This window comes from Haliotis rubra, unplaced genomic scaffold (genome assembly GCF_003918875.1).
Source record: "Haliotis rubra isolate DU_JTF1 unplaced genomic scaffold, ASM391887v1 Scf446, whole genome shotgun sequence".
Lineage (NCBI taxonomy): Eukaryota > Metazoa > Mollusca > Gastropoda > Lepetellida > Haliotidae > Haliotis > Haliotis rubra.
The window spans coordinates 262,325-334,413 of record NW_025767131.1 but is presented as its reverse complement, the minus strand read 5'-3'; the positions used below and the strand labels follow the sequence as shown (position 1 = coordinate 334,413).

Sequence of the window (72,089 nt, the reverse complement as noted above, 5' to 3'; positions counted from 1 at the left end):
GCTCTGTTTCTCTTTCCCGGAATGCACGTGCAACAATGTATTGCACGTCTCAAGGACGAACCCACTCACGTCACGGAACGTGGCACGTGCATGCATGTTGGATACATGTCACTAATCTCTGAGTTTAAATCCTTATGTGTCTACACAGGTTTGATAAATTTACATTTTAAATTTTTGTATGCACAGTTTCTTTATGTGCCTAGTATACAATGGCATGATGCACGTTGAAATCCCATACACACAAGCCACTATCATGACGTCTATAAATGCATAGAAGCGACAAAAACCTTTCGAAATCTATAAGAAATCACTGCTAAAAGGAGAGTCATTGTACAATTCTGACTATATCATGAATATATATATTTCAGCAGTACTGCAGCTTCACGATGTGACTTGTAAAACCATCGTGTCTGGAACAGACAATTCAATCACTGAGGCCATGTGTTTATAGATCACTATCAAATGGTGGAAAGGTGAGTTCATCCTGAAAATCTTCAAGGTAATCTGCAGGAACGTATGGTTTAAGTCAAAATAGGGACTTGCATCGGACACCATTTTTGTCACTGATGCATCAAATTTGGAAGTGTCCTCCACATGTTGCTTTTTTGAAATTGTGGTCAAAAGAGTATTCTCGATTGTACCTCAAAAATTGTTAACTGTAAACACCAAATGATGGAATATGGCTTGACATGATGGGAAAATTGACTTTTGGGAAGTTTAATTTCTTAGTCAAAGTACCGTGGTTGGATCTTGCCAACCCGAGCAAAAATTCTTATTCATTTGCATAAAGATACAAATCCAAAAGAGGGGCTCCCAGTACGTCTTGTTTTAACCCCGTAATTTACGAAGATGTTAATATCAATCAGAAAGTACAGCATTTCACATTGTTTTCTCATTATCCTTTAAATGTAGGTATATCGTTGTTCACCACTTATATCTACAAATGACGAATTTATCAAAGAATTAAGTATTCTTCGTAAGTTTGACGTGGGAGATAGTGGTATACAACGTTAGAAAATATGTTTCTGAGATTGTAAAATGTAAGCAAATCCTTTCAGTTTGGAGGAATCTACATGGTATTAACTCCGCTCATCTCAAATATTTTCTGTGAATATTGAGACAACCCTAACTTATAGTGTTTAGGATTATGGCTAATATTTGAGACATGGATTTGATGGTATATTTGCTGGACCCAGCAATATATATCTCCTTGTACGGATTTTTGTGTGGCTTTGACATGCAATACAAAAGTGGAATGGAGATGTCTTTCTTCCTCAGTGAACATATTGGCCTTATGTGTGGCGTTATTTCATATATTGCAATCTTGGATTGTTTTGAGAATAGAGGAGAATTCAAGTGATATTAATTAGTTTGATTTAATTGACGTGATGTACAGTCGGGCAGTTTGGGCAATCATCTTAGACTAACAAAATCTATGGTCATCTGACGTTCAGCGACTAATGCAAACCTTCGTTCGATTTCTCCGTTACAATGTAAAACTATTTCTCTTTTACAAAAGATATGAAATGTCAATAGTTGTGACACCTTTTATTCAATATTTCAACAGCATATTTTGACCGTCACCCTTTTGGAAACAGTACATTGTCGTCCTTACACAAGAAAGCAAACAGTGTTAAAATTAATGGAAAAGTCTTACAAAATCACCCAATAGGCTATAGACAAAGGTTATAGAATATGGTTGAGCAATACAATATATTCCATAGTATTACGCAAAGCCGTGAGGGTATTCACGCTCGAAGTTTTGTAACATGAATAGAAACAGCATTTCAATATATACATAGGGACATGCTCCCTACCAATAACTGTTTACAGCTTTTGTTATTCTACTCCTGCAGTTACATACATACATTGTATCTGCTGTGCTCTCCTCGGAGCTACGCTATCGTTTGTAAAACAAATTTCATGTCTAAGAAGAAAACTAGTTCGTGAAATGGGGATCACATTTGTCCCTACTTAGGTGTGAGGGGAATTACACCTCTTACTGCCATCCTGTTACCTCTCGATCTGTCATTCCAAATGCAAGTGAGAATATCGTCATTCATGTAAAGCAAGAAAAGCCTTTAAAAAGTCAACTTCGAGGCACCTGAGTAAATTAAGAAATTTAATGAAACGGATGTGGGATGATTTGGGGGGTATTGCTTCTATAAGAGATCGGTACTCGCACAGCTAATACGGTAATCTCATCTCAGTATATAGCATTTCAGATCAAAGGTCATATCTAACCATGTCTGAAACTGACGTACTAGTGGCGGACGGAGGAAAAATGTTCATATATATTCCTTCTATTTTATGACGGATGGTAACGAGTCATCCAAAGATGACATATGCAATTCACCATTGGCTGAAAGTTCATTTATCGTGGAGAAGCAAATTCAGCCTGATTAAATGGTTGGATGCGTTTATGCAATATGTTTTTAGCTTATTTTGTTGGAACCTTTTGTGGTCACGGCAAAAACATGTATTTCTGTCTGAATATTCATTTTATGTATATCTGGAAAAACAGTCATCAAAACATGTACATTCATAGTCAGTTTCATGGAAAAAAAGCTAAACAAAAACATGATGAGCTCCACTTTTGTTCTGGATTCCTAAGCTAGATATTGAGGATGATCTTGGGGAGGTTAAAAGCACGGAGATAGGTTATGTGCAAAAGCAAGGGAGGACATACCACGTCGCCTAGTTGCGAGATCCGATATTTGTGGCAGCACAAGTGCCTTCAAAAACATTTAATAAGCCATGTCTTGATGACATTCTTTGTGTTTATCAAACGCATTAGTCTGCTGTAACAATACCATATTGTTTATCTCCATTTACCAAGACATTGTTACTCGGAAATGTTGGTCTTCTGACCTAGTCATCCCTCTGCATAAAAAAAGAAGACTGTTCTGTTTCCGATCGTATCAGGGCAATGGCAATCAATAGTATCGTTACTAAAGTATTTTCCTAAGCTTTAAACAAACGGCTTGTGTAATCAAATGCAACATTTGAAATAATACATGTACGTCAGTCGGGTTCCATAAAAACGTTTTTAACTACATGTATTTATAATTGTCTTGACATAAATTTCGTCATTTAGGGACGTTTAGGGGATACGTTTTATGGAGCAGTTATGAATTATTCTTCAGCATTCTACTCCATTTTGCGTCATCGTACTCTGATTAGGGTAGTGAAATGAGTAGAACGTTTCAATCCATCTACAGTAATGTTCTGTGTTCGAAGAACTGGTACATTTGATTGTTTCATGATTGTTAGTCAAGGGTGTATGCTTAGTCCGTTTCTGTTCCATTGTCGAATACTGTACGTGGATGATGTACGAGGCAAGGGTGCATGCTTAGTCCATTTCTGGTCCAATGTAGAATACTATACATGGTTTATGTACCAGGTAAGGGTGCATGCTTAGCCCATTTCTGTTTCAATGTAGAATACTGTACATAGATGATGTACTAGACAAGGGTGTATGCTTAGTCTGTTTCTGTTCCACTTTCAAATACTGTAGGCAGATTTCCTCGTGAGACAAGGGTGTATACTCAGTCCGTCGTGTAAACGCTGTTTAGAATTTATTTTTCTCGTTCACAAATGAATTCTTTTATGGTGGTTGCCAAAGGGTATGCTTCAAATATAATTAATAATAATACGAAGATTTCAACATAACACTAACGAGCACTGGGACAGCCTAGTGGATGACACGTTCGCTCGTCACACTGAATACCCAGGTTCAATTTCCTTCTTGGAAACAATGTGTAATAGAGTTGGTAGTAACTTGGTACCACTGAAAGTTTCCGACCTCGTTAAACCGCAATATTCTTCCTTGTATTGTTGTATTTACCATGATTACTGCAGTTTGCTTTCGAGTTTTGAAATGAATTACAGTAAATAAACGACGCACTACTTGTACCAGAAGTGTTTTATTTCACATTTATCATTCACGTATTTCCAATTACTGGCCACGTGATATTGCGATTATTTCATATTGGGTTACTTTTCATAATAAGATACTTTAACGATTCTTGCAGCTAGGGTAGTGAGGGAAGATCTACCTTAAAGGGCAAGTTTACATGAAAATTAACCTTTTTGACTTGCGTTTTTTCATCATAAAAAGTGTTTGTCAAGTAGTTTTAGAGCCAAAACAGTACAGATATCAGAAGTATCTAATTTATGTTTTGCGTTTTATCGATTCAAATTTTCCACATTAACAGAGAGTTCTATGTCCACAATAACTACACCATGGCTTATGTCCCTTGGAAATGACGTCATTGGTACTAACCCTATAAACGAATGACCCATTTCCCGTTGTGTGGTTTTAGTGTCACGACGCGCAAGCTTCTGTTTTAATCCACCTGTTGCCTGGCCGTCAGCTGGCTATGTGGTCAGTTCCACACTGTTGTGACGTTGCAGTTTGAAAAAACGTATGCATTGTACAAACAGTCTTACCACGTAACCAAATTGTACAACATTCAACCTGAGTCGGTCGCCTTTCAACCGTATCGTTTTCCACAAAAAAACATTTATGCACTACATCTAGCTTGCCATCGGTGAATGTGTCGGCATTCTACGTTTGTTACTTGATTCCTGCATATATCGTAAATATATGTCCCACATCTTCCACTCTTCCTACCTGTCGATACCATATCCAAATACATCACGAAGATAATTGCAATTGGCAGTTTGAATTTCTGTTTGAAATTCGTTTTTCTATGACATCATCCGCTTATTGTAAGGCAAATATACTGAAATTTTATGCATCGTACTTCTGGCCGGTTTTGACACATTACGAAATCTCCGTTCACTGTGTTTTGCGTAATTTATAGTATGTCTTTATTCAAATGTCACATTTTGCTGGGAGAATTTAATTTAAAAAGACAAAAAAAAACGTATCATTGTGATCAGCAGTATTTTTGTTTCTTGATCTAATCACCACTGCTCGTTCTAAAACATTGTCCATGAACCGAGAATCGTTGAGACTGTTTTGGAAAATACGCACAGAACTTGACGTCAAAGTGAATTTTCAGCCAGATTGCCGAGTGTTTATCAAATCACATGACACGTACACTTACACGAATCCCTGAATTCCTAATACAGTTCAAAATAACATGCCAAATAGTCTTTGTCACCAATACCAAGTGTTTCAGTGACATCTAGCTAAATATATCAGATGCCGCGCTGGGAATGGACAACTTGTTTGAAATGTAAACAAAATCAGTCTCAGATTTCACTCTGTGTATCTGTTCGCCTACTTTTGTTGCATACACTTGCTCATTAGGTTTAGACGATGCATGGGAAAGGTATCGTAGCAAGCGATAGTTAAACAAAATAGTTGTATTCCAATGATTTCCGAGATTCATCACAATACATTATAGTTTCTGAAAGCATGACGCCATGACTGACGCAAACTCACGCACACGGACGATGGAAGTTCTCCTCATTTCTGACTATTTCCCTTGGACACAATGAAAACAAATAGAAAATAACAACCAGCAGATTGTCAGAATGTTTCGCACTACTTACATGTCACATTTATGCATATACGTTGCTTGAAACAACGAAACTTTCTCTCGAAAACTCCGGCATACCCGTGTCAGTGATCACGCCATTTTGTGAATGTCACTTCCCGATAGTGATGTCATACGTACGTCAACATTGTTAAACATATTTGGGCGGTGGGGTAGCCTAGTGGTTAAAGCGTTGGCTCGTCACGCCGAAAAGCCGGGTTCGAATCCCCACATGGGTACAATGTGTGAAGCCCATTTCTGGTGTCCCCCGTCGTGATGTTGCTGGAATATTGCTAAAAGCGGCGTAAAACCAAAACTCAGTCAGTCAGTCAGTTAAACATATTTAGTATTTTCATTGACGTGAGGTTATGAATGAAAATACACACGATCAATCTGTCCTGCTGCTTACATTTTCAGTTCTTATGCTTCTTTCGTATTTTCACAAACCTTTCTCACGTGATTAATTTCAGTATTATTATCTTTTGATTTGGGACTAGACAGGAGACCAGTCTAAAATCAAGTGGCACCAATTACGTAATAATCAAAGGGCGGTAACTCTGGCCTGTTTAGCTCGGCAAACAAGGGCTGCGTAATGGCATAACATTTCAGCACTTATTATAAGGGTTATACTTTCATTGTAAGAAAAATGAGTGCATAATTTCAAACATTGATATCAAATAATTAAAATACTTCACTTTGTTTCACATAAGAAATGTGATTTTATCGTGTACACTTCCCCTTTAAGAAGGAGGCAGAAACACTTTTTATCATTCTAAAACGTAACACTTGTACACTTCTACTGTAAATGTTTCTTTAAACATGATGCGAATTGGGAGAATTGCCCGTCAGAATAGTGCAGTGTGCAGAGTTTAGTTTGAGGCCGCTTTCAGTTATATTACAACACGATCACGGCGGGGGACTCCGGAAATGGGCTCGTGTGAACGCTTTCACAACTTGGCTACCCCACCGCCCCTCCCTGCGGGTTGGACGTATATCACTGAACATGAGGAACACAGAAACGGTGTTTCATGTAGTGTCACATCATATGGACACATGGACATAACAGTTTTAAGGCATATTCGTAAAAGGATTTAAGGTGTAAGGTTTAAGGTATAGCATTGCAAAAACACATATAGATGGTATAAGGTATTACCAGAAAACACGTATTGTCCACAACAACACAAATGCCCAATTTGAGAGGCATATGACGTGACAAATGAGAACTTATCGCCTGTGTCATTCTTATAACGTCGGCTTTACACATCAAGAGACAGGCACAACACCATTATGGCGTCATTGCATCTTGTACGACATCCTATGTTCCTACGACATCTGTGTTCCCGCTTTTTACTACATACCCGTGACGATCCGGGTTAGAATTGATCTTCAGTAACCAATGCTTGTCGTACGAGACGAGCTACGGGATTGGGTGGTCAAGCTCGCTGACTTGGTTGACATGTGTCATCGTATACCAATTGCGTAGATCGATGTTCATGATGCTGATCACTGGATTGTCTGGTCCAGATTATTTTACACTATCGTCTAAATACACTGTTTGCAAACTTTATATGACGTACATGTCATGTTTTAATGCCATAAATGTGGGAATCGTTTGATGTTTGGCGTCCATTTTGTATAGTTAGGAATTAATTAATAAGCAAATCACGTTAGAACATATATTACGTGAATCCTTGCTGCCAAAAACCCAGTTTCAAAACTTTAATCATTCAAATGTTTATTCTGATAGCAGATATATCATAAATTATTGATATCTTGAGGCCATATTTGATTTATGCAAATTCAACATAATTCCCACGCTGGGATCCCTCAGGACTTTTGGTATGGTGTTCTAGGGACCTCTAGAAATGCACTGTGGTGAAAACATTTCGGTTACAATTTGTTCCAACTCAGATGTCACTTTGCCTAGACTAACATTGATGGATATAGGAAGCAGGACAATGTCCACTAAACTGTAAACCCATTTTGTAAGCAGTTGGACATTATAACATTTTGAGAATCTGTTGGTCCATAGAAATTTAGTTTTCTTGTCCGATTTTCGTGAATACAACGCTGTACGACGCAGTGGCGGTTTAACTGTGCTTATCAATATATATTTTTGGAACACGGTTATTTTATAAATGTATTAGAAAGATTTTAAAATACTGTCCATATGCTTCTCAAATCTGTACTGATGGACTGTTGATATGAGGTTGAGGAGAGCTGTTTGTTTTGCATCAGCTGGGAATACTTCAACCCTTGAAGTTGTACTGCCATCGAAAGACAGCTGTATGCAACAAATTGAAAATACAACTTTTAATTAGTTCTCGGAGACTTTTAAATATAACCAGAGGATGCATCTGTTTTAATCCTACGAATCAAACTGCACGTTATTTGTCTCTTAAATGGGAACAAAGTAAAGGGAGACAAATCACAAGAGTACTCATGCACGTGTATGGGCATAAATAGACCTTACTTCTGGTTCAAGTCGCCCTAAAACTATATCACCACCACCACCATGCACTTGTGCACTGTTGGAGAGAGATGGTTCGACCGGAATCGTACACAGATGCATGGATACTTGCTTCAATACCTACTGTGATTAATACTGGACTGCTAGTATATATTTCTCTGTTTTGCTTTATTAGAAAAAAATGCGTGAATGAGACAGTCTCAAGTTTACTGAAGTTTAAGGTAGAACTTGGATTTTATAGCAGCTTCAGTGTGTACATCCATCTGTCCCCTTACCGAGCATTCATGAGGTGAATGAGTGAGTACGGTTTACGCCGCTTTTTGCAATATTCCAGCAATATCACTGCGGGGGACACCTGAAATGGGCTTCACACATTGTACCCATGTAAGGAATCGAACCCGGGTCTTCGGCATGACGAGCGAACGCTTTAATCACTTGGCTACCCAACATCCGCTCTACATGAGGCTTCTATTAGAACATTATGTAGTGGTGGATTCAGAACGATTAATGCCACTGGCCATGCGACAGACGAAGCTATCACTTACTGCATATTTTCCCGTCACGGGGATACATCATGTCCGTTTTCCTTATACACCTCACATAATCAAGTTTTTAATGTACTTGGTCGATGAATTTTGGTCGTTGTTGCATGTATTTAAAGGTCACCACACCAAAACCTTCTACTTCTTTTTCCGAAAGGACTTACCCTGTGATATTGATTCGTCAACTCTGATGTTTCGTATATCTTGTAACAGGTCAATATATGCATTTTTTAATTTGACCATCCTGTACTACGTAGGGGCGGTTGGGTAGCCTAGTGGTTAAAGCGTTGGCTCGTCACGCCGAAGACCCGGGTTCTATTCCCCACATGGGTACAATGTGTTAAGCCCATTTCTGGTGTCCCCGGCCGTGATATTGCTGGAATATTGCTAAAAGCGGCGTAAAACTAAACTCAGTCAGTCAGTCAGTCCTGTACAACGTAGAGTTCTTACACACATAATGTTGCGATCAAGTAATATTTAAGTGTTACACTCACCCAGCAACGTGTGTGCTTGCCGTTACCACTCCAGTCTCGAACTGGCTGTATAGTGCTTGCACACTGAGATATCTTGCAGCAGTTTTAATAAAGGTACACATCCTAAGCACAATATATATCCTTTGTGCCGATTGCCACAGGACGTGAAACAACAAGTATAATAGTAATACGTCTTTTGGTGATGCCGGAACTAATAATCGAAGCAGCTACCTTCCATTCTCAGGGCAAACGCTCTATCCATGACACCATAGAGTGTAAGTTGGTCTTAGTCAGTCCATGCTTGCCATAAGAGTAATTATCTCGTTGCTAACATGGTTAATGCAAATGTTAAATATTTCCATTGCGTAAATCCATCCTCGTGATGGCAGACTCCATTATTACACATCGCCGTGTAATAATACTTCTCAGTGCGGCGTGAAATTGATATAATTTTAGGTATACGATAGACAATTTTTGGCAAATATCCATTCACATCGATCTAGACTGTGACACACTTTTTCAATTATAATATTAAATGTACACAAAAAGAGGTAAGTTCGTCTAACTGTTACGCACACGGACACAAGGTTCACGTCTGTATCTATCACTTTGTTTGATACGTTTTCTTTAAACAGCACCATCCATGAGGCCAATCGAGTATCTATTTCTTGAGATTGAAATACGGTTAGTTTCTTATAGGTAGACTTGGTTTGAGATTTGGTATTGGTTGAATTCACTACTTAATTATTATTATTATTATCTTCCTTATAACGAAATGGCTCCAAACTGAAAAAACAAAGATACACGGTTACGTCGAACTTCAGGTGGTGTCGAACCAAGGGTGACCCCAGTGTATTTCTTCTTCAGTCATTATTTCTGTTTGTGTCGAGTAGTTGAGTAGGTTCCTTCAGCTTCGACACTGACTGTAAAATAATCATCATTAGTATAAATACAGGTGATAAAACCTTTTGCCGATTGATTCCGACATGCATATGATTGAATCCATTTTCTTCAATCGGCATTGACGACACTAACATAACGATATATGAAATAATTGAATGGTTACAGTTTTGAACAATACCTGTTGACCATCACTGAGTTTCAGAGATCATTTATATTATTTTCACAGTTAGTTTTTCTGTACCCTGAATAAAATTGGGAAAGTCAATCCTGAGTGTTCTTCAGCACTGGCGTTTCATCTATGCCTCAATGAACGCATGACACTCAAAATTATGTAGGAGAGAACATTAGTGGCAGCTTCTGGGTGCGTTACAGTACGTTAACTGTCCTTTACGTTGGCGTTATTTGTTAGTTATGTAAATACAATCAGCATGGCTTTTAGTGAAATTACCAGACAAATCTCACTTCTTCTTTCTTGCGGCAATACAAGCACCATAGCGTTCCACCTATGATGAGCAAGAGCAGAATCTCTATGGACGTGAACACAACAACTAGTATGCGCCCGGTCAGTGCTGCTAGAACAAAACAAAACTGAATTACATATGATTTAGCCTATTGTCCTGTAGTCTTGTTAGTCAATGATGTTTATAACAGGGTTATAAATTGGAGCACAGGCTCTTTATAAATGTTGATCAAATAAAGGGAGGTTCATATCAGTTGAATCTACTCATCATTTTACCCATTTTGGCCCCCTGTTTCAGCAAGCGTTCGTAGCGCTACAACTAAATCTTATGTCAAAATATAGAGGAAACGGTGGTCAAAACACTACGATCACCCAATAGCTGTTTACAAACTGAAGATAACTGCAGTTGTCACAAGCATATCTATTTCATCCTCAACATTCAGCTCATGTGACATTGTGTGGGGGCCTTATACGTCCCTGAATCCCAACCTGGGCATACGTACTCGGACAGCTTTGCAAACCAGTACAGGTTCTCGTCATAGATTCAGAACGTGGTTCGCGGCAGTCGTCGCCACCATATTGGGGAGTTGGAATTTGTACAGGTTCTGTTTCTGATTACATTCCGGACTGCTGTCCCACAGGTAGCCGAACAGGGACCTTCTCCCCATACTGACCACACCGACATCCCACCGTTAATTGCTGAAATGAGACAAACACACCATATACTGTCCTGAAATACCCAATTCGAAGGTACATTTTCAACAGCAGCTGTCTCCAGCAGGTATCGTTCCAAAATACAGGGTCAAAAACGGTTGATGTAAAATTTGTCTTAAGCATCCCATACTGGTAACAGGCAACTAACGGGATCAGATGACTTGGTTGATGTAATAGTGTCCCAGGTACACTAACTTGTTCTCTTGATGTCAAACACTGATCCTTCTGTCCCTGATATTTGCCGTTAATATGTCTGACATGATGATGAGTGATGTTCAACAACAAACCAACAAACACACCAAACTAAACAGAAAATGATCACTATATACAAATATTAGGTATAATTTCAAACACAGGATTGCTATTTAGAAAACAACAGTACCAGGACATTGCTCAGCTCCACAGCGGAAGGCTCTTGTCTCTGTGAGGGAAACAGAGCAGGACACCCCGTTAGCTGGTGCATCACAGCTTCTCGATCTGGAGATAGTTACCACGGCCAACACACCACATGTAGCTTGCACTTGACATGTCGGAACTTCCCACGACGTCCAGGAAGACACAATATCTGCCATATAGATTTCAAAGACATGATACAAAACCGATCAAAGTGCTAACCTTTGTGAGAATCAGCTTTCAGTGTTTTCAAAGGAATACGCAACATGACTTCATAATAGCTCAAAGCTGTTATACTTTCAAAAGCTGCAGTACCCAACTCAGTCATTCACTCATAACTTATTTGCTACTTGTTGTAGTTGATGCAGAATCAAACATCATTTGTTTATTTGATACGCAGCACAAGCATATTCGTGATTCAATGGAAATATCCGGATAGCATAAACAAATGATAACGCAAGAGACAAGGTGTAAGTAAATAGACCTGGAAATTATTTGAATAGGTCACTAAAACTGACTGATGATTAAAATGCATGTCCTGCTTCACTGCCACTCACTCAATCTCAGTAAGCAAGTGAGCATCATGGAGGTGTGAAAACTCCATATAAATGTAATATAAGGGAACGTATATTCGCAAGAAGCTAACAAGAGACGTGACAAGTATTTTTTTTCTGAATGTGTGTCATAAAATGTCTGGAATTTCGTGAACAAGAATCAAGATCTTCCATCTTACCTTGACAGGGCACGGGATCACAGACTATTGTGTCTGTGTCAACTAAAGGTTGAGCACAGAACCTTCCACCATATGCTGGAATGGGCTTGGTGCAGGTTCTAGTTCTTGTTCTTGTTCTTTGTCTTATTTCGTTTGCGCCACACGACGGAGAACAGGGACCATAGGCACTCCAGTTGTCCCATACATTGACACCCCCGTGAACTGTAGATAGAAAATATCATCCGTTTTAGAATAATAAAGATATTTTACTTTCAAAGTCCGGTTTTTGTTTCTTTTATTTAGTCATTGTGTCATTTTTTACTTCTATTTTGTAAATGCAAAGAGACAGGACGTAAAAGTATACAGTTAATACATACAAAACAATGTGTTTTGGTCGGTTGTTCGTTTATTAAGTTTTCTTTTTATTGGGGTTTTCTTTTCTTTTCCCTTGTGGAGAGGGGGCAGGGTGGGAGAAGTTGATAAAGCAGCACTTTGTAATATCCCAGGTATATGTTGGCTAACTAATCAGGGGCGATGGGACTCTATCATGTGACCCTTTGCCCTGGAAACAGATCTAGAAGTGCTGGGGTCAGCATTAGGACAACTGTAACCCCTGGTGGAATAGAGACTGGGGGATACACTTGTGTCTGACCGAATGAAAGAGATTATTACTAAAGTAGAGTAGTCTTGTGCCCAAGGGCCATACCTTCAAATGTATTTTCAGTGACAAACTAAGTCGTATGATCATGTCAGCTACATTTAGTGTTTATATTTTCCTATAGTTTGCTATCTAAGGATCTGTGAAGTATGAATAAAAACACGATGTGCAAATTGTATGAATGCATGTAGCGAACGGAAGACAGGAAAACATAGTTGACAAAATGCAAGTAAGCAATGAACCCCAAAGACATAAAGGTTTTATCACAAATGTGAAAGTAGTGGACCTTGGTAGGCGTTGTTAACAAAAAAAACACAAATTAAGTACAAACAAAATACTCACTCAGTACAGTGTACTTAGCCTATCAAATCCTGAGTGGGGGATCATACGATTTCCAGTAGAGTGGGGGTTAGTGCATCATGTTGTTTACATACTCTGTCCGTCCATCTGTCTGTTCCGATCCACCTGATCAAATCTAGGATCTAGGATTATCGGTTGGGGACAAGTTCCAACGAGCAATCCCTAAAGCTGAACTACTAACGAGTACATGTGTTAGCGAAAAGGATATGATTGTAGTATGATTGCTGGTGCCTAGTCTTCATGATTAACAATCCTGCTGTACAACTGTCATCAGTCCCATCCGTAAAATATTAGTATTAAAACGCTACCTGGACAATTACTTGGACCACAAGCCCTCATTTCACTCTCTGTCAGACTTGCTGTACAGCCGACGGTGGCGTTATCTGGCCTTACGCATGTTCTCGCCCTTGTGACTATTCCACTAGCTATTCCACAGTCTTAAATGATATCTGTCTGCTGTATAAAATGTCGACTTAGGCAAGCATTAAGACTAGGATACCTTGCTGGGGATCAGTTCTATCCAGTAATATCTGAGGTTGAACAAGAAGAGGGTACAAACATTCCGTCCTACGGGTAGAAAGATTGATGATGTGTATTCTTAAACAATCCTGTTGCCAAGTACAATTGTCATCATTCACACCCGTAAAATATTAGTAGTAAAACGCTACCTGGACAATTACTTGGACCACAAGCCCTCATTTCACTCTCTGTCAGACTTGCTGTACAGCCGACGGTGGCGTTATCTGGCCTTACGCATGTTCTCGCCCTTGTGACTATTCCACTAGCTCCTCCACATGTAACTTGACACTGTGGACTGCTCCAGGCTGACCACTGAGACACCAAATCTTGACCTGACGTTAAAACCAACATTCAGATTTGTCAACATCATTGTTCATGCATCAAACAGTAAAGGCCACTGACACTATACCTCGTCAGCGTTTATTTACTGCAGTATGTAATCCAGTAACGTAGCTCAAATCATGAAACAAGACTCTTATCCACATTTGAAGTAAACAACTGTAACTTTACCTCCAGTTTCATTACGACAGAAACAGAAGTCACTGAGAATTCAGTGTGCTCAATGCTGCTTGCGTGTAAGATTTGTATGACTGAGGTTAACGCCGTTCTCGGGAACATTCCCGCTTTATAACAGCAGCCAGGAACAGGTAATCCAGTGGATGGCAGCATGAGCACTGAACTGCTGCGCGGGTAGGATACGATGACATGCATCAAGCAAGTCATCTAGTCCGACTGTCCTATCCCGTGAGTTTCCTCTTACAAGTACAAACAGGTTGTTAAAGACAGATCCGAACCCGGAAAACTGTGAGGATGGTTACGTACCTGGGCATTTCTCGTCCCCACAGGATCTTTGTTCAGTGTCTACTGATGGTCCTTGGCATGTCCTTCCATTAAACTGGGGGACTGGATCATTGCAGAGTCTGGTCCTCGTGACTTGCTGCGTGCCTTGACATGTAGCTGAACATGGTTGACCAACCCACGGAGACCACTGTGAGTATCCCCCGTCAACTGTTAGGGATGGAAATACAATTGACGGTTGTACGTACAAGAAACCATATTGTCATACTGTGTTGTCTTTCTTTATTCAACCGACTCCGTGGTGTAGTGATTAGAGCGTCCACCCGGAGAGCGGAAGGTCGCGGGTTCGAATCACGGCCGCGTCATACCAAAAGACTGTCTGGCGCTGGGCATTAATGAGTACAAGGACTGGTCGGCTCGGAGTCAGTATAATGCTAAGACGTGTCCGCACCGGCTCTCCGACACTGGGATAAAATATCCAACAAAATCACGCGAACGACACACCATCCACTGGTAAATCCACTACTCTCATATAAACTGTTTTTTTATGCATAAGAGGCGTCTGAACTTTGAATTGACCATATTTTGTGACTTTTAATGAAATTTGGACTTAGTCGTGAAAACGTGGTCCCAGGCATGGCCCAAGCTTATGCAGTTGCTGACAGTTACGTCGAGGCCATGATGACTCCTGTAATTCAATGTAATGATGAGCAATGTGGACCCTCTGTGCCGAAAAAACCTTGGACGTGTAACACTTTTCCCGAAAATTGTGATAGTAACGTACCGGGTGTTGCGACGGCCAGTACACTTTCTGATGTAATTCTGAGAGCACTGGTTGAAATGAAGTTGTTTTTCAGTGCTATGTTCGCAGAAAACGAAGAGAGGATTATGCAACAAGTGAGGTCAGTTTTGAGGGAAGAGACAGAGAAAATCAAAAGCGAATTTGACGCACAAATAAATAAACTTAACGACAAAATCGAGTTATTGGAGTGTTCTCAGAAATACGTAGCAGATGAAGTCAGGAAAGACATTCAGACAACGAGTGAAAAAGTTGATGGTCTGGAGTCGAAATATGCAGACACTGTAAAAAATGTAAAAGTGGCAATGAACTCGAGAACAGTCTTGTTGTGAAAAATCTGCCACTAGGCTAGAACGAAATTGACAACCCTAACGTGACCTGCCAGTTAGTCAACGGTCTCCTTCGCGACGGACTGCAACTCACAGATGTCCGTGCAGTGTGTGCTGAGCGGAAGCGGCGAAAGGACAACAAACTAGGCGTTATCATTGCAACTCTCGAAACAACCGAGCAGAAGGCCAAGCTGTGGAAAAACAAAAAGAATCTGAAAGAAGACTGCGTTTTAGGACGTTTACATTGATAATGCCATATATCGGGAAGATTTGATCAGTCGGTCAAATATGCACAAGCTGATCAAGGAAGTAGGTAAAGACAAACAGCTGAAGTTCAAGGTAGGCGGCTTGTGACAGCCCGTCAATAGGACAGACTTCGCGGCTTGGGCTGTGGAACAGTTGTGAGTGGCCACAAAAAGACACAATTTAAATAAACAATTTAGGGAATCAGTGTTGGAGAAATCGAACTGTGATGTGTTCGGAGTGTGTGAAACGTTTTGAAATGCCAAAGCAATATCTTAGTCAAAGGTTACACCTGGCTTGGTAAGAACCGAGGTCAGCTTGACCCTAAGGCTAAACGCGGCTCCGGTGGAGTGGGTGCTATTTTTTTTGGGAGACTCGTTTATAGACTATTTTTCATGTAGACGTTTTAGATGCAGGAAACAGATGTGTTATAATTTGCTAGACCTCCATCCACACTATGAAGAAAACAAACAAACACTTGTTTGGCAAGGTGGAGTTTAATAATATAGGTAAACAAGTCGCTGAGGTGAAAAATATCACACAGCCCAAGACTGACCTAAAATACCATAAACACCACAGACACCATAATCATGGCATGTCTCAAAGTAATAACACTACTAACTGAGGTAAGTCATAAGCAAAAAGAACAGATAAAATATTGAAGGCTTGCGTGGCACGATATGACAAATCACTTTGTGTTCCGGGTCACAATTCTGTGCTCACGGATTCCCTCTCTATCCCTCCCTTCTCTATTCTCTAAGCAGCTCACTTATTGATGTATACATGTGTTTTATTGTAATTATTGATTTTATTATAATGTAACATGAGCTTTACTTTGACCAATGTGTGCAAGGTGTATTTCCAGACTTAAATTAGTGTATACAATGTTTATATCAATTATGTTAAACTAAATTGTAAACTCTAATATAGAATTTCTGCGACAAATAGTATTTTATAAAAGTAATTTTTGTCTCGTTGCGACTGATAAGTTAAGACGTGAAGTTGTCTCCTTCATTACTAGCGACGCATCTCAAAATGATTACCACCCTTTAGAATAACGTAATGCGTCAGATTTATAGTGTACATATTGTAATGTGTTGTTTTATCAAGTCATTCATGGGCAATGTTAAACTGTAGGCTAGGTGCAGCGTATCACGCAAACTGCCTTTTACATTTTTGTAAACCTAATTGAGATATTTTGAGGATCATTGCTGTAAGTAGCCTCCGGCCACACTTATAATCTCTATCTACCAGGAGCCCCTTTGTCTACATGGTGGTGTACCATTAACCTGTACTCATGTATAATTGTCTTTATGTCACATGTGATTCATTGTATGAGTTTATTGTCAATAAGAAAACATGTGACACCGTACTTTGCTGTAAAATGGTGTTAAGCCACTACCGTAATAATTCTAAAATATGGAATGTTTAAATTATTTACTGTGTATGAATATCTTAGATTATCAAACTTCCGTTTCATTTATTTTTGCATGAATATTATATATAATCTTATTGGTTGTTCTGTAATACTTGCACTCCAAAATAAACGGATCACGTCACAATTCTGTGCTCACGGTTTCCTTCTCTATTCAAGGTTCCCAACAACACAATTCCCCATCTTAAAGTGAGGTCTCTACTTCTCAATAAGGAAGAGGCCTCCCAAATTTATCAACCGGACGAAGTCGTGTATTCAGACCAGTAACCCCACGATTTCAGTACTGACCAATGTAAGGTCTCGCGAAGTGCCGTGACCTACTTACGGGCCCTATTTCCAAACAGAAGCAATTGTTTAGTAGTTACACCTTACATTAACCCCCTGGCATCTTCTAAACTTGTCATTAACTTAGCGATATTAACTTAATGACAGTCATTAGTCGATCAGACTGGAGATCTGACAAACAGATCCTATTAAACATCCACAAAACACAAATACCAGTACATCCTAAATTAGACTATAATGCTTTCCTGCTTCAAATATTGATAAGTTAAACTCAATTCATTACAAAGCCCTTACAATAGCAATGGGTTAAAGACAAGACCTTGTACCCCACTCAACACTCTACGTCTTCTCTTCCCAGAAGACTATCTCTCCCAGTAGTAGACATCAGCCTCAGGTGTCTGCACAGGACGTCGACCTTTGGGTGACATGTCACGGTTCAGGTAAGAAAAAGGTCGACGTCCTGTCCATTTGACATTATACCAATCAACAGGGGATTAAAAAGACAGAGATAATCCAGTGTTTACGCAAGGTGATAATCCGGATTATGCGGTTGAAAGCACAGACAACAGGAGAAAAGTATTATATTTCGTCCATTTTATTTCTGATTCGAAATCATCCCACATGAAGCAGGTGAGATGCAGCATCTGCAAAATCTCAGGTGTTGATGAAGCCATTCTTAAGATCGTGTTTTAGGACGTCCAGGCGACGTTCCAAATCCCTGTACTTCTTTTTCTTCAAGGGACGTTTTTGTCCACCGCCGAACTGCAACAGGCGGACTTCAGTGTGAGTCTTGCGTTCCTTTGCAAGAAACTTGATCATTTCAAAGATATTGGGGTGCGCCTTCCCCACCAATCTCTTGAGACGAGAGTGCCACCCATCTAAATGGTTTTGGTGCGGGTTTCAAATGTAAATTATGCAAAACATGGTTCGGATCAGATATATTTATTTTACATTTTATTTTATATTTTTCTTTGTAACATATTGATATTAGGCATTGAGAAAATGCTTACCTTCATGTCTACTTCGACATTGGGAAGACTATGGACGCCTTTCACCTTCGTCACTATGTCATTGACGGTTGACGCAGTGGAGTTACAGTTCTTTTCTGTGCACTTCCAAGATATCCAATCTCTCTTCCTCTTATTCACACTGTACATAAAGCCACCAACACACAGGTATCTGCCACCACGAGATGTAGGAAGAAATCGTTGATTCAACTGAGCATTTGCCATTTCGAAACTGAATGTAAACTACCTCAAGTTCTTTCCTTATATATATCCAAATTGACTGAAATGTGTTCATCATTCTAAAAATCACTCTCATATGATAACATTTATGACATTGATGACATTTTGTGTGAACTACGTGGGTGAACTATGTTCACGCCTTTTGCACGCCCAAGTTATCGACAATCTTAAAAACAACACCCACTGGCGGATTAGCGTGACTCTAACAACACCTTCGACATCAAAGTTAGCCGCAGGTCGACTTCGTGTCCATAGCGAAATTTCAAAAGGTCGACTTCGTGTCCATAAACCATCAGCCTCAACTACTGGGCAGGGCACAACACAACCACATTTGTAAACAACCTCTAAACAAATACCATAATCTAAACAAACAAACACTAGGTAATTTAATTCACCTGGAAGCCAGGCACCCTATTCAACTCACCTTAAAACTTCTTACAGGTCCATACCCGTGAAGATCCGGGTTAAAATTGATCTTTAGTAACCCATGCTTGTCGTAAAATGCGACAAATGGGATCATGTGGCCATGTCCGCTGACTTGGTATCCTAATTGCGTACATCGACGCTCGGCAACGATCACACTGGTCTAGACTCTAGTATTTACAGACTGCCGCCATGCGGCGTAAACTAAACTCACTCACTCCCGATTATAAGACCACAAACTACAAGACACCCTAAACCCTGAACAAAGCTCCTCCTCCCAGTGACACTAACCTGCATACAACCTTCCGACACATCAATCCCACAGGACAATGCCACCATGCACTCAACTACATCCACAAACACTGGTCAAACCACGCCCATAAATACACAGACGCCCCAATTAACACACACACACAACGCCCATGTCACCCGGCCACAAACAATAACTACAAACATCCACTATACCACCCACACCCTCATTAACACAACAAAACTACTAGCCATACAGGTAGGACTACATCAAGCACAAAATCAAAACCACACAAACTTCCTTCAGCGGAAATAACAGAAACAAGCATACACAATTTCGCGCTCTCACGCACAAAACAAATCTGTCACACTTGTATGTGCACCCTTACAATCACACAAATCCGGTAATTACACTACGGATGTGGAAGCCATAAAAGCCACACAACATCCATCACTTGGACTAATATTCACATCTAGTAAAACAAATTTTAAACCACTAAGAAAAAGTAAACATCCAAATTAAAATGTCCAAAGTCGTATTCAAAACTGTAAAATCCACATGGATAAAAACTATAAACATTCACATCCAAGTGTATCACTGACTCTTCTTAATACCGTTCCGAGATACCATCACTGCGGTGGCGCTACCTGCTGGCGACAGGTATCAACAGATCTTGTTGTTTGTATTTACACATGTGAATCAGTGCTGAAGGCCATTATTTTATGTTTGGCAAACCAGCAAATATGAATGGATTCCACCGGTATGTCACCTTGGCTATGACGTTGAGTATTTTAATCCGTTACTTGTCATCGAGTTGGAGGCCGTTATGGACTCAATAACGGCGAACGAACATGGACGTCATCGGCTCCACTGTAGGCGTGATGAGCTGCTGGCGCTGCAGGGAACGGCGGCGGAATGGAAATCTGTTTGCCCCCGTAATTCTAGTTCCAAATCAGAAAAGAAACCAACCAGCAAAGGGGCAAGCGAGGAGTCCGCCGGCGGGTCCGGGCGCGAAAATCAAGACCTCCTCTACCGACCTTACTCCTCTAACGTTCGATCACTGAGGAACAAATTTGATGAACTTTGCGCCAGCACGAAATATCTATTGGAATATAGAGACAGTTGTGTGTTGTGTCTCACGGAAACTTGGCTAACATCGGCAGTCAGCAGTGAGTCTCTTCGTCTAGAAGGCTTCGGTTCCCGCATACGTTTGATAGAAGTGCAGGGTACAGCGAAGACAATTGGGGGAGGGTGTAAGTACTTTGTTTTAATGACAAGCTGTGTTCAGTTAACATGGAACTGCTATCTGTGTCAATGCGACCAATTTGTTTTGCCACGTGAATTTGGCCAAGTATTTGTTGTGCTTGTTTATATCCCCATGTGCGGACAATAAGAAAGCTGCGGATGTTATCCACGAACATGTCCAAAATCTTGACACAATTTCCCCAGATGCGCCGAAATTTGTGCTAGGCGATTTCAGTGGATGTACTTTGAAATCAGTTCTACCAAATTACGAACAATATGTCATATGTGAAACTTGGAAAGAAAGAACAATTCATTTGTGCTATGGAAATATACGGAAAGCCTACAAATCATACAAGAAGCCTCCTATTGGATTATCAGATCACAATAGTGTATTTCTCCTACCAACGTATAGACAGAAGCTTAAGACAGAAAAACTAAAGTTAAAACGGTGAAAATCATGGACTAATGCCTCTATTGAAAATCTCAAAGACAGTTGCGAATGCACCGACTGGACTGTTTTACGTAGACAATCACAACCCTGATAATCTAAATGATGTCATAACAAGTTATATAAACTTTTGTGTGGACAATGTGGATACCTACAAAAATCTATCAAAATATTCCCAAATAATAAGCCGTGGGTCAAATCCTTGCTAAATGACAAAAAGCGAGCCTTCATGAAAAATGATATTATTCAACTTAAGCTAACACAGAAAGGGCGCGGTGGGCGAGCTGGCTTAGGCCTCAGGCTAGTATTCCAGCGATGTTGAGGTGCCGGGATCGAGCCCACCTGTGACCGGGTGTAAAGCCTTGGAGTCAACTTTGTGTGCAGACTCTCTCAGTGTTGTCATAAACCCATAGTGTACAGTACATAACCCTGTACACTTAAAAGAACCCACGAATCTGTTGGTAAATGACCAGATGGTGGCCACATGGATACGTGCAAACACCTAGTTGAAGGCACAGCAGCGCAGTGAACTTGGACAAAGTACTGTGACTATGTGTCCCAGTCCACCCAACTGTGAATGGGTACCTCGCTAGGATGAGAAAGCCACAATAACTCGGTGCGCCTTGTGGCAGCAAGAGTTGTATATTCCCCAGGAGTTGAGATTGATAATACAATGTGCCGCTGACATTGACATCCAATGATCGAGGGAAAAAAATACCAGCGCTTTGAGCATGCACTAGTGCGTGGATATGTGCGCTTTATAAATACTAGTATACTATAATAAAAATAATAATAATAGGTACAGTGATGGGAGTAAACCAGGTGAAGAAATTCACCAAGTCTGCCTAGAGTCGGTCATTTGTGGAGAAGCTCTGAGAAACCATTGCATCATGTATAATCCCACCGACTCCTTCGCCTTCGCCTGGATGAAGTCGGCTGGTCTCAAATGTGAAACTGAGGGATTCCTTGTTGCTGCTCAGGACCAGTCACTTCCCACTCGCAATCGCCTAAATGTGATTCTGAAAAAAATATAAACATGAAATGCCGACTGTGTAATGAACTTACAGAGACTGTCCAACACCTTGTCAGCGGATGCCCTTCCTTGGAACAAACATCATATCTTAAAGAGACATGATGGCATGGCTCGCAGCTTCTACTACCGTCTCCGCCATGCCTCAGGCTTTGACTCTGAGGTCCATCCATGGTATGACCCTGAACATGTCCAGGGCGTCATGGAAAATGATGTTTTCAAACTTCTGTCGAATAGGCCCATATACAGCCTCAGAAAAAATTCCAGCTAACAAACCTGATCTTGTTCTTTTTTTGATAAAGCCAATGAATTTATTTATATCATTGAATTTTCTGTCCCTTTGACAGCAATGTGATTGGCAAGATTCAGGAAAAGCATGATAAATATGCGGACCTCGCCTTTGAAAAATTGAATGTCTCAGCTTGCATCCCAAGTACACTGTCGTCAGGCTTCCCATTGTTCTCGGTGCCCTTGGTTTGGTACCTCTTGTTCTCTTTGGCGCAGATCAGGAGAGTGTCCGGGTTCTCCATAGGGAGCACAGTCTTTCTGACACTCTGGGTAATGCAGAAGGCTGCAGTGTTTGGGAGCCTTCATATTCTCCGGGAAGTTCTTGGTGGGTTTGACTTGGCAGGGTTTCCTGGGAGAAGTCCCATTCGCTGTCTGGGCTACGTGTAGAGAGGGCGAGGGCCCTGAGCTGATGATGAGCCTTACAAGCCTGACTGTGCCAGGATCACCCGAACCCTCTCTGCTGCATACTATGTTTAATCTGTAAAGCATAATAAAAATAAAGAAGTCAATTTGAAGATTCGCCAATGTAAAGCCGAGTACACAGGAAAGGTGGAACGCCAGTTCATGCAGTGCAATCTGAAACAAGCGCGGCAGGGGATCAAGACAGTGATTGGCAATACCAAGCATCGTGAGGACATTGTTACAACAGACAACAAAGTCTTTGCAGAAGAATTGAATTCATTTGATTGTCGTTTTGACTGTCATGATTTCAGTCAAGAGAGGGAGGACATATACCATAACATCGAAAATTTGGACACTTCCGTAACCATCTCCGAAGATGACGTCCTACAGAGCTTTGCACGTATCAACATCAGGAAGGCTTCGGGACCAGACAAACTGGATGGTATTGTACTCAAGGAATGTACACTACAGCTGACTTCAGTATTCACACGCCTAAGCCAACAATCACTGGACAATCACTCCATTCCAAATATTTGGAAAACGTCAGAGATCATACCCATTCATAAGAAGAGCAAGCCACATGAACTAAATGATATCGGCCAGTCGCCTTAACTTCCATTGCTTATGAAGTGTCTAGGAGCGCATCGTTTTGAAGTTTTTTGAAGACAGAAGTAAATCTATCTACTAGACCCTCAACAGTTAGCATTCAGATCCAAGCACGGAGTTGTTGACGCCACACACTCTTCTCAACAACGTATACAAGCATCTCGAGACCCCCAAGTTCTATATTAGAATACATGTACTGTTCGTTGACTTTTCTTTAGCCTTCAACACGATCCAACCCCACATCATGGTAAGAAAGCTGAAAACTATGGGGGTGAATTCACAACTGATTCGATGGATCGGAGAGTTCCTCCTTGCAAGAGTTGTGTGAAAGTTAACGACAGTGTATCGGACATGAAGGTTACCAATACAGGAGTGCCGCAAGGTTGTCTTCTGTCACTCAGTTCTGTTCACTCTGTACACCAATGACTGCACTAGCGTAGAAAATATCTGTATAAATGAGAAGTTTGCTGATGATGTAGCCATTGTTGGTCAGATGTATGATTTGCGAATCAGAACGACGATACAGAGATAATGTAAAGAATTTCACATCATGGTGTACAGAGAATCATTTGAATTTAAATGTGAAAAGACAAAAGAACTCTGTATTGATTTCAGAACTATCTCCCCAAAAGCACCACCTTTGTTCATTAATGATGAACCAATTGAGACAGTCACTGAATACAAGTACCTTGAAACTTTTATTGATAGCAGGTTAACGTGGAATACCAACACAGATGCCCCATCTAATGCGCAAACTGCGATCTTTGATGTTTCCCAATCTGTTATGAAGTTGTTTTATGCCTCTTTTATTCAGAGTACTCACTTTTTTTCTTCTCAGTTCTGGTTCGAGTTTCTTTCAGTCAAAAACAAATCAAAACTTAACAAAATTGTAGCTAGTAAAATAGCCGGGGTCACTTTCGATAATCTTTCACTTCTCTATGAGAGTCTGAAAACGTCTGAAAAGTCATTAATGACACAACACATTTTTAAATCTAGAGTATAAGCTTTTACCTTATGCACGCCAAATACCAAGACTAAACGAGCTCGAACGTCTTTTGTACCTCAAAGTATTGCAATTTTAAAACAAATGTTGAATGTCCAGGTATCATCTTATTCATTTAATCATATTTAAGCACATATTTATCTCTTTTTTATGTTTTTAGGAATGTCATGTTCTTATGTTGCTATTCAGTTCAGGAGAATGACAATATTCAGAACTTTACTTTGACCAATGTTATCGTACAAGTAATTTGACCTTGTAATAAATATTTTACCTGGACAGTTTGGGATACTACAGGGTATTTGCTTGCTCTGAAGGAACGCCCCCGTACAATTGGACGGCGTAAATCTACACCCCCTGATTCTGTTGACTGGTTTAAGTACATTTTGTCCACACGTTACATCACAGGGGGGTGTTGTCCATTGAGTCCACTCCGTAAAACCTCCATCACCACCTGTAGAAACATACAAACAAACAATGATGACAGCATGTAAACTAGGTTGGAGGAAAAACTGATGTGATGCACCACAAGTTTACCGCATGGTGGAACTAATAGACACGGCTCTGACCAAGGAAACACAGTGATGTGCCAACTGATGTACCTTTGCCCACAGCAACAAAGAGGCATATGTGCACGTGTGGCAGAAATCAGGTTGTTGTTATTGCGTGGATGGTATGACCATCGCAATAAAACCTCTGAATCATTGGTAGGACATCATATGTTTCGTATAACGTCATCACTGTAACCTTTTACATTTCCAAAGTGAGGGCGGCAGGGTAGTCTAGTGGTTAAAGCGTTCGCATGTCACGCCGATAAACCCGGGTTCGATCCCAGACGTGATATCGCCGGAATACTAAACTCGTAAAACTAAACTCATTTACTCACCACACTAATGTGAAATTTGAAGCTTCATCGTCAGATATAAACGTCTTTGGGGCATTTTGCTTCGAGAGTTATTGATGCGTGATGTGTGGAGTTGTACAATTGGAGGGAAGCGGGATATACGAGTCGTGATTAAAAAATATGAGGCTTTCGTGGCCTAGGGACTTTCGTTAGTCAAAGGATATTATTAAATCATTCCATTCAGACACAAATATTCTCTCAACGGAGAAGCCGAACAGTTTTCTCCAATGCACTGAGGCAAATGGAACAAATCTACGTGTTGGGAACTGGGTGTAGAGAAAAGGAATCCACACAATTCACGAACCAAAGTACCAGTTACTGTAAATATAAATACGATACGTGAACACTGGAGTACACCAGTCTAGATTATCAGGTGTTCGTGGAACACTTCCTGTTCATGCCTTGCGTTCATTGAGTGGGGGATTAGTCGGTAATTGTGGGGACAAATGCCGATTATATAGTGTAACCCTTTCATATTCCACTCAGAGACAGTATGCTGACTCATAGCTGAGCAGTCTATGTTTTGTACCCTTAAAGCAACGTGACCAGGGATCGAACCACCACCCTTCAGCCTTCCGGGAGCAGACGCTCTATCCACTACACTACGGACAGGATCTGTTCGTCTCCCAGGCCTTTGGAAACCTTACAGGAATGCTCGTCTAGAATGACTGGACACAAAATAATAGCATACTGGAACCTTGTGAGCGGCATGTACAAAAACAGTGCCCGACTAGGAAAATGTTTTAGTTTTGAGATTTCCACCTTCCCAGAATTCTGAAAATTGTCTCCTTTGAACATTTAGACAGCACCACCGAATGATCACTATAACTGCCAGCCAAATCATAGAAAAGAGAATTCGCTTAGCCATAGGACGAGTATTAACACATGAAAGAAACATTCCAGGAATTTCCTTTCCCAGATTTTCAGTACAAACAACATGATAAGCCAAACATTTCTGCCTGGTAAGTAAATTCCCACTTTGCTGCAAGTCTACACGTTTACGGTGGAAATACATGTATTCTACAACCCCACCTCAACCAATCAGATACCATGTTTGTGTTTCAATTCACAAATGAAGAGTAATAACCTGAAGTAATACCTCAAAGGTATCTGACAACCCATCAGAAAGTGGCAAAATACTATCCAAAACAGGGATTAAAGAACTCCAGTATCCACAAATACGGTAATGGGCGAACATTGGTACCGTCACCTTCAGCTGTCACAAAAACTTTAAAAACAAACTGTTATTCCTAATCTCACTCACACACTAACAGTACTGATGACTGGCCTACTTAGAAATGTCAAACCTAGACTCAGGAATACTAAAACGAGAACTTAGAGGGTATGAACTTTTCCTTCCTGTAACCCAGGGTCTATAACCCTTTGAATTCCTGCCTGGAAACACAAATGGAGCTAAAACTAACCGTATTCGTAAGCGATAAAAACATTATCCAAGTAGCAATCAAAGTGACGTTCAGACAAGGTAGAACAAATCTGATCTACTTAGACAAATTAAACATCTATAACCTGTTCGGGTCCTGCGATATATTGCCACCTGAACAAGTTTAAGAGGTACTGTGTTGGATTAATTCCAGTCCAAAACATATTAACTTCCAAACCACCGCTTACTTTTGATAGTAATGCAACATTTCATGAACTAAAATCTTGACGATAACGAGAAATACAGTTTTAACATTGCTAAACAATAAATTAAACAGCCATGTATGTCATACATTCATAACATGTATTATTTTAGTTCTCAATAGAAAAATTATCCCAGTGATCTGAGGGTCCATCCTTGAGCTGCTAATCATTGTAGATGTCTAAAATGAAATGAAGTATACTGACCTTGCGAATTAGAAAAGCCAATCAAACCCAGAAATATCCACAGTAGGGCTGATTTAACCACTAATGCCATTGTTCATTGATATTTCTAAAATAGTCATACAACATGAGAAAGAGGTAGGAGGCGACCTATGTCGTAGACATCCACGAAGCAACTGGGTAGCTCATAAGCGTCTCTTCATTTAAACATATTACAAATACATGCAGTTGAAACGGCAAGTGACATTCAGGCTTGACACGTCCAATACATGGAATACATTGTTCCTATACCATTTATTCGCCACATACAGCCGAAACTATTTGTGAGCTAGACTGAAACCACATTGTCCAAACGCAGTGAGTGAGATCACATGAATGTGAGATAACATGAATGCGTAATGCATGACGAAATCCAAAACACACAGGCAACTATTGCGTTCTACATGAAACGATATAACGTCGAGGCGACGTCAAGTCATAACAAACTATTAATGCTGTAAGCTATATTGGAATGAAGGTGTGAGTTCCAAAGGATGATTCATCACTCTTGATAAACCACATCAACTATGTTACATATGTTTAGTACGCATCTGACCAGTATACACCCTCCACACGTACATTTGAACGCCGTAAGTCCCAAACACTTTCAAACTCAATTTCGCTCAACCATACTTTTTAATCGTATAATTTTTCTGAATTTAATTCGGCTTAATCTTCCTACCATCGCCAGCGGCTGAAAGGATGGTATAAATCCAGCTAAGATTCATGCAGGTAGCAAAGGTAATGTAGGTCCCCATGGTTCCTAGTATGGTGGTCTACCTTCAGTTATTGGCGATCTATAGCCCGTGTTTTATATTGTATTGTCTTCTTTAATTAAAATCTTTTAGTTTTACATGCTAATTTTATGTTCATATCTTTGATACTCTAGTACTTTTACTGTCCATTGTCGACAGGTTTTACTTTCCAAAGGTTTCTGTTTTATTGCATAAATTGTTTTCGTCACGATATGGCTGAGATATTGCCGATATGACGTTAAATATTAACTCACTCACTCACTCACATTTGAACGCCATGGCCATTCCGTAATACCATCATAACTACTCGAAATGTCGCCTGTATCAGCTAGTGTATGAAATCAAGCATGACTAAATTCGCAATCCTCCCCGTCAAACCTGCTTAAACTTAAGCCGCATTCCCACAATCCTTTCGTAGATCAATGGCTCTCATTCAAAATAAGTTTATCGTGTCCAAAACACGCCTCACAAAATCAACCCAAAGAGTTGATACAAGTGGTATAGAACGCGTGTGACTGGTATAATGTAATCTATGGTGTAAAGGTATTCATACACGAATTTCTGTGGCATGAATAGAAACAGCATTTGTGCAATGAATACACATAGACCTGCCATCGCACTGCCTATCAATAACTGTTTACAGCTTTTGTTGTGACGATTGAATTCCTGCAGTTACGTTTTGATATCGCTTGTTATGCTCTTATCTGATTCACGGTATCATTTGTACATCACATTTCCATGGCTTAGAAGAAAATTGGTGCGTGACATAATAGGCATTACAAATCTATGTTTTCTTCTCAACGCTCTGAGGCCTATGTTATAACATCAGTTACCCGTGAAGGTCCGAGTTAGAATGAATCTTCAGTAGCCCATGCTTGTCGTAAGAGGCGACTAACGGGATCGGGTGGTCAGGTTCGGTGGCTTGGTTGACTCATGTCATCGGTTCCCAAGGGCGCAGGTCGACGCTCATGCTGTTGATCACTGGATTATCTGGTCCAGACTCGATTATTTACAGACCGCCGCCATAAAGCTGGAATATTGCTGAGTGCGGCGTAAAACTAAACTCACTCACTCACCCATTATAACATCAGTGCGTGGAACAGATCTACGGGATAGGAACCGGGCGTAGAGAAAGGGAATCCACACAATTCACGAACCAAAGTACCATTTACTGTAAATATATACATAGATATGATACGTGAACACAAGTACACCAGTATCAATTCGACAGTCACCACTCAGAATAGAATTGGGCGTAAAACAAACATCAGGTGTTCATAGAACACTCCTTTCCATGTCTTGCGTTCAATTTATGTTCACATCTGTGATACTCTAGTATATTTTACAGTCCATTTTCGACAGGTTTTACTTTCCAAAAGTTTTCTTTTTATTGTATTAATTGTTTTCGTCACGATATGGTTGAGATATTGCCGATATGACGTTAAATATTAACTCACTCACTCACTCACATTTGAACGCCATGGCCATTCCGTAATACCATCATAACTACTCGAAATGTCGCTGTGTATCAGCTAGTGTATGAAATCAAGCATGACTAAATTCGCAATCCTCCCCGTCAAACCTGCTTTAAATTTAAGCCACATTCAACAATCCTTTCGTAGATCAATGGCTCTCATTCAAAATGAGTTTATCGTGTCCAAAACACGCCTCACAAAAATCAATCCAAAGAGTTGATACAAGTGGTATAGAACGCGTGTGACTGGTATAATGTAATCTATGGTGTAAAGGTATTCATACACGAATTTCTGTAGCATGGATAGAAACAGCATTTGTGCAATGAATACACATAGACCTGCCATCGCACTGCCTATCAATAACTGTTTACAGCTTTTTGTTGTGACGATTGAATTCCTGCAGTTACGTTTCGATATCGCTTGTTATGCTCTTATCTGATTTACAGTATCATTTGTATAGAACATTTCCATGGCTTTTGGAGCCAAGAAAATTGGTGCGTGACATAATAGGCATTACAAATCTATGGGGTTTTTCTCAACACCCTGAGGCCTATGTTATAACATCAGTTACCCGTGATGGTCCGGGTTAGAATGAACCTTCAGTAACCCATGATTGTCGTAAGAGGCGACTAACGGGATCGGGTGGTTAGGCTCGCTGGCTTGGTTGGCTCATGTCATCGGTTCCCAATGGCGCAGGTCGATGCTCATGCTATTGATCACTGGATTGTTTTGGTCCAGACTCGATTATTTACAGACCGCCGCCATAAAGCTGGAATATTGCTGAGTGCGGCGTAAAACTAAACTCACTCACTCACCCATTATAACATCAGTGCGTGGAACAGATCTACGGGATAGGAACCGGGCGTAGAGAAAGGGAATCCACACAATTCACGAACCAAAGTACCATTTACTGTAAATATATACATAGATATGATACGTGAACACAAGTACACCAGTATCAATTCGACAGTCACCACTCAGAATAGAATTGGGCGTAAAACAAACATCAGGTGTTCATAGAACACTCCTTTCCATGTCTTGCGTTCAAGGATAATGTCGACATGCTTGCATGTATGTGTGCAGCTGTGTTGTTCGTCTCCCAGACCTTGGAGAATCCTTACAGGAATGCTTAATTCTAGAATGACTGGACACAAACTAATAGCATACTGGATGTTTTAGAATAAGATTGGTGCATTACAAAATAGGCATTACAAAACTAGGTTTGTAGACGAACAGGTGTTACAGGTATTCTGTCTTTCCTAATGCAAGTAGGAATGTCGTTTTTAGACTGTAGTGTTGGAAATCATGAGATATTTGTTCTCACAGCTTAGTCTCAAAGTTAACACAATGTATTTTGAAAAACAATCAGCAAAACCTGTATGTCCTCTTCTTTGAGTGGCATTTAGAAGTTGGCGTGATGAACAACGGAGAGAGAGTGATCACTGGCATGATAACGGTGTTACTAGCTACACCGAAAGTTGATAATAAAGTTGTATATCCATAGAACTCTCATCGTTGTTCAAAACCTGTATGTTCTTAATAGTGGAAAAAAGAATGATGTTGGGAATGAAGCATTGACGTGTATGAGTGATACCTGCTGCATTCAACGTTTGCACAGATACATTGCCATGTTCCGCCCTAGAAGTGGCAACTGTTTGTGTTGATTTAAACATATTTCTATTTCACAAAACTGAAACAAGATAGGTGAACGAGCCTAGTGGCTTATATGAACGCCACTTCAGTACATAATTACAATAGCTGGATACACAATGAAATAATTTAACAACAATGATTGATGCTGGATATGATTGATAGAGGAACTGTGGCTGTCTGTAAGGAGACAATTAGAACTGAGCTGCATGCGATGGGTTGGCAGAAAAGTCGAGGAATTCCATCACCGATCATGAAACCTGAACAAAAGGAGCGAAGGTTGAACTGGTGCTTACAGCAGAGAAATTTTAACTGGGACAATGTGATTTTCTCAGATGAAAGTTCTGTGTGGCTGTTTCCTAATACACTGAAATTCTGGACCAAACGAACTGAAAAATCTGTGTATCAGCGCCCAAAGTACAGTCGGAAACTTAACGTGTGGGGTGGCATATCTGTGTTAGGGGCAACGCCCCTCTGTGTATTTGAAGGGAATATGAACAGTGAGCGGTACACAGATATTCTCGAGGGGCATTTACTTCGATCTGCTCACGTGTTCTATGGAAATGTTTTGATTTTCCAGCAGGACAACGACCCAAAACATCGTTCAAAGCATTCACAGGCCTGGTTTCGGACCCAAAATATGACATTATTAGATCGGCCAAGCTATAGCCCTGACCTAAATCCAATAGAAAATGTTTGGGGACTTATGAAGGAAAGTGTCAATAAGAAAAATCTGACAAATATTGCTGAAATGAAAGAAGAGGTGGTCCGATATTGGTACAGCATTGACCACGACTTTCTAATTTCTTTGATCAGTAGTATGCCCCGCCACATTGAAGCCTGCATTGCTGCCCATGGTGTCTTGACAAAATACTAACTGTTCACCTGTCTTTGAATCTGGAGTTATGTTCTGCTAATATTCACATTTAATACGTGCGTAATGAGTGAAAAAAATATTCAATATTACAATCTTTAAATTCTCAATAATTTCTGGTTGTACTATATGTTCGTAGAAATCATGCATAATACTCATACCACAGCGATATATATTATCTATTATAAAATTGCTGCTTGAGATATAAATTATTCTGGTAATGGAATAGAATTTTTTTGATGTTATATTTTTCAGATCGTTTTTAACTGAATCACCGGTAGATTGGAGAAAAACATTTGTACACAGTTGATTGCTTTTTCCGGCTTAGTTGAATAACAGGTAGAATATCAGGAAGGACAACTGAATTAGCATGTCTAGTGATGTTTAATGTGATTGCAGGTTTCCTGTACACATATTTATTTTCATTTACAAAGGAAAACCAAGTTCTATGGATAGTAAACTTCTTAAAATAAATGAGTGCGACGTTTCGGTGTAGGTACTAACACCGTTATCAAGCAAGTGATACATAACCAATCAAGGTGTACATCAACCTACTCTGTTCGACTCACTATTGTCATCTCAGTGTTCATCAACTCATCTATTGTATAAACTTATTCTGCATATTGTTTTAATCACTGTCACTTATTAGCAATCCAATGTACATCAACCTTGTCAAATGTATATACTTACTATGCAGCTATGTATATTTTCTCCATGTTACAACTCTTTGTATCACTTGCTTGACAACGGTGTTAGTACCTACACCGAAACGTCGCACTCATTGCAATAAAGAAGTTGACTACCAATAGAACTTGGTTTTCCTTCATCTATACAACTTCTAAAATGCCTCTCAAAAAAGTTATTAATTCACAAAGTTTTGGGGTTTTTCACCTCCGACGATACGATATAGTTTTGACTGGGCACAATACACGAAATAGCAGTTCTGTTATGTCTATGGAAAATACAATTTCACTTGGCCTTTATTCCGGGTTATGTATAACGCGGGTGTCTCATAACTCGGTGTCATCCATGGACCCCAAGACCGGCGTTATGGCGGGTGATGAATGCAATTATGGGTGTGGATCTGGTGGCTTTCCCGTCACAGTTCTTATGCCTTATGTTTGTTGTTGTTGCTACCATTTCAACAACAGAAGGGTTGTGATGACACCATGTTCGACGTCTTTTCTCAACAGTGACGCGCGCAGAAAACACATGCAAAGGCATTTTGTCACATTACTTTTGCTGTTTTCTGACCTTCTAGCTTTTTATAGACATTCTCTTCCAAACCGTTTAGCAGGTTTGCTAATTTTCTTCTCACGCACCAACTAGATGACATGCTTTCAAATTGATCCTTTTCTTTGTACAACTGTTCAGGAATGTCAAGCTTCAATGTCGACCCCACAACATGCGGTGATGACAGACAAATGTTTCACTTTTTAACCTAGATTCAGAATTTGTTTATCTGTACAAACACTTGCCAGGTTCAGTTTTTTCTTCTTTATTTTGCTCTAGAAACATTTTCTGTATTTAGTTCTTTGGTGTTGAATAAATGTCGCAAGTCGGCTAATTGTGTGAAAAAGAGTGTTCCAAATATTCGGATATGCAACACATACACACTTGTTAAATTAAATATTTCTTAAACGACACCACTGTCTAACTAAACATATCCACTGACAAACACCATCAACCCTTTATCTCCAATAACAGCTAAACCAGGTGCTCCTCACGACACCACTGTCTAAACATTTCCACTGACAAACACCATCAACCCTTTATCTCCAATAACAGCTAGACCAGGTGCTCCTCACGACACCACTGTCTAACTAAACATATCCACTGAAAAACACCATCTACCCTTTATCTCCAATAACAGCTAGACCAGGTGCTCCTCACGACAACACTGTCTAACTAAACATATCCACTGACAAACACCATCCACCCTTTATCTCCAATAACAGCTAGACCAGGTGCTCCTCACGACAACACTGTCTAACTAAACATATCCACTGACAAACACCATCAACCCTTTATCTCCAATAACAGCTAGACCAGGTGCCCTCACGACAACACTGTCTAACTAAATATATCCACTGACAAACACCATCAACCCTTTATCTCCAATAACAGCTAGACCAGGTGCTCCTCACGACACCACTGTCTAACTAAACATATCCACTGACAAACACCATCAACCCTTTATCTCCAATAACAGCTAAACCAGGTGCTCCTCACGACACCACTGTCTAACTAAACATATCCACTGACAAACACCATCAACCCTTTATCTCCAATAACAGCTAAACCAGGTGCTCCTCACGACACCACTGTCTAACTAAACATATCCACTGACAAACACCATCCACCCTTTATCTCCAATAACAGCTAGACCAGGTGCTCCTCACGACACCACTGTCTAACTAAACATATCCACTGACAAACACCATCAACCCTTTATCTCCAATAACAGCTAAACCAGGTGCTCCTCACGACACCACTGTCTAACTAAACATTTCCACTGACAAACACCATCAACCCTTTATCTCCAATAACAGCTAAACCAGGTGCTCCTCACGACACCACTGTCTAACTAAACATATCCACTGACAAACACCATCCTCCCTTTATCTCCAATAACAGCTAGACCAGGTGCTCCTCACGACAACACTGTCTAACTAAACATATCCACTGACAAACACCATCAACCCTTTATCTCCAATAACAGCTAAACCAGGTGCTCCTCACGACACCACTGTCTAACTAAACATTTCCACTGACAAACACCATCAACCCTTTATCTCCAATAACAGCTAGACCAGGTGCTCCTCACGACACCACTGTCTAACTAAACATATCCACTGACAAACACCATCAACCCTTTATCTCCAATAACAGCTCAACCAGGTGCTCCTCACGACACCACTGTCTAACTAAACATATCCACTGACAAACACCATCCACCCTTTATCTCCAATAACAGCTAGACCAGGTGCTCCTCCCGCCAACATCAAATCCAGATACGCCGGTGGTGAGCTGTATTAACCACATATATATAGGGTAACCCACACATACGCGCCGTAGTTAAGGACAGACCACACTGCAGTGTCATGTAAGGGATGAAATGCTGACCTCTTAAACCTAAATCTACGTGTGAAAGTTTTATTGCAAAAATTTACGTAGTCACCAAAGTAAAATTTTAAGTTTAGTTTTTATAAAAAATGAATGGCCATTAAATTGAATTACTTATCATTTGTTAAGCTTTCCATCAACTCTGATTCCGAAAATAGGGCTTTATGGTAAATTATGTTATGTCAGTATAAAGATTACCTTGCTGACATGACTACCTTAGAATTCGAAACCAAATTAGGACGCCCTAACAAACCCCAAATAGTTACTCTCGATGAAAGAGCAAGAATTAGCTCTGAAACGTCGTGTAAAAGTATACAGAGGTTGTTATCCATAAAAACATGTCTTGTATTCATGCTCGTCCAACTTCTAAAGGCCTTTCAAGAACTTTCTGTGTTTAGACTTGCCATTTAATTATCACTCGAGGAGCAAGATATCCAGATAGTAAGTTAAATTGGGGGTTGGATGAATTCCTTAACTCTGGTTAATGGTACCACAATGATTCTATCAAAAATATGGGGTGATACGATACTTATATTCCATGTGTAGTTGTTAGGGAATTTGAGTTAGCTTTTTCATTTGAACTGTTCAGTTGTATCTATATTGATTGTAGCACAAGTGTATGCCTGTATTTCATTATAGGATTTATGGGATATTCTATTCCTGTCTCAAACCCATTGCTTCCCAATGCAATGTCTTCATCTCCCAAGGTAGATATCATTATATAACTACATCTTTCTTTGAACTGACTTTCAGTAACCCATGCTTGTCGTAACGAGATCGGGTGGTCAGGTTCGTTGACTTGGCTAACACATGTCATCGTATCCCAATTGCGTAGATCGATTCTCATGCTGTTGATCATTGGATTGTCTGGTCCAGACTCGATTATTTACAGACTGCCGAGATATAGCTGCAATACTGCTGAGTGCGGCGTAAAACTAAACTCACTCACTGGATACACAGCCGTTGTCAGTAACTTAAGAAATATTCCCATTAAATACCTGGCAGTCTGTATGCTTCATGAGGTAGGGTTACAGATACAAACCTTCCACTGTTTCCTTGCACTGGTCTCAAGTAAACGATATCATTGTCAGTTATATTTGTATGTTTTGTGCACACAGAAATACAGAATAAGATGTGTAGACACAAGGTCAGCCTGTACGCGAGGAACATACTGAAAGACGTTTTGTTAAATGATATTCCTTACAATTTGTCACTCTATTTGTTGTGGGGCGTATTGATCAAAATATATACTTCAATGACGATCGATTACCTGCTTTAAAAGGTTTGAAACTGGTTCAAGCGAATAAATTTCGTGCGGTCAACGTCTATGGTATACATTATCCAAGTCTTGGGATCTACACAATAGCACTCCGACACTACATTGTACGTCATGTAAAGCCGACTGCCAGAACAGTGTTATGATCTTTACAAACACGTTCCACAAAATGCAAACAAATGTATAAATTATGCCTTGGATACAACGTCAATACAACGGATTATTCCTACTTGTATAATTTGCCATATCTGTAATATGCGACGGATTGGGAGCAGGTCCTTTCAACGTTATCTAGCTACTTGAGTTACTCACACCAAGAAATGAGTAACTTGTTGTAAATAGGCATGATGTGTTGTGATAAGCAGCAGATTGTAATTAACAATTAGAGGAAATGTTTGAAAGTCAAGTCTGGCGAATGTTTTATTATGTTTTATGGTAACCTGAGAGTATGCTCAATTATTCACTATAGACTTATAGCAATTAACTTAAAGTTCAAACTTTACTATGTATATATAGCCTTGCTTGCAGTGTTGTACATCATTTGCTTGAAAACGGTGTTAATTGCTACACCGAAACGTCGCTCATATTAATATCAAAGAAGTTGTATATCCATAGAACACTCCTCGTTGTTCTACCCGTGAAGGTCCTGGTTAGAATATTGATCTTCAGTAACCCATGCTTGTCGTAAGAGGCGACTAACGGGATCGGGTGGTCAGGCTCGCTGACTTGGTTGACACATGTCATCGGTTCCCAGTTGCACAGATCGATGTTCATGCTGTTGATCACTGGATTGTCTGCTCCAGACTCGATTATTTACAGACCGCCGCCATATAGCTGGAATATTGTAAAACTAAACTTACTCACTCCTCGTTGTTAATCACACCAACATCTAAATGCCACTCAAAGAAGTTGGGTACTGTGAGTAAGATGTTTTACAGAGAGTGTGTCTTTGAGTGATTCCTTATGGTAGATTTGTGCATTTGTTTGGTCAAAAGATGATCAAATGCCATGTTTGGTTTTGAGACCACTTCAAAACATACGCACACGAACGCACACATACATATACTGTCCAATTAACAAACAGTGAGTCCCTTATAATGAGTCGGAATGAGATTTTAAGACGCTTGTAGCAGTTTCATTATCTAATAAGCAATGAGTTCATTAAGTACAATCACACAATGAGAGTTCATCTATAGACGGGATGACGTCCCTGTGGTTACACGTGTACTGAAGATGCCATGGCAGATCCATGGGCGTGAACAATGTCAAGTACCAACAATGTCAATGTATTGTTGACCTGCGTTTCACGAATTTGCAAAGGCTGGTGGTTAATGAAATTAGATATAATTTGATGGATCAGCATTATCACGTTCAGGGTTTGGTATTCGAACAACTGTTGCCATTATGGGGGGAAAGTTTCTGGATGTTAGATTTTATCAAATATTAGTAGAAGAGTTTCTGGCAAATGAGTCCAGAGTTGATGATAGCAGTAACCTAGGTACTCCTGTAGGAGTGCTGTGAGATTGGCTGTTTATAGCTTTCGGTTGTTGTGGGGTTTTTTAAAGCCGCGGTTGCTGAACTGGTTAAATTGCTGAGTTTGTGTGCTGTGCGATTAAGTGCTGGGCTGAGAATGTAGGTCCGAATCCCTTACAAAAGTACTTAAGTCTCACTTAACAGAGCATGAAATCCCAACATAGCATCTGTGTATGTGATGTTGTAGGGAACCAGCATGCAGTGACGCAAGTCACACATGATTAACACTTTGCCGAAAACGGTCTGGTGAGTACGGACACGGTAATATAAAACCAAGAAACATACTCGTGGTGAAGAACGATTTAATAGTGTTTACCATGCACAGGGGACATAACTCTTTGACGACTGGGCTGACCGTGCCCTCTTACACGCCGGAACTCGGAGAAGGTTCCACATACATTGAAAAACTGAAGACATTGAGACAGAGTTTATTGACGGCAAAAAAACAATGTATAACATAATAGACATACTCATCGTTTTCTTTGGTAGGACTAACGAGGAAACCTTACAATGTCCAAAATATAGAAAATAAACATCGAAAATAAATATCTTAATAAAGACCCATTTAACGTTTTCATGAACTAATTTCTTGATCTGTAGTACGCACTGTTACTTTTCGATGACACAAATAGTTTCTTTGGAATCCGCTTGGTTTTCGTTTACCAAACATCAGATACATGACATAACAATTCTCTAATATACGGATCCCGGAACCAGCAGGGAAAGCATAACAGAGGATATTGACAAGGTTCACTTCCATATCAGTATCATTTCTTACTCCATCTCTATATCACCTATCCATGAAGTCAAACATAATCTATATGAATTTGAAATCATATTGTTTGTTATTATTGTTACCAAATTAGATTATAAATAATGATACTAATAATAATTGGATTATACATTTTAATAGTAATAATGAGTAACTCGGTAGGTCCAGGCATATATGTATCTAAATATATACATGGTAAAGGTTATTCTAACAATTTGCGTGAAACATCTACAAATGATTATCATTTCTTCTTCAACGAAACTGTATCAGTATTTCGTATCATATTTAGACGGAACTATCTTGCTTTAAGTAATCCCCACCAACGAGAAGAACCGTGTTAAGTTTCCGAAATACTTGGCACATATAGACTACACGTGGTAGTTCAATAAATTAGATATAAAATGTACAAAAGAAGACGAAGCTCGTATATATACAATATCAGACGATATTCCGGAATTCATTTATTTTGTCCAAGTTTCAGATAAAACATAAATTGGCAAACCATAATGGCGTAACAGTTTGCTAAATAAGCGATGACAGATTCTCGAAACAGACAAATATCACAGAGACAGTTGACAAGATTCACTTCTATATCAGTCATACTGCTTGAACCTTGTTCCGTTAGAGCAGAGTACCAGGTCAACTACACATGAGGCCAATAAAGTGTCTATTTCTCGAGATTGTAATACGGTGGTTTCAGAAAGCCAGATTTGACATTGTGGTACTGGTGGAACTCACTCTGGCGGATGTTTTCTTCCTTGTAACGGACCCTGTGCAAAACATAATCATAATTATTATAAATACACGTGGCAAACCTTTTGTCGTATTCGCAGATACTATCAGAGCCCATTACACATACGACTGTGTCATAAGCATATGTTTAAATGTGAACATCTTCATCAACATTGGGCTATTGACTGTGCCGAAAGTAACATCGTCTTAAAAATAAACGATATTTCGAGCAAGATCTGACCCGTGAAGGTCCGGGTTAGAATGAACCTTCAGTAACCCATGTAACCTTGTCGTAAGAGGTGACTAATGGGATCGTTTGGTCAGGCTCGGTGGCTTGGTTGACACATGTCATCGGTTCCCAATTGCGCAGGGCGATGTTCAAGCTGTTGATCACTGGATCGTCTGGTCAAGACTCGATTATTTACAGACCGCCGCCACTTGGTTGGAATATTTCTGAGTGCGGCGTAAACTTAAACTCACTCAGTCCCTCGAACAAGATCTAAAAATGTCGCACTCGAATGTAATGAAAATCCGACATGAATGGGTGTGAGTTAGTGAGTGAGTTTAGATTTATGCCGCTCGTTGCAAAATTCACGGCGGGGGACATCAGAAATGGGCTTCACACACTGTACCCACTACATAAATGGGGAGATGGTTGCCTAGTTTGTTAGACGTGAAAAAATGTGTAAATAATAATTAAGAAATTTCACTTACTCATCCTTGCGGCAACACACGCACCACAAAATTCCAACTATGATAAATATGAGCAGAATCCCCAGGAGTATAACCACACCGACCAGGATGCCTCCAGTTAATGTTGACCACGCTGTAAAAAGTTTATATAATCAGTTGCCGGGTGACATATTACATAAACGTTTTTCCTAACCGCCATATAACGTGGAACGCACAGATTTTTACGCTGATAATAAGAAAGTAATATTCCTTCTCTTGCGTTATAATTATATATTTACCACTGAAGGTTGGTTGAAGTGAAAAGAGAAACTTCCTCTTTCGCTATGCTTTAGTTGTGATGCTTCAAAAGAAGCACACTTAAATTGGCAAAGTAATGATCGTTTCAAGTTTCATGTCAACTCTTGGTTGTTAGCTTAGTTATTCTGGGTACCGATCCACAACGCATTCGTAACCTTACGACCTGTCGTATTTCTACAGTTTATCAAAGACTTACGAATGTCGTAGTGCTACGAACGTTTTGTGGATCAGGCTTCTGGTGTATGTTTCAGAAAGCGTTAAGACCCACCGTAAGTCTGTGTTACAAAACAGGTTTCAAGTGGTCGTAGGACTACAGAACGGAAGCTATGTTTACAAAAGCAACGATCATTGCATTCGTTTTACAACGACACAACCAGGTCATCACTACTAGCTTATCCTCAATATACAGATGTACGACATGCAATTGGTACTGGCATTTGCTCGTCTCTGATTCCCCAATAATTACTTGGACAGCTTGGCAAACCAGTACAGGTTCTCGTCACAGATTCAGAACGTGGTTCGCGGCAGTCGTCGCCACCATATTGGGGAGTTGGATTTGTACAGGTTCTGTTTCTGATTACATTCCGGTCTGCTGTCCCACAGGTAGCCGAACAGGGACCTTCCCCCCATACCGACCACACCGACATCCCGCCGTTAATTGCTGAAATGAGACAAACACACCATATACTTTCCTGAAATACCCCATTCGAAAGTACATTTTCAGCATCAGCTGTCTCTATCAGGTATCGTTCCAAAATACAGGGTCCAAAATGGTTGATGTAAAATTTCACCATGTTCCTGAAATTAATCATCAAGTGAAGATGCGTGTCAGATACACCCGCAACTTATCAGCTTCGAATTTGTCTTAAGCCTCCCATACTAGTAACAGGCAACTAACGGGATCAGATGACTTGGTTGATGTAATAGTATCCCAGGTACACTGACTTGTTCTCTTGATGTCAAGCACTGATCCTTCTGTCCCAGATATTTGCAGTTAATATGTCTGACATAATGCTGAGTGATGTTCAATAACAAACCAACAAACACACCAAACTAAACAGAAACTGATCATTATATACAAATATTAGGCATAATTTCAAACACAGGATTGCTATTAAGAAAACAACAGTACCAGGACATTGTTCAGCTCCACAGCGGAAGGCTCTTGTCTCTGTGAGGGAAACAGAGCAGGACACCCCGTTAGCTGGTGCATCACAGCTTCTCGATCTGGAGATTGTTACCACGGCCAACACACCACATGTTGCTTGCACTTGACACGTCGGAACTTCCCACGACGTCCAGAAAGACACAATATCTGCCATATGGATTGCAAAGATATAAAACCCATCAAAGTGTTTACCTTTGTGAGAATCAGCTTTCAGTGTTTTCAAAGGAATACGCAACATGACTTCATAATAGCTCATAGCTATAATACTGTCAAACGCTGTCATTCACTTTGTTATGGATAACAGAATCATCCTCAATGTGCTACTTGATGCAGTTGATGCAGATCGCGACGGAATCAAACAACATTTATTAATCTAATACGCAGCATAAACATATTCGTGATTCAATGGAAATGTCCAAGAGCAACAACAAAAATTTCAAATGATAGTGCAAAAGACAGGATGTAAATGAGCGTGAAAATGATTTGAATAAGTCACTGAAATTTTCTGATGACAGCGGATGTTCGTAAAATGCATGGCCTGCTTTACCACCACACACACAATCTCAGTGAGCAAGTGACTATCAATGAGTAAGGTGCTGTGAAATCTCCATGTAAATGTCATAGAAGGGACAGCATATTCCCTTCATGCTGACAAGCGACGTGTCATGTGTTGTGATTCTGAATGTTTATCATAAAATGTCTGCAAGGTCTTCCATCTTACCTTGACAGGGCACGGGATCACAGACTATTGTGTCTGTGTCAACTAAAGGTTGGGAACAGAACCTTCCACCATATGCTGGAACGGGATTGGTGCAGGTTCTAGTTCTTGTTCTTGTTCTTTGTCTTGTTACGTTTGCGCCACACGACGGAGAACAGGGACCATAGATACTCCAGTTGTACCATACACTGACACCACCGTGAACTGTTCATAGAAGATATCACATCCATGTTTTAATATACTAAAAAACTCTCTGCTTCCACAGCAAGCAACAACCCAATTGTGTTCATATTGTTTCGGTTTTGCCTATGGGTTTGCTTGAGTATATTTTTTGCAAACACTTTCAGGTAAACGACAAAGTTGTGATTAATGTGCTGTCACTATTTATGCTTTCCTTTGATATATTAGTTTTGTCCATCAATGTTTTCAAACCATAATGTATCTATGTACCATCTTTGTTGTGATGGGGTAGGATAGTAGATAAATTGTTCGCTCGCTAAGCGGGACACCCAAGTTCGATTCCTCCACACAGGTACATTGTGTGAAGCCCATTTCTATGCACATTAAATTTGTACAATGGTTTAAAAGGGACAGTCTTAAATGATATCTGTCTGCTGTCTAAAATGTCGACTTAGGCAAGCATTAAGACTATGATACCTTGCTGGGGATCAGTTCTATCCAGTAATATCTGAGGGTGAACAAGAAGAGGGTACAAACATTCCGTCCTACGGGTAGAAAGATTGATGATGTGTATTCTTAAACAATCCTGTTGCCAAGTACAATTGTCATCAGTCACACCCGTAAAATATTATAAAAAACGCTACCTGGACAATTACTTGGCCCACAAGCCCTCATTTCACTCTCTGTCAGACTTGCTGTACAGCCGTTGGTGGCGTTGTCTGGCCTTACGCATGTTCTGGCCCTTGTGACTATTCCACTAGCTCCTCCACATGTAACTTGACACTGTGGACTGCTCCAGTCTGACCACTGAGACACCAAATCTTGACCTGAGGTTAAAGCCAACATTCAGATTTGTCAACATCATTGTTCATGTATCAAACAGTACAGGCTACTGAAGCTATACCTTGTCAGTGTTTATTCACTGCAGTATGTAATCCAGCAATGTGGCTCAAATCATAAAACAAGATTATTAACCGCGTACATTTAAAGCAAAAAGCTTGAAGTTTTTCTTTAGTTTCATAACATCTACCGAAGCATAGATCGTTTTGAATCCAGTGTATTCCATTCTACTTGCATGTAAGAGTTGTTTCTGATTGATGTTTCATGAAGATCTCGGGAACATTTTCCAGCCATATGACGGAACAAGCAATCCAGTGACGGACAACATGAGCATTGCACTGCGCATCTGATCCCGCCTGTAGCCCCTTACAAGTATACACGGCTCTTACGTTTCTGAAGATAAATCCGAACCCGGATCTTTCGCAGATTTTGCATGTAAGATAATAATAAATAATAAATGAATACATATACTGCGCCTATTCCACACCCTAAGGCATGTTCAAAGCGCTACAGAATATTTACACTGGAATATTTGCAGTTGAAATTATAAGTAATATGCTGAGAAAAGGTGGGTTTTAAGTCTGGACTTAAAAACGTCCACTGTGTCAGAGCTTTTAATGGCACAAGGGAGAGAGTTCCAAAGCAGAGTAAGAGAACAATCTGCATCGAAATGATATCAGTTTGTAGGATGGGATGACCAGTACAATTTGTGTGTTGTGCAGACACCCAACTCCTTAACAACGTCAGAGAAATTGATGTCTGCGTCTGCAACTGTAAGGAAGTCGGTTTTGACCCTGCTTGGTTGCTTTGTACTAATGAGAAGTGCTCCTGTTTTTTGTGTCATTACGTTTAAGCATATTTGCTGTCATCCAGCACTTGATGTCCTGCGTACATTCGGCAATGCATTGAAGAGACTTGGGGAGATCAGACAGATGAAACGCTTTCAGGAGCAGGGTATCTTCAGCATGGACATATTGAGAAGCTGTGTGGTCTGTAGGAATCCTTCCGACATATCCAGTATACAACACAAGCAGGATCGGACCAAGGACTGATCCCTGTGGCAAACCACGTGTGATTACAGCGCCTTTCGATCTCTCAATACCAACGACAACAGATTGATGTCGGTCAGACAGGTACGACGCCACCAAAGATGGAAAATGTGAGGATCGTTACATACCTGGGCATTTCTCGTCCCCACAGGATCTTTGTTCAGTGTCTACTGATGGTCCTTGGCATGTCCTTCCATTAAACTGGGGGACTGGATCATTGCAGAGTCTGGTCCTCGTGACTTGCTGCGTGCCTTGACACGTAGCTGAACATGTTTGACTAACCCACTGAGACCACTCTGAGTATCCCCCGTCAACTGTGAGGGATAGAAATACAATAGACGATTGCACGCACAAGAAACTATATTGCCATATTGTGTTTTCTTTCTTTCTTCTGTTTACCTCTCACTGACATTCAATCTACATACCCGCATAAAAGGTCGACTCTGGACCACACTATCCAGGAATTAACATTATGAACAGCAGCGATCTATGTATTCCAGAAACGCTATCATCCATCGCTAATCTAATCGCTCTATTTGAAGACTGTTACAAATGTATCAAAATCAACGTTTTCGCTTCATGGTAGGTGAAATCCCATGAAATAATACGGCCAGAATATTAGACTTTGGATTATGTGTTTAGTCTCGCCCTGACAAAATAAATTCTCTGGCTGAAGTTAAAGCATGACTTTCAAGCTTTCATTTCGAAGGATTACCTTTTTAAATCTGCAACACCATGGGTAAATACATAATTCTTAATTTAATGATATGTTGAATATCTTTCCGCAGGTAAATGTTTTAAATGTTATCTCGAGCAGGTATATTTTGCTGAGTTTAGATTAGCATTCATTAGATATGAACAGGAAGATTAATTTATATTTTCTGGCAGTCTTGAAAACAGCTTACAGTTGCGGTATCTTAAACAGATGCCGAATGGAGAATCTTCTACGTGCTCATCAATATATGGTCTTCAAGTCTGAGGTATCCAAACTAGCTCATGCATACAGGAGAATGACAATATTCAGAACTTCGCTGTGATCAATGTTATCGTACCAGCAATTTCACCTTGTAATAAATATTTTACCTGGACAGTTTGGGATACTACAGGGTATTTGCTTGCTCTGAAGGAACGCCCCTGTACAATTGGACGGCGTAAATCTACACCCCCTGTTTCTGTAGACTGGTTTAAGTACATTTTGTCCACACGTTACGTCACAAGGGGGTGTTGTCCATTGAGTCCACTCCGTAAAACCTCCTGTAGAAACATACAAACAAACACTGATGTCGGCATTTCTGTGACCAAGGAATAATAATTAGGTCACTAGTGTTACACTTGGTGTACATTTGTCCACTGCAAGAAAGAGGCAACCATCAATTAATCCTCTGAAATATTGGAAAGTAATCTTCTGTTTCGTATGACATCATCACTATATCCTTTCCAATATACTTTTTCACTTTTATGTGTGTGTTAACTAAGTGTTCTGTTGCTTTATGAGGGTACCAAACCTTAAGGCGAATCCAGTATGCTATTCCGCTATTGACATCATGGTTCAACTATTCTCGGCATCTCATATGGAAAAGCCAGTTAGCCATCTGCAGAATGTATATACCGGCTATCCAGGCTACATCGCCTACATTTGTCCATTACAATTTTGCCATTATAACCTGAGTTGCGTTAACGCCTGAACTATACATGAATACATGTGCATTTAATAACATTGAGTGTGGTGTGGAGATCTATATTCATTCACTTAGTACATACATATGTAATAGTAACAATATACCAGTTTCATCAATTGTGCGTTGAATGGGCACAGCAAAATAATTTGTCACAGACTATCAAACTGGTTCAACAAGTCATACGTTGCACTGGCGACTGACCTACAGGCGAGTGGTTGCATATAAGATTATTTCGTTTGTTTGGCCACGTGGGACTTGTGTCATGAACAGCCATGTCGTAGACGTGTGTGCGTTTCCTCCAGTTTCAGCCATGCTAGAATGTGTACGTAAAAACATCAGTTCCGAGATAGTAATCTGTTTCACAGAACCATTAGAGACACGTCAATCATGTATTATGAATATCACTAGTGATACAAATCTAAGGGATAAACTCCTAATCAGATTCAGAAAGGATTGAACAATTCACTGAACCTTGCACTCCTACTGAATAATCATCTGATCAAAGTAGCTGGTATGCCAATGTAGACTGTCTGACAAAAGGAAAGGAGAATAGGAACATGTGTGCTGAGAAACGTTTGCGGGTGATTCATAGCATGTTTGTTCCTATATCGAAGGTTTCGTTTGGTTTGGTTGTTGTTTTACGCCGCACTCAGTAATATTCCAGCTATATGGCGGTGGTTTGAAAAATAATCGAGTCTGGACCAGACAATCCAGTGATCAACAGCATGAGCATCGATCTACTCAACTGGGAACCGATGACATGTGTCAACCAAGTCAGCAAGCACCCGATCCCGTTAGTCGCCCTTACGACAAGCATGGGTCAATGAAGATCAATTCTGACCTGGATCTTCAAATGTTCTATATGGAAGGAAATATAATGGTGGGGAATGTGTTCTGGCAACCCTGGGCGTTGCATACAGCAGAAGTAGGCATACCTACCTTAAATTTAGAGTATGTAATGTGTCTTGAAATAATGGTCTCTTGACAAGCCTTAGAAGTAGCCCACATTGCCAAGGAGAAACAGGGATGCTAAATCGCCAGAACATGTTAAACGTGTCAGGTCTTTGAATCATTACCAATGTGTAGAGTACTGTGTACATGTAGTGTCTAGTAATAGTTGTCCTTTTAGAGGAGGTCGGGGTTAATTCAGTGCCTACATTTCTATGGGAACAAATGGTTATTATTTTGGGTGTCCCGAACTGGTAATATTCCTACGACCCAGAATACTGACTCAGAGAGATCTAGTCTGCATTCACAGTGTGTTTTGACTATCGCAGGTAACCCTTCGAGCTAACTTTAAATATGCAGAATAATGTTGTTAAGATAGTCAGTTGGACTTTAGGGGGGTTGCTACATTTTAGAAGTGCAGCATTACTCCAATTACTGGATTACAGAATGTCCTCTGATAAATAAGTAACCGATGTGTGTGACAGGAATGGTAGGCCATTTCATTCATATGAAGCGGTTACTTATATAGTTTTATATCTATGAGCATCAAAATGAAAGCAGGAATGTGGGCCGTGTTATTTGTATCTCTGTGGAGAATTTTGTGAATAAGGCCACATTTTTAAAAATATGAGCAGAATAAAATTAATAGCATTTTAAATAAAATCTGTTGACTGTATAGTAGTGTTGGGAATTGGTTAAAATCTCATAATTGATGATTCATTTATTACAACCGATCAATCCTCAAAAATATTTGGTTAGCGTCATTTATCAAATTTTCCTGTTGTGGTTGTTTCTGTTGGTTTTTTTTGCAAATTTCACTTCTTTAAACCATGACTAGTATGTTAGGAACATAAATTTCTGGAAGTCTTTAAGATAAATTCAATCATGACTAGGAACGAGCTTGTAGTGCTCATGAAATGTAAATTTAATGACAGACAAAACCAACCTTGTGAAAAATATCGTTAATGCAAACAAGTGTTTGTGTTCGATTATGAGAAAACATGATCAATTGCTTGGTCATTTAGTCACTGCGATTAATCAGACCACCACTGCTGTATAGTACAACGTGTAGGCAGGCATCAAAGTAGACGGAAATGTGGGCCCATTTTTCAAGACTTCTCTTTTGTGATTTTTCAGGTGGGGAAACGTACGAAAACTGAGTAAATATACTTTTCATATCTTTCAAATCTTACAGATGAAAAACATTCAAAGAAAGAATACACGAATTCAAAACAAAACAAAAAGCCTAGTATTCATATGGGTAGTGCCTGGACCTACTGTCTCTACGCATTTGAGACCAGTAACAAATGTCCAACGCGATCAAACTGTTTTGATGGGTACTGTAATGAAACTATTTTTATGAAACTCTCGATCCCAAATGTCATGTTGGTCACCAAAACTATCTGATATGTTATCAATGATAATGTGCCAGCAACACCACCTTTGTTGGTATATGACTTTGTCAGATAGGAGGAATAAAGTCGAAACCATTATTAGTTTGAAAACAGGAGTCTACAGTAAACTGTGTCATGAGTATCAATACAATAGAAAGCTCATATTAAACGTACTGTATCACATTTCACGCTGCAGCTGACACGGCACCACACACTAAAACGCAACTCTCCCAAGTCCCATTGCCTCAGTACACATTGAAAAATAAATTGGGCGATTAGACTTAACTTGTGAAAATTTACTTCGGGAGATATATTTGATGTCATGTTAAAAACGTTCGGTACTTTCGAATGTGGGACTTCGTTCCCCCGGACGATGTAATGAGAGAGGGTGACCCCACTTGAAGCACTGATAAAGAAGTTGGTTTTTTTTCTAATTCTGAGCCAGGGTAACAATAGGTACAGGCTTAAACCAACAGAGATCGAACCCTTCAGTCCTTCAGGCAGACTCTCAATCCAGCAACCCACGGAGGTGGTATGCTAGTCTCCAGACTTTACAGAATATATTAAAGGAGACAATTTCAAGTCTAGAATGATTGGGCAAGTCTAGACTGACAACGCTAGGTGGGGATTAAGAATTCTCTAGGATCCTTTCGGATTTTATATATTATTTTAAGATACATACTTTCATATAAGATAAATTTATTCTTGGGATTAATGTAGCGGTCAATTGATGTACTAGACGTTGAGGTTAGGGTATAAGCTTGTTTTCAGCCATACCATGGAGGTTAGTGAGGAATGAGACATCAGCAATGAGTACGTCTTCCGTGGCTTAACCAAATGACCTCAGTCCACAACCTTACAAACATATCCATTAGTGCCCAACACACCCAGACTTCTGGAAACTGATCAATATTCAAGAGAGGGCATGTTCAACACATACAAAATAGATTGCGTTACCTTGAGACGAGGAGATATGAATCAGTGTCAGGAGAGTGAAAGTGATGAACACTTGTCGTAGTATGAATTCCATCTTGGAGACACACTGAGTTTACATTGTACAGTAAATACACCTCTTATAATCCAAGAGATAAAATCCCGATCGTTCTTCGTTTATTCTCATGTTAGGTAGGCAATGGTTATTCGTAGACTTGTTGACTGTTAGAAGCCCGTCGTCTATTCTGGTGTGTGCATAGAAAACCATTATTGTATTGTGAGCATAGTTGGATTTCTGTAGTGGACGAACACTTCGTATTTAAACCATACACCTCTAGTGAAAGAGAACTATTGAACCATGTCATGATACGCCCTGTGCGCGGCGATCATGGATTCATTGTTGGCAGAGTTATTCAGCTTCAGGCAGACAGTATTTGTTTATTGATATGAATTTTCACTTTCACACTGTGGGGTGTTAGTATGCACTGTTAATGTTGGTACCTTGTATAAAGTATGCGGACAGACTTAGGTAGAGTTGTGGGGTAGTGGGTGTGCGTGGTTTAACGCCGCTTTGTGTTGTGTTTCAGATATGTACCATTCAAAAAATGTAGGGGATATTGGATTTACAAGATTGATAAAATGCAAATGATGAAGCCAAGGAGGAAACGGACGATGAAGAGAAATTACGGGAAAATTTGACAAATATTCCATTCCTTTGGAAATGTTTCATCTGTATGGGTATATACGATTTTTTCATATGCATTGGCATTGGCTAGTAGTATGCTCGAAAAATTGAATATCCCCTACTTTTCTTTAATTGCATGTCGAAAACTGTCTTAGACACTTACTACTTTGGCGAAAATGCTTTCTCTCTCACTCACTCACTCACTCACTCACTCACTCACTCACTCACTCACTCATACATACAGACATACAGATAGATATATATAGATATATATAGATATATACACACACATACTTGGCGAAAATGCTCTCTCTCACTCACACACTCACACATACAGACAGACATACAGAAACACACACACAGACACACACATACTTTGGCGATAATGCTCTCTCTCTCACTCACTCACTCACTCACTCACTCACTCACACACACACACACACACACTGTCCTCGCGTGATGCTGTCGGAATTCTCTTGAAATCTTAGTACTTAAGGCCTATAGATCGAACTATACATAAACATATCTACCTACTTAGACAGCATTCAAAGAACGATGTTTTAAAAAGGTCCAGTCAGTTGTTATGGGCCATTAAGACTGTCAAGTAACTTCAGAAATCAAGTCAACGGTGTCAAACAATTGTGAAAGGTATCTGGGGGTGCGGTATTCCGTGACACATCCAACTGAATACACTCTGCTGTATAGATAAATATTAGCTTGACAACACAAACCACCATCTGAATGGGCATTAGGTGACACAGAGACAAACTGTCGTGTGGCGTGACCAGTCAAGAAGTAGGAATATTGCAAGGAGTGGCTTGTGGCAAGTGCGAGTGATCGAGATGCGCATGAGGTGTGCCTGTTGAAGTGTCTTCAGTCTTTGTGTCTGCGTGTGTATGTGTCTGCGTATTTGTTGATTTTGCACTTGTCAGGGAGCGATTTTATGATAATGTTCATACCTTAGAAGAACGTTTTACAACAGTTTCTAACCATTTAATTTTAGCAGACTTAAAAGAAATCAAAATATATGACAAAATATATAATTTTATCCTAATAGTGACGTTTTATTTTTGAATAGTTTCCTGGGACTTTTTAGTGAATTTCACAATCATTCTCATTTGTGTCCTTAATATGTTGTAGCATAAACAGTATTTATCGCCGCGAATAGATGCTAAATTGCTGATGCGGGGTAAAACAGTTTCACTCACTCACTCACTCTCTCACTCTCTCACTCACTCACTCACTCACTCACTGTATGTGTGTGCCTCCATGCACGGATCTGATTACCTAATTCGTCGTGCAGGACGACGGTGTTCCCATGACTACTACGCCCACCCCTTCGCTAAACACACGAATCATGTTTACATCTATTAAATATATATTACTAAATTTTTAAAAATCATGAAATAATTATGAAATTGAACATATTCAAATATCAGACCTTTTTTATCTTAAGTTCTCCCCTTTTTAAAAGACATTGTATCGGCGCTTGGACTGTGAATAGGAAATGTCCGTGACTGTATTTCGGTCTGTTTGCTAGTCACGTAAGTCCCAAACAATTATAGTAAATTTATATGCACTACTTGTTTTATAACTGCAGCATATATTTTATTTAAATTTATGGCTAAATTAACAAACATTGCTAACATCTGAAGGGATGGTGTAAACCCATCTAGGGTCCATGCAGGAAGCCAATGTACTGTAAGTCCCCATGGTCCCTAGTATGGTGATCTACCTTCGGTGTTTGGCAATCTATAGCCTGTTTTATATATTGTATTGTCATGTATAGTTAATATATTTTAGATTTAATTACTAGTTCTAAATTTATATCTGTGATAGTCTAGTTGTTTTACTGTCCTTCGTTGACAGGATTATAATATTTCCTTTCAATTACTTTAAATCTATAATTTCATTTAGTCACGATATGGCTGAAATATTGCCGATGTGACTTAAAATGGAAACGCACTCACTGCTGCTAGCCATTATCAGGAAATAACGAATACTTGATACTGTCTGTTTGTAAATTCGTTATAGACTGAAATGCGTTTTATCAAAATGATTTCCTGAAAATAGTTATTGTACCGTTATGTTCAACCAAGGGGAAGTCGGGAGCGGGAGAGGCGACAAGGCAGGCGGAGTTGTTTGAGGGCTTGATATATGAACTGTTTTCCCAATTTTGTACCTGATCAACATGATAAACACTATACTTGTAGGACCCTCTGAAAGACAGCATGGGGAGAATGTGACTTTCCCTTATTGTCATGCCCTCATCTTCTGTCTTACGTTCCCCCACCATTCATGTCTTCACCGTCCGCTTCTCCGTACCCCAACCTTTCATGTCTTCACCCTCCACCTTACGTTCCCCAACCTTTCCTATCTTCACCCTCCGCCTTACGTTCCCCCACCAGTCATGTCTTCACCCTCCACCTTACGTTCCCCCACCTGTCATGTCTTCACCCTCCACCTTACGTTCCCCCACCTTTCATGTCTTCACGTCCATCCTACTTTCCCCCACCTTTCATGTCTTCACCTCCATCCTACTTTCCCCAACCTTTCATGTCTTCACATCCATCCTACTTTCCCCCACCTTTCATGTCTTCACATCCATCCTACTTTCCCCAACCTTTCATGTCTTCACATCCATCCTACTTTCCCCCACCTTTCATGTCTTCACATCCATCCTACTTTCCCCAACCTTTCATGTCTTCACCTCCATCCTACTTTCCCCCACCTTTCATGTCTTCACATCCATCCTACTTTCCCCACCTTTCATGTCTTAACCCTCCGCCTTACGTTTCCCACCTTTCATGTCTTCACCCTCCGCCTTACGTTTCTCAACTGTCATGTCTTCACCCTCCGCCTTACGTTTCTCCATCTTCATGTCTTCACCCTCCACCTTACGTTTCTCCATCTTTCATGTCTTCACCATCAGCCTAACGTTTCTCCATCTTTCATGTCTTCATCCTCCACCTTACGTTTCTCCATCTTTCATGTCTTAACCCTCCGCCTTACGTTCCTCCACCTTTCATGTCTTCACCTCCATCCTACTTTCCCCCACCTTTCATGTCTTCACCCTCCACCTTACGTTCCCCCACCTTTCATGTCTTCACATCCATCCTACTTTCCCCAACCTTTCATGTCTTCACATCCATCCTACGTTCCCCCACCTTTCGTGTCTTCACCTCCATCCTACTTTCCCCCACTTTTCATGTCTTCACCTCCATCCTACTTTCACCCACCTTTCATGTCTTCACATCAATCCTACTTTCCCCCACCTTTCATGTCTTCACATCCATCTTACGTTTCTCCACCTTTCATGTCTTCACCTCCATCCTACTTTCCCCACCTTTCATGTCTTCACATCAATCCTACTTTCCCCCACCTTTCATGTCTTCACATCCATCTTACGTTTCTCCACCTTTCATGGCCTCACCTCCATCCTACTTTCACCCACCTTTTCCCCACATGTCTTCACATCAATCCTACTTTCCCCACCTTTCATGTCTTCACATCCATCTTACGTTTCTCCCCTTTCCTTTCATGTCTTCACCTCCATCCTACTTTCCCCACCTTTCATGTCTTCACATCAATCCTACTTTCCCCCACCTTTCATGTCTTCACATCCATCTTACGTTTCTCCACCTTTCATGGCCTCACCTCCATCCTACTTTCACCCACCTTTCATGTCTTCACATCAATCCTACTTTCCCCCACCTTTCATGTCTTCACCCTCCATCTTACGTTTCTCCACCTTTCATGGCCTCACCTCCATCCTACTTTCCCTGTTTACTTTTCATGTGTTTTAAAACCTCAAACAAATTACATAGGAGTCCTGATCCCGCTTCAATTACTGCCCGAAAGGGAGTGTTCGCAGCCATCCTCTCATTTTTTGGGCCCAGGCTATAAACGCACATGTATACTACCCATCAAAAGTTTAGACTCACTAGTGTAAATGTAGCCACTTACTTAAGTCAACTGTTCTAACTTTCCATACCGTCTAAAGGTACCGTTTACACATGAACTGATGTACTGTAAAACAAATTCGTACCGTTGAAAAGATTATTGTCATGAGTTCAGTAAATGATGAAAATCAATGATATTGACGAATTCTGAACAAAACTTTACACCGAAACGCAGCTGTTCACATGCTTTTCAGCAATTTGATGCATGATCCTCGTGCAGTTAATCTGCATAGGGTTGGCAGTTGGTTTCCCCAAGTTGGTGGAGAAATTCATCTTCGATGTAACCATACATATATAGATAACATATAGGAGTGTTTTAAGTGAGTCTAAACTTTTGATGGGTAGTATATAAATTATGTATTCGAGCTTTGTCCAGGAATTGATGTTATTTGGTGCATTCCTGATTGCCCTCGAGTTTTCGTAAACAGAATCTTTGCCTTTCTCTGTTTGAAGTTACTTGCTCATTAAAGATGTACAAGCCGGTAAATCCACGACGCACAAGACAATGCATGTACTTAAGGCAATGGCGAGAAGAGGTTTCTGGGTGATTGAATTCTCATGTAAGTGATATATGACATCTTGGGAATAGTTTCCCAAAATAAAGTAAATATATACTAACTTGGCTTGATTTTGACTTACAGCTTGATTTTCACATTTTGTGGGGCGGTGGGGTAGTCCTGGGTTCGATTCCCCACATAGATACGATGTGTGAAGCCAATTTCTGGTGTCCCCCGCTGTGAAATTGCTGGAATAGTGCTCTAAACGGCGTAAAACCTGACTCACTCACTCCCTCACAAACATTGTGCACTTGTACGCTACGACACAATGGATACAACAGGAGGCAGTAGAGTGTCATCGGAATAAGGTTGGACGCACAAGCTGACGTGTGTGCTGGTGTATTCTACCCACGTTTTGCTAATACCTCCATCTCTGTCGATTATTTTTAATGTAGTTAACGTTAACACTTCTGGCAGACTTTGAGGTTTAGAGACGCCATGAGCCTATTGGTGGAGGTTCTGCAATGCCTAGTTAGTTATTCTTGAAATCCAGGTTTGCTAGAATTGATGGAATCTCCGAATCTCAAAATATTAATCCATAATGTAATTGAAATACTTGAAATTAATCCAAACCCATGCACCCAAGTCATGATTTAAGGTTGTAGTAAATGGTAAAACGCTTATATACGATCTCTTCCTACATTAAGACCAGATAATGGATATTGAATCTTATCAGTTGTATTCGACGTTTATGCACAGGTGAAACATAATGCATTACAACGAACATATTACTTGCGTGCCTTCAAATGATTTAAACACTTCAGTCTTTTGTGTACAAGCGTTTTTTCGCATTATCTATCTCAGTTTCCCATGAATACCATACACAGAACAAATTATACAGTTTCTGGACCTACTTGTGATGCTTCTATTGACGAGCACCAGATGGGGAAACGTCTTCTTATCATCTTTTGGTATACGACAGGCGGGGATCGAACCTCAAAATTCCTCTCCGGACCGGGAAAAGTTCTTACAACAATCACAATGACTTCACTATTACATAAGCAAGCCGCGAGGAAAAGCTTTTATGGTCGCGATTAACGCTGAAGACAATTCAAACGGTTGGATCTCGTTACAGAGGGTAACGAAATGGTTACGGTCAAAGCTTTTTTTTCCAAATGAATTTGGCACGGTGTTTTCATAACAGAGCTTGGCAATTGTTAAAGCAAAACGTCATGGGTCACTAACATCATTTGACAGTGGTGACATTGCTTAACATTCTATAAGCATCATTAAAGGGGGTGTCCATTCTTGTTGCCGTTTGGACATGTCATTGATTACTTTAATCTCTTTAATGACCAATCAGTGACTTCAAGCTCTGATTGTGGACAGTATTTTACCACGTTCTGATGTGTCACAGCTAGCTCTCGGGTTTTATTAGAGCGTTTATGTGGTGAGGAAGCGTTGTGTGACGCCCTTTGAAATCCTGATAAAAAGAGCACACTCGATTGTACCTCAAATGTAAACACCAAAGGCTGGAGTTGTTGAAATATTGCTCGACATGAAAGGGAAGTTGACTATTGGGAAGTTGAAATCATCCCTTTTGTCATACAGTTTGTGGAGAGTATTTTGTCACTCTGAATCTCTATGCATAGATCTAAACATGAAACAGTTGAGGCGGTCTCACTTGTCTCCTTAATTTCAAGTCCAGGTGGGTCAGTTAGTGGAAAGCAAATGGCTATTTGATGGTTAATGAACAATATTGCACCATCGATGTACTTAAAGCTTATAAAAGTTAAACTTCTTGGCCAAATTACTTTGTTTAGATTTTGCCAACCCAAACAGAAATTCGTATTCATATGCATAAAGAAACAAATCCTCAAGGAGGAGAGCACAATTGGTGACCATGGGGATGCCTACTTCATGGCGAAATGTTTTACCCCCAAATTCGACAAAGATTTTATCAAGGAGAGAGTCCAGCATTTCACACATTGTTTTCTCGGTAAACGTCATATAACATTGCTTTCATTTTTAACAATGTATCCTGAACTCAGAAGATAGATATGAACGCCTCCGTGGTGTAGTAGTTAGAGCGTCTGCCCGGAGAGTGAAAGGTCGCGGGTTCTATCCCCGGGCGCGTCATACCAAAAGATGCTAAAATATGGTACTTGTTGGCCCCTGCCTGGCGCTCGGCATTAATGGGTACATCAAGGACTGGTCGGCTCGGAGTCAGTATGATGTGTTTGAGTGGGGCATTCATGCTTCACTGCGGCATGGTATCTCAGTGGGCTAGCACTATAAAACCAGCTGGGCTAGTACAAGCAGCCATACATACACACGCATGCACGTCGTCATATGAGAGAAATAATCTTAAGTACGACGTTAAACCCGATATCACCTCACCTCACCCCACCCCACCTCTGAAGATAGATATGTAGGTATATTTTTGTTCCCCACGGCTACATGTACATGCTCATAATGGATGGAGGGTGAGATTCTTCTTCCAAATTTCTATCAAAAACATTCTTTTGACTTTATAAATACAATGGCAGGTCGTATGAGTGTGAAGAAAACTTGTCACAGATCATAAATCAAAACGACGTTCTCTCAGACTTCATGATAAATTAACTCCGTCCTGTCAATGAAAGCGATATAATCAATGGCACGCGGGCCTTTAGTCCCTTAGTAATGAGACGAATCGGGAGTAGAATTTATAAACGCAGAGCTAGCCACACTCACTGTGGGCAGATGAAATCAGAGATGGCGATATATCAAGACGTGTTGTATATATTTGCAACAATGTTGATTATGCTAGAGTCTGTTCATTCACTGGCGTGTGGACAGTGTACAGCCATCCCATATCCTATATTTAATGATCATATCAGTCCATTATACCAAGTCTGGACAAGAACCAAGTCTGTAACAGTAGCAGAATGTAGTTCAGAGTGTTACATGAGTGTCCAGTGCCGTTCATTCACCTACAACCGTGCAACGCAGACGTGTATTGGGTATAGCGGCAGCATGTCGACACCAACGAGGATGGGTGCCGTGAATCAAGATGGTGCAAGAACATACCTTACCTGTGCAGGTAAAGCGTCATGTTGTACGTTTTTGCAAATCTCTGTAGAATCCTCGAAAGAAAGGAAGGAACATTACTTTAAATCTGTATAATTTTGAATTTATTTGCCAATTATTTTTTGCAAAAGCACTAACGGTGGTTTGAGTGAGTGAGTTTAGTCTTACGCCACACTCAGCAATATTCCAGCTACATGGCGGACACTAACGGTAATTGAGATAATACTAACTGTATGATAACAACTCACTTGTTTATTGCATAAAGCATTGAGTCAGTGTAGACGACAACCAAGTGATGAGAAGTATGTTATGACAGTATTAGTATTAGTATGTTATGACAGCAGGTTAATGAGACAAATTCCCAACAGGTTATATCTTTTCCTGTGTTCAGTACATGATACAGCGAGTGAGTGGTGCTACTTTAGCAACACTGCAGCACCCTCACGGAGAGGAAGCCGGAAATCGGCTTCACCCATTTTCTCTTAATGACGCTGCTTTCCTCCTAATGACGCCGCTTTCCTCCTATGACGCCGCTTTGCTTTCCTCCTAATGACGTCGCTTTCATCCCAATGACGCTGCTTTCCTCCTAATGACGCCGCTTTCCTCCTAATGACGCCGCTTCGCTTTCCTCCTAATGACGCCACTTCGCTTTCCGCCTAATGATGCTGCTTTCCTCCTAATGACGTCGCTTTTCTCCTAATGACGCCGCTTCATTTTCCTCTTAATGACGTTGCTTTCCTCCTAATGACGTCGCACAAAGTACATGTACAATGTAGATGTTTCTGATTTCACCACGAAACATGTCAGAAACATTAGCATGCATAGTGGCACAGTTAGAATTGATCCTCTTTAGATTATATGACTGGATATTTTGTCATAGCCATAAACTCACAGTCATAGCCATTGTCATAGTCACTGACTCGTAAAATGAAGCCTGTCAACTATAACAAATAGCTTATATTAAACAGAATGTTCCATGTTGACATCCGACACGAATTCATACAATTAATAGATGTGATTGATCCTGTGGTCAGTCTTTGATTCAAGTGTATGTATTTTTTCAGCACCTCACGCCATTGGTCATCCATGTGCCATTGATGCCGACTGTCATTTCACTAGTGGTGTCTGTAGCAACGGTGTCTGTGACTGCGCGGTGTTCTACAACTACGACAACAAAGCCAATACATGCATTGAGTGTAGGAATTCTTTTCCTGACATTAACTTTCTATTCTTGCACAGTACAAAGTTTATATATACGTAGCCTCAGATGACCCGGAAACCTTTATTGTTCTGGGAACATGTTGATTTTGATCAGTAGCGCCTGGTAGAGGTTGTTTATGGGTATCGGATATTTACACATGTTAACGTCTTCGTCAAATTCAGTTACCCGCCAACTTAATACTGTTATCATAATTTCTTGTAATGGAGTGAGTGAGTGAGAGTAGTCTTACGCCTCTTTTAGCAATATTCAAGCAATATCACGGCGGGGTTTTTTCACACATTGTACCCATGTGCAGAATCGAACCCTGGCCTTCGGCGACACGAGCGAACGTTTTAACCACATACCGCCCCTAATGTAATAGAAGAGTCGGCGAAATTTAAGTTGAACGTTCCTGAACGTTGATGTCTCATGTTATTCTTTTGTTCACTATAGTACCAAACCTACTGGACGACCCATGCACCGTGGACTCCGATTGTTCCGTGGCTAATTCTGTCTGTAAAAGCTCCACCTCCCGTTGTACTTGTAACTATGGCAACACATACAAGCGTTCTGTGAACCAGTGCACTAAATGTAAGTAATATTTTAATGATTTAATATATCTATCTAACGTTTTTGTTTATTTTACTTAAACCATGTTTTCCAGACTTGGCATAAAAGCAGTGGCTTAAGTCTTTGCCTGATGTTGCTATTGGTGGAAACAGAATCAGAACAAGTATGCCCATATGCATTGTATGAAGGGGTCTCCGTCCCCCAAATCGCATATACAATACGAAAGCAACGTAATGTTACCATGAGTTATTTTACGTTTAGACTTACTGTCATAAGGAAGTAAAAGCGTAAATGAATGAATGATTATGGTTTTACTCCGCTTTTAGCAATATTCCAGCAATATCACGGCGGGGGACACCAGGAATGAGCTTCACACATTGTTCCCATATGGGGACTCGAACCTGGGTGTTCAGCGTGATGAGCAGGCTACCCGGCGACCATATGGAATGACGTGAAGACAATACCTGGAATGTTTCAAGGAATTAATCTAGGCCCGCATGATATATGCTGGATATATGTGAATCTGCTACTACATAGACCTCGATGTATTGCCCACTCTGTATTGGAATGTCTGAAGTGAATTATATTTAGGTCCACTGGGTGTGCTGGATATATCTGTATCTAGTACAACATACACCTCCGCCTGGATTGTCCACTCTGGGGCTATATGACGAGACAGCAAATTGATGACAGGGAAATTTAAGTCCTATTACCAGTTTGTCGTTTTGACCTCACCGCCAATAGCTATCGGAACAGGTTAAAGAAGCAATATGTAAATTTATTAGAAATGTTTCAAAGAAAGCTAATCTGGAGTTTCCAGAACTTTCGTACAAATTGAACTGTAGATAATGTGATCATGTAGATAATGTGATCATGTAGATAATGTGATAATGTGATCATGTAGATACTGTGATCATGTAGATAATGTGATCATGTGATAATGTGATCATGTGATCATGTAGATAATGTGATCATGTAGATAATGTGATCATATAGATAATGTGATCATATAGATAATGTGATCATGTAGATAATGTAACAAAGGAGTTCTGTAATAGACGTAGTCATGGTAATTGTGACATATTATGAATACTACTGGTGAATATTGCTTGATATAACTCACTCACTCACTCTACCTTTCAGCGCCCGATCTTCACAGCACTACTTGCAGCTCAAACTCAGACTGCTCTGTTGTCAACTCAACATGCCTCAGTGGCAGCTGTGCCTGTGATGTCGGATACAGTTTTAATAGAGAAGAAAACCGATGCGACCAATGTAGGTGTTTCCTAACGAGTATGCATAATATACCCGTGAAGATCCGGGTTAGAATTGGTCTTTAGTAACACATGCTTGTCGTAAGAGGCGACTAACGGGATCGGGTGACTTGGTTGACACGTGTCATCGTATCCGCGTTGCGTAGATCGATGCCCATGATGTTGATCACTGGATCGTTTGGTCCAGACTCGATTATTTACAGAGAGCCGCCATATACCTGGAATATTGCTGAGTGTGGCGTAAAACAACAACCAACCAACTATACATAACACATTCCAGTTTATACTGATATACCCACGTACAAAAGAAGGCCGACACCGGGTGGTACACGAATAGACTTTCTGAATTGGAAGTCACTATCAAAACACAAAATTACCATTAGGTAAAGATACAAATTAAAATTTATTGTTTGGGTGGACATGTAGATCTTGTTAAATTTCATAACAGGTCATACATAAAAATGTTTTTGTGCGTCATTTTAAATTTAAGTGTTCCAAGAACGTTTATAACCAATCCATCAGTGGTGAATTTCACAAATTACAACTTTGAAGTTAATTCCCTTCACATACAAGAGTTAATAACGTACACTGGCACTTGTCGTAAGAGGCGACTAGATGGTCAGGCTTGCTGACTTGGCTGGTTGATCGATTGATCGTTGTATAACGCCGCACTCAGCAATATTCCAGCTACATGGCGGCAGTCTGTAAACAATCGGGCGGTTGAGTAGCCTAGTGGTTAAAGCGTTGGCTCGTCACGCCGAAGACCCGGGCTCGAGTCCCCACATGGGTACAATGTATGAAGCCCATTTCTGGTGTCCCCCGCCGTCATATTGCAGGACTATTTCTATAAGCGGCGTAAAACTAAACTCACTCACTATAATTAGTCTGGACCAGACAATTCAGCGATCAACAGCAATTGGGATACGATGACATGTGTCAACCACGTCAGCGAGCTTGACCACCCGATCCCGTTAGTTGCCTCTTACGACAAGAAAGGATCACTAGAGACCAATTCTATCCCGGATCTTCACGGGTCTCTGGCTTGACTGGATTCAGGTCGGAACGCTTGACTACGTGTTCCACACTAGTTTGTGTTTGAAAACCACCGTCGGATTTTACATTGGGAAGCGTTTAACAAGCACCAAAACAATAACCCTTTGGCAATACTTCTCCAACATCTCTACAACTTCACCTATCCAGTTAAGTTGTATCTGTATATGTAGTCTTTGAACAAATAGGGGCGGTGGGGTAGCCTAGTGGTACAAGCGTTCGCTCATCAAGAGGAAGACTCGGGTTGGATTACCTACATAGGTGCAATGTGTGAAGCCCATTTCTGGTGTCCCCCGCCGTCATATTGCTTAAAGAGGGGTAACGCCAAGCTCGCTCACTCACTTTGAACAAATTGAAAATGTGTGTTTTTCTTGACATTCAGTCTGCACAGTTTACGGAGAGACCTACACCGGCCACGGCGGCATTGGTGTTAACTATTGTAACGTCGCCTCTGCAACTACGTCAACTGTTGAAGATTGCTGGAAGACATGCATAGGACACACGGGGTTTCTGTGTAAGAACGCGGAGTACGATTTAACAAACAAGTATTGTCATATGTGTGATGAAGCCTGGTTTGAACTCAGCCCAGAAGCTCGATCGTATTCATCACCGGGTTGGGTGACCTACTTCAGAAACTGTGGAGATTGTAAGTTGAAACATTTTTATCATTTACATGTATTTTTGGCACTTTTAACTCTCAGCATCAAGAGGCGTTGATTTGCTCACAGTCATATGAACACGATTTCAATATGAGTATCCACAGTTTTCGTGGACAACTTGCAGAGAACGCGCTTTCAGGCTTTCACTTGCTCACAGTCATATTAGCACGATTTCAGCGCTTGAGGATACCTTGCAGGGCACGCGCTATGACTCCTGAACCAATGCTTTCTGTTAGTTGGGACATTTCCTTTGAATGATCCTGCTCAGTTGATCCTGCTGGTTGTGGGTAACCCGTTTGTAATCCGAACACCGTCACTCTTGTGAACAGGTGAGTTGCGTACCTTGTTCTTTAAAGGCAATTGGAGGAGAAACCAAAAATAGTTAAGCGGTTGATAATATGCTATTTCATGTAGAAATTAGATATTGATGGTGTAATATTTGTTAACCCAGTCGATCACAAATGGACGGCAAATCAATGTGTACAACAACGTAGCAGTATGTTAAGAACGAAGAACGCCGCTTATTGAAGTGCCATTATCCTCAGTTCTGATATATAATTCTCAAAAAAAGAAACGCGTAGCACAGATTGTTGCCAATGTTTTATGTGAAAATAAGAGCATCACAAGACATGTACATGGAACAAAGTTACTGCAATGATTACAGCGGACATTTTAGACGAGGTAAACAGTAAGTCGCACTGTAAATGAAGGTCAAGGTCAGACCGTTCGATCACAAATGGACGGTAAATCAAAGTGGACAACAAAGAATAAGTATTGTGAGAACGAAGAGCGCAGCTACCGGTTTATCCACACACTCGCAAGGTTATTGTTGTCAATTGTGAAAAAATACAATTTGTAACATTACTATCAGAGATTAATAGTGAACGTTCATGAAATGTACCATGCTGTGTGCAAGAAAATGTAAGTACCGTAAACAACGGTTACACAACACATTTTAGTTTGCTATTGTTATAGTTCGTTATGATATTTAGTTTGCGACTAAAATTTTATAGTGTGTCTATCGACGTCGAGAGGAACGTTATTGCAAAGAGTCAGAAGACATATCCCATACTCAGAGATCTGATCCGGTGTTTGTTCAGGTGAATCTACAAGAAATCCGTACATTGACCAAATTCCTCACAATTCTGATGAACCGGCAGAGGAAGTTGTTTCTAAATGTCAACGCTACACCTCAAGCTACACCCAATTCAGCTTGTGTCACAGTTGACTTCCTTCATACATGTATGGACATTAATTAGGCACCAGCTGAACCCAAGGGCGATTAAAATTTTGTCCAAATAGTTGATCATACTCTAGCATATTTGAATGCACGTGCGTCACACAATATCACAAAACCTATGGACGCACGTTTTCGTGCTGCGAAGGCGCCAATTACATTATGGTAAAACTTTCCTAAATTCAATATCTGCATTCAGTTTTCCAAACTGATTTAAAGATGACAGTACAAAACATAACTTGTTTGACATGGCAAAACGTAGACTTTCGGAAGATATATGATGGCAAGCAAGTGATCTTGCTTGACAACAACATTAGAATCTATGTCGAAACGTCGCCTTTCACAATAAAAGAAGTTGTATATCCATAACAATTGTCATCATTCTTCATCAACTCAACTTCTAAAATGCCCATCAAAGAAGTTCAACTTTAGTAGTTCATCTCGACTTTGGAGGAAGCATGTGTTCAGAGGTGACGTAAAGGATCGTCCAAAACCGGGTCTCCAGCGAGACGAGCGGATGCTTTAACCATTAGGCTACCCCGCCGCCCCGTCTGATCAAAGCTAAACAAATTCATTCCTTTCGAAACTTTTGAAAAAGACATATAGAGAACATGTCATTGACGAAATATTATGACTCGTACTATATGGCCCAGTGTATTATTGACTTGACTTTGTGTGAGTATATGTCATTATGTGTGAGGATAGAGTACGGGGTTTTTTCTTGGCCATGACTGCTCATGAATATTGACAAGGTTTTGTACTTTGATAGCTTCATAGTTTCATGAATGCATAGGACGTTATATGAAAGCATAACATTTTACATTTCTAGTTTCAATAATTATTGGATCCGACCCATATCCTCTTAATGCACAAGACGGCTACGCGGTGTGACAGTCATTAATCAGGTCGTTTAATACTCATGGATGTCAAATACGCACAAACCCTCATAGTGAAACAATGAGAGTAGATGCCCGCAAAGGTTCCATCACAAATATTTCTTTTTACATGATGTGACCTGAGCGCTTATTGGTCAGAGCAACAGCAGGTTTCCCGCTCGTTGGGAACAGGGCGAGTTTTGATTGGTTGGTTAAAAATAACCTTGGAAAGCGGACGGTTGTGTTCACGGTCGATGAAGGAAGGTAGTGTACCATTGACATTGATCTGCTCTGTCTCCTTGGCTTTCAGCAAGCAAATTATTCGGACAACTTTGCAGCAGTAACGGAGATTGCTCAGCACCCAATTTCATCTGTAGAGGTGGAACCTGTGTATGCGATATTGGCTACTCATTCAACTCTTCCACCAACGAATGTGTGCAATGTGAGTACATTAAAGAGAATATTTCTGAACTTAGTTACCAGTATCAAGGGGGCCGGTAGGATAGTCTAGTGGTTAAAACATCAGCTCGTCTAGATGAAGACCTAGATTCGATTACCTACATGGGTACAATGTGTGATGCCCATTTCTGGTGTCCCCCGCCGTCATATTGCTTAAAGAGGGGTAAAGCCAAGCTCGCTCACTCAATTTTGAACAAATTGAAAATGTGTGTTTTTCTTGACATTCAGTCTGCACAGTTTATGGAGATACCTACACCGGCCACGGCGGCGTTGGCGTTAACTATTGTAACGTCGCCTCTGCAACTACGTCAACTGTTGAAGATTGCTGGAAGACATGCACAGGACAAACGGAGTTTCTGTGTAAGAACGCGGAGTACGATTTAACAAACAAGTATTGTCATATGTGTGATGAAGCCTGGTTTGAACTCAGCCCAGAAGCTCGATCGTATTCATCACCGGGTTGGGTGACCTACTTCAGAAACTGTGGAGATTGTAAGTTGAAACATTTTTATCATTTACATGTATTTTTGGCACTTTTAACTCTCAGCATCAAGAGGCGTTGATTTGCTCACAGTCATATGAACACGATTTCAATATGAGTATCCACAGTTTTCGTGGACAACTTGCAGAGAACGCGCTTTCAGGCTTTCACTTGCTCACAGTCATATTAGCACGATTTCAGCGCTTGCAGATACCATGCAGGACACGCGCTATGACTCCTGAACCAATGCTTTCTGTTAGTTGGGACATTTCCTTTGAATGATCCTGCTCAGTTGATCCTGCTGGTTGTGGGTAACCCGTTTGTTATCCGAACACCGTCAATCTTGTGAACAGGTGAGTTGCGTACCTTGTTCTTTAAAGGCAATTGGAGGAGAAACCAAAAATAGTTAAGAGGTTGATAATATGCTATTTCATGTAGAAATTAGATATTGATGGTGTAATATTTGTCAACCCAGTCGATCACAAATGGACGGCAAATCAATGTGTACAACAACGTATCAGTATGTTAAGAACGAAGAACGCCGCTTATTGAAGTGCCATTATCCTCAGTTCTGATATATAATTCTCAAAAAAAGAAACGCGTAGCCATATTGTTGTCAATGTTTTATGTGAAAATAAGAGCATCACAAGACATGTACATGGAACAAAGTTACTGCAATGATTACAGCAGACATTTTAGACGAGGTAAACAGTAAATCGCACTGTAAATGAAGGTCAAGGTCAGACCGTTCGATCACAAATGGACGGTAAATCAATGTGGACAACAAAGAATAAGTATCGTGAGAACGAAGAGCGCAGCTACCAGTTTATCCACACACTCGCAAGGTTATTGCTGTCTATTGCGAAAAAATACATTTTGTAACATTACTATCAGAGATTAATAGTGAACGTTCATGAAATGTACCATGCTGTGTGCAAGAAAATGTAAGTACCGTAAACAACGGTTACACAACACATTTTAGTTTGCTATTATAATAGTTCGTTATAATGTTTAGTTTGCGACTAAAATTTTATAGTGTGTCTATCGACGTCGACAGGAACGTTATTGCAAAGAGTCAGAAGCCATATCCCATACTCAGAGATCTGATCTGGTGTTTGTTCAGGTGAATCTACAAGAAATCCGTACATTGACCAAATTCTTCACAATTCTGATGAACCGGCAGAGACAGTTGTTTCTAAATGTCAACGCTACACCTCAAGCTACACCCAATTCAGCTTGTGTCACAGTTGACTTCCTTCATACATGTATGGACATTAATTAGGCACCAGCTGAACCCAAGGGCGATTAAAATTTTGTCCAAATAGTTGATCATACTCTAGCATATTTGAATGCACGTGCGTCACACAATATCACAAAACCTATGGACGCACGTTTTCGTGCTGCGAAGGCGCCAATTACATTATGGTAAAACTTTCCTAAATTCAATATCTGCATTCAGTTTTCCAAACTGATTTAAAAGACGGCAGTACAAAAACATAACTTGTTTGACATGGCAAAACGTAGACTTTCGGAAGATATATGATGGCAAGCAAGTGATCTTGCTTGACAACAACATTAGAATCTATGTCGAAACGTCGCCTTTCACAATAAAAGAAGTTGTATATCCATAACAATTGTCATCATTCTTCATCAACTCAACTTCTAAAATGCCCATCAAAGAAGTTCAACTTTAGTAGTTCATCTCGACTTTGGAGGAAGCATGTGTTCAGAGGTGACGTAAAGGATCGTCCAAAACCGGGTCTCCAGCGAGACGAGCGGATGCTTTAACCATTAGGCTACCCCGCCGCCCCGTCTGATCAAAGCTAAACAAATTCATTCCTTTCGAAACTTTTGAAAAAGACATATAGAGAACATGTCATTGACGAAATATTATGACTCGTACTATATGGCCCAGTGTATTATTGACTTGACTTTGTGTGAGTATATGTCATTATGTGTGAGGATAGAGTACGGGGTTTTTTCTTGGCCATGACTGCTCATGAATATTGACAAGGTTTTGTACTTTGATAGCTTCATAGTTTCATGAATGCATAGGACGTTATATGAAAGCATAACATTTTACATTTCTAGTTTCAATAATTATTGGATCCGACCCATATCCTCTTAATGCACAAGACGGCTACGCGGTGTGACAGTCATTAATCAGGTCGTTTAATACTCATGGATGTCAAATACGCACAAACCCTCATAGTGAAACAATGAGAGAGTAGATGCCCGCAAAGGTTCCATCACAAATATTTCTTTTTACATGATGTGACCTGAGCGCTTATTGGTCAGAGCAACAGCAGGTTTCCCGCTCGTTGGGAACAGGGCGAGTTTTGATTGGTTGGTTAAAAAATAACCTTGGAAAGCGGACGGTTGTGTTCACGGTCGATGAAGGAAGGTAGTGTACCATTGACATTGATCTGCTCTGTCTCCTTGGCTTTCAGCAAGCAAATTATTCGGACAACTTTGCAGCAGTAACGGAGATTGCTCAGCACCCAATTTCATCTGTAGAGGTGGAACCTGTGTATGCGATATTGGCTACTCATTCAACTCTTCCACCAACGAATGTGTGCAATGTGAGTACATTAAAGAACAATATTACTGAACTTAGTTACCAGTATCAAGGGGGGCCGGTAGGATAGTCTAGTGGTTAAAACATCAGCTCGTCTAGATGAAGACCTAGATTCGATTACCTACATGGGTACAATGTGTGATGCCCATTTCTGGTGTCCCCCGCCGTCATATTGCTTAAAGAGGGGTAAAGCCAAGCTCGCTCACTCACTTTGAACAAATTGAAAATGTGTGTTTTTCTTGACATTCAGTCTGCACAGTTTATGGAGATACCTACACCGGCCACGGCGGCGTTGGCGTTAACTATTGTAACGTCGCCTCTGCAACTACGTCAACTGTTGAAGATTGCTGGAAGACATGCACAGGACAAACGGGGTTTCTGTGTAAGAACGCGGAGTACGATTTAACAAACAAGTATTGTCATATGTGTGATGAAGCCTGGTTTGAACTCAGCCCAGAAGCTCGATCGTATTCATCACCGGGTTGGGTGACCTACTTCAGAAACTGTGGAGATTGTAAGTTGAAACATTTTTATCATTTACATGTATTTTTGGCACTTTTAACTCTCAGCATCAAGAGGCGTTGATTTGCTCACAGTCATATGAACACGATTTCAATATGAGTATCCACAGTTTTCGTGGACAACTTGCAGAGAACGCGCTTTCAGGCTTTCACTTGCTCACAGTCATATTAGCACGATTTCAGCGCTTGCAGATACCATGCAGGACACGCGCTATGACTCCTGAACCAATGCTTTCTGTTAGTTGGGACATTTCCTTTGAATGATCCTGCTCAGTTGATCCTGCTGGTTGTGGGTAACCCGTTTGTTATCCGAACACCGTCAATCTTGTGAACAGGTGAGTTGCGTACCTTGTTCTTTAAAGGCAATTGGAGGAGAAACCAAAAATAGTTAAGAGGTTGATAATATGCTATTTCATGTAGAAATTAGATATTGATGGTGTAATATTTGTCAACCCAGTCGATCACAAATGGACGGCAAATCAATGTGTACAACAACGTATCAGTATGTTAAGAACGAAGAACGCCGCTTATTGAAGTGCCATTATCCTCAGTTCTGATATATAATTCTCAAAAAAAGAAACGCGTAGCCATATTGTTGTCAATGTTTTATGTGAAAATAAGAGCATCACAAGACATGTACATGGAACAAAGTTACTGCAATGATTACAGCAGACATTTTAGACGAGGTAAACAGTAAATCGCACTGTAAATGAAGGTCAAGGTCAGACCGTTCGATCACAAATGGACGGTAAATCAATGTGGACAACAAAGAATAAGTATCGTGAGAACGAAGAGCGCAGCTACCAGTTTATCCACACACTCGCAAAGTTATTGCTGTCTATTGCGAAAAAATACATTTTGTAACATTACTATCAGTGATTAATAGTGAACGTTCATGAAATGTACCATGCTGTGTGCAAGAAAATGTAAGTACCGTAAACAACGGTTACACAACACATTTTAGTTTGCTAATATTATAGTTCGTTATAATGTTTAGTTTGCGACTAAAATTTTATAGTGTGTCTATCGACGTCGACAGGAACGTTATTGCAAGGAGTCAGAAGCCATATCCCATACTCAGAGATCTGATCCGGTGTTTGTTCAGGTGAATCTACAAGAAATCCGTACATTGACCAAATTCTTCACAATTCTGATGAACCGGCAGAGACAGTTGTTTCTAAATGTCAACGCTACACCTCAAGCTACACCCAATTCAGCTTGTGTCACAGTTGACTTCCTTCATACATGTATGGACATTAATTAGGCACCAGCTGAACCCAAGGGCGATTAAAATTTTGTCCAAATAGTTGATCATACTCTAGCATATTTGAATGCACGTGCGTCACACAATATCCACAAAACCTATGGACGCACGTTTTCGTGCTGCGAAGGCGCCAATTACATTGTGGTAAAACTTTCCTAAATTCAATATCTGCATTCAGTTTTCCAAACTGATTTAAAAGACGGCAGTACAAAAACATAACTTGTTTGACATGGCAAAACGTAGACTTTCGGAAGATATATGATGGCAAGCAAGTGATCTTGCTTGACAACAACATTAGAATCTATGTCGAAACGTCGCCTTTCACAATAAAAGAAGTTGTATATCCATAACAATTGTCATCATTCTTCATCAACTCAACTTCTAAAATGCCCATCAAAGAAGTTCAACTTTAGTAGTTCATCTCGACTTTGGAGGAAGCATGTGTTCAGAGGTGACGTAAAGGATCGTCCAAAACCGGGTCTACAGCGAGACGAGCGGATGCTTTAACCATTAGGCTACCCCGCCGCCCCGTCTGATCAAAGCTAAACAAATTCATTCCTTTCGAAACTTTTGAAAAAGACATATAGAGAACATGTCATTGACGAAATATTATGACTCGTACTATATGGCCCAGTGTATTATTGACTTGACTTTGTGTGAGTATATGTCATTATGTGTGAGGATAGAGTACGGGGTTTTTTCTTGGCCATGACTGCTCATGAATATTGACAAGGTTTTGTACTTTGATAGCTTCATAGTTTCATGAATGCATAGGACGTTATATGAAAGCATAACATTTTACATTTCTAGTTTCAATAATTATTGGATCCGACCCATATCCTCTTAATGCACAAGACGGCTACGCGGTGTGACAGTCATTAATCAGGTCGTTTAATACTCATGGATGTCAAATACGCACAAACCCTCATAGTGAAACAATGAGAGAGTAGATGCCCGCAAAGGTTCCATCACAAATATTTCTTTTTACATGATGTGACCTGAGCGCTTATTGGTCAGAGCAACAGCAGGTTTCCCGCTCGTTGGGAACAGGGCGAGTTTTGATTGGTTGGTTAAAAATAACCTTGGAAAGCGGACGGTTGTGTTCACGGTCGATGAAGGAAGGTAGTGTACCATTGACATTGATCTGCTCTGTCTCCTTGGCTTTCAGCAAGCAAATTATTCGGACAACTTTGCAGCAGTAACGGAGATTGCTCAGCACCCAATTTCATCTGTAGAGGTGGAACCTGTGTATGCGATATTGGCTACTCATTCAACTCTTCCACCAACGAATGTGTGCAATGTGAGTACATTAAAGAACAATATTACTGAACTTAGTTACCAGTATCAAGGGGGCCGGTAGGATAGTCTAGTGGTTAAAACATCAGCTCGTCTAGATGAAGACCTAGATTCGATTACCTACATGGGTACAATGTGTGATGCCCATTTCTGGTGTCCCCCGCCGTCATATTGCTTAAAGAGGGGTAAAGCCAAGCTCGCTCACTCACTTTGAACAAATTGAAAATGTGTGTTTTTCTTGACATTCAGTCTGCACAGTTTACGGAGATACCTACACCGGCCACGGCGGCGTTGGTGTTAACTATTGTAACGTTGCCTCTGCAACTACGTCAACTGTTGAAGATTGCTGGAAGACATGCACAGGACAAACGGGGTTTCTGTGTAAGAACGCGGAGTACGATGTAACAAACAAGTATTGTCATATGTGTGATGAAGCCTGGTTTGAACTCAGCCCAGAAGCTCGATCGTATTCATCACCGGGTTGGGTGACCTACTTCAGAAACTGCGGACACTGTAAGTTGAAGCATTTTTATCATTTACAGTTTTAACTCTCAGTATCAACTCACAGTCATATTAACACGATTTCAATGTGAGTTTCGACTATCCACAGTTTTCGTGCACAGCTTGCAGAGAACGCGCTTACAGGCTTTGACTTGCTGCTCACAGACATATTAGCACGATTTCAGCGCTTGCAGTTGCCTTGCAGGGAACGCGCTATGACTCCTGAAGCAATGTTTTTTGTTGTTTTTTATATAGAAGACTAAGAAGGAAATATAAGAAGACTAGATCAGGAGTTGATAAAGAAAATATTAAGAAATGTAATCGTTTATATAAGAAAACTGTTAAATGGCAATATAGAAAGTTTGTTGTTGAAACTAAAAATATTTTTTCACGCATTGCAAAGAATGATCCTTCAGCATTTTGGAAGTTCTTTAAAGACAGAAAAGTAGAAAATGCCAACGTGACTTTGGATGATTTTATAATTTCTTCAAGAATGTAAATGCTGC

General features: G+C 40.3%; 1 protein-coding gene and 4 long non-coding RNA genes across 5 annotated transcripts; 2 read left to right on the top strand and 3 right to left on the bottom strand.

The window, feature by feature from the left end:
• Positions 1 to 38,360: 38,360 nt before the first annotated feature.
• LOC124289661 lies at positions 38,361 to 41,797 on the bottom strand. The gene is made up of 3 exons (XR_006901729.1): positions 41,625 to 41,797; positions 40,217 to 40,328; positions 38,361 to 39,540 (listed from the first exon to the last, which is right to left on the bottom strand). It is a non-coding gene; the product is annotated as an uncharacterized LOC124289661 (long non-coding RNA).
• Positions 41,798 to 42,387: 590 nt separating this feature from the next.
• Positions 42,388 to 44,750, bottom strand: LOC124289662. Its single transcript, XR_006901730.1, has 3 exons — positions 44,576 to 44,750; positions 43,203 to 43,385; positions 42,388 to 42,582 (listed from the first exon to the last, which is right to left on the bottom strand). It is a non-coding gene; the product is annotated as an uncharacterized LOC124289662 (long non-coding RNA).
• A 6,247-nt stretch (positions 44,751 to 50,997) lies between these two features.
• Positions 50,998 to 54,165, bottom strand: LOC124289663. The gene is made up of 3 exons (XR_006901731.1): positions 54,072 to 54,165; positions 52,084 to 52,088; positions 50,998 to 51,010 (listed from the first exon to the last, which is right to left on the bottom strand). It is a non-coding gene; the product is annotated as an uncharacterized LOC124289663 (long non-coding RNA).
• A 3,144-nt stretch (positions 54,166 to 57,309) lies between these two features.
• LOC124289652 (scavenger receptor class F member 2-like) lies at positions 57,310 to 64,984 on the top strand. The gene is made up of 6 exons (XM_046726256.1): positions 57,310 to 57,630; positions 58,682 to 58,813; positions 59,272 to 59,409; positions 60,532 to 60,663; positions 62,095 to 62,358; positions 64,794 to 64,984. Exons 1-6 carry the CDS (start codon positions 57,342 to 57,344, stop codon positions 64,982 to 64,984), a joined length of 1,146 nt encoding a protein of 381 aa, XP_046582212.1. The 5' UTR covers positions 57,310 to 57,341.
• A 3,292-nt stretch (positions 64,985 to 68,276) lies between these two features.
• Positions 68,277 to 71,447, top strand: LOC124289644. Its single transcript, XR_006901726.1, has 3 exons — positions 68,277 to 68,515; positions 70,955 to 71,086; positions 71,332 to 71,447. It is a non-coding gene; the product is annotated as an uncharacterized LOC124289644 (long non-coding RNA).
• Positions 71,448 to 72,089: the final 642 nt, after the last annotated feature.

Bases quoted from the DNA above. Each gene is read 5' to 3' on its own strand.
- LOC124289652 (XM_046726256.1), top strand. From the start codon at position 57,342: ATGTTGATTATGCTAGAGTCTGTTCATTCACTGGCGTGTGGACAGTGT. The intron at 57,631-58,681 runs GTAAAGCGTCAT...GTATTTTTTCAG, and splicing joins AACATACCTTACCTGTGCAG to CACCTCACGCCATTGGTCAT. The intron at 62,359-64,793 runs GTAAGTTGAAAC...CTTGGCTTTCAG, and splicing joins CTTCAGAAACTGTGGAGATT to CAAGCAAATTATTCGGACAA.